The sequence below is a fragment of the Quercus robur genome, chromosome 1 (genome assembly GCF_932294415.1).
Source record: "Quercus robur chromosome 1, dhQueRobu3.1, whole genome shotgun sequence".
Classification (NCBI taxonomy): domain Eukaryota; kingdom Viridiplantae; phylum Streptophyta; class Magnoliopsida; order Fagales; family Fagaceae; genus Quercus; species Quercus robur.
Genome location: NC_065534.1, coordinates 39,998,933 through 40,071,021, shown reverse-complemented (window position 1 = coordinate 40,071,021; position 72,089 = coordinate 39,998,933). Strand labels below are relative to the sequence as shown.

Below are 72,089 nucleotides of genomic sequence, written 5' to 3'. Positions count from 1 at the left end.
ATGGTGAATTTTTCTGTAATGGGGTATAGGAATATTGGAGTACTTGGACAAGACTAATACAGATGAAGCAAATGTATCTTTTTTTTTTTTGGTTGGGGGTTGTTATCAGTGCATTTTCAACAAAGTAAATGAAATTATTTGCAGCTTGACCCTATAATGCAAACCATAGGATATCGACTGTGTAGTCAACTCAAAGAAAGGATCAAGAGGAACTGACACCAAAAGGGAAGAAAAGTGGAGTCACATCTAGTTGTGGGGGCACACATTTAACATTTACATGTTTCATAGGCAAGGGCGATGAATGTGGTGAAAGTGCTATTAAATAGGAACTGGCCAAAAATGAGAACATTTTTTTTTTTCTTGATATAACAAAATATTAGGAGATGATTACAACCATCATTTCTCCATCAAACTTGTCACCCTAAAAGAAGAGATCTCATGTGAGAAAGTACAAGATTTTACCAAGTGGTGCTTTTTATGCAAAGCAAATTAAAATATTCTCAAGATAAGAACAAATTAAATATTGACTTTTTATTTCATTTGGTTCAATGTTTTAAGAATTTTCTAATTAAAAAATAAATATTCCCTGTATCCTTTGGTTCAATGTTTCAAGACTTTTCATCCCTCATACATACCACAAACCTCTTTGTATTTTAATTCACCATTTTCAACTTTTGCACTTCTATCCCTTTATATATACTTACCCGTAACCCTTCATACCATCCCATGTCAAATAAAACCTGTTGATTGAAAGAGTGAAGGGGTGAGCTACACAACTCAGTAAGGATAATTTACACGAGAATTTAATAAGAATGCATGTACATCAAATCATTTCATTTTATAAATATTTAGATAGGAGAAAATATTTTCATGCATAGTATTTTATACTATTTATAATAATAAATTATACACTTTTCATAGGAAAATAATTGTTCTCTTTTTACCTATCAGAATAATATTACAAAACCTTTCAGACTAAATTTCTTTCATTTCTTACAAAGTCACCAAACTTAATATTAACTGTTTAAAATCATATATGTATTTTTATTATAAAATAATCATTTCCTTCATTGTCTTAAAACTTGATAATTTCATGATTTATTGAAATCAAATAATTTGTAGTTTTTACTTAAATCAGAACATCATCTTTATAGAATAGCAAAGCTTTTCTTCATAAACTTCTTCTCATAAATTATTATAACTTTCATATACAAAACTTAACATTTCATAATGAATAGATATCTGATAACTTTTAACATGAGCTTTCATTAGAAACTTTATCATTAAAGAACAACAAAATTTCAGAAACTTTTATCTTTAAAGAACAACAGAACTTCATAAATTTTTATCTTTAAAGAACATCTTTTCTTTTCATAAAAAACTTCTTCTTTTCATGAGAGCTTTTAACTTTTCATAATGCATTTCAACAAAATCATTCTCTCATGATTATAAAATAATATATTTGTTCATAAATAGCATATTGGTTAGTCCATATCTAATAAGTCTGTACAGATTTGGGAGGCTTCCAGCACACTATGCTAGAAATCCAGCATTCCCCACAATGCTAAGGATTCCCGAGATCATATCATAACATAAATCATTAACCATGGGGATTGGTTAGCATCCTCCACAAGTTGGCCGTTCCTAACAAGGGCGGGTACAGCAAAGTTCTCACCACTTTTAATGGCCAAATAGATAACATTTTCTATGGAGAGCCAATAATTTAACCACTACTAGCCGAGTTTATATCACCAGAGGACATAACTTGAAAACATTTCATATTTATACATCATACTGAAATTCATAGTTTGCATAACATTTCATAATAATAGTTGTGGGGCCCGGCCCAAAAATGATGGGCTATTCCAAGCTCAGGCCCGTCCGAGGAGCGTCCTGTCCAACGAAAAGCCTCATATGAAGCGCTATTCAACCCCAATAGCGTCAAGGAAACCTGTCCGAGGAGTAACTCCTCCTCGGACATCACGAAGCCCAGACGAGAAACTCTGCTCAGCCATTTCAGCTCACCTTCCCCAACATAAAAAACGAATTAAATTCAAAATATCTCACGGAAGGCTACCACCACATTAATTGCGCCCCAACCACCCTCTTGGCCGCATTAATGAGGAAAAGACCCCTGAACAGTACCGCCTTGGCCTCTGCAACTCACAAAGGGTCTGATGAGGGCGTCTGATGGGACAGGTGCTCGAGTGGATGCTTGGATGACTAACAGGTGTAAGACTGGGATGAAAAGGAGAGAAATATATAATGTAATGAAGTCCCTCAAAGAAGGGACGGCAGAATTAGAAGAGGGACAAAGGAAATAAAATCAGACTTGAAGAATCCTTCTTTACGTTCTTATTTCTCTCTGCAAACGGTACACTACATGCATCAGATTTGCTAGTTTCACTGAGGCCAAGCTCTTTAACCCATTCTCTACAAGTATTTATTGTGGGTTGTGCTTTGGGCCGAGGCCTGATCAACAGAAGTTGGGCCAGGAAAATCGTGCAACCACAATTGGCGCCGTCTGTGGGAAGAGCTAGGGCATCAGCTAGTGCAACAGTCGAGCATGGAAGAACTAGATCCGCACCAGGAGGATCCTCACCAAGCCAACTCCCAACGAACACAACCCGCCGAGTCCCAGAGACAGAATAATCCAACCAACCCAGGCGGCAGGGGGAATCGTGAGGGGAGTGCGCATACCACCCGGACGAGCCAGAGTCACACTCAGACAGGAAGTCATGTGTCTCGGAGGCGAAATAGTCACCAGGCCATGCAGCGGGAGATAGATGACTTAAAAAGGAAGTTACGACGTGTACAACGAAGACGATCTCCCTCTGACTCAGGTGAATCTTCTAATGCGGAGGACATAAGCTACAGACGAAGGTCAAGGACCCCCCCAAGCGAGACCTTTTCTTACGTAAAGGAACCACGCTCGGTACGGAAGTATGAGAGCCCACCCAGCAAAGGTTCGGGGAGCGACGCCATGAAGAAGGCGTTGGACCAGGTTTCAAGATCACCCTTCACGAATAGAATCGAAGGGGCTAAGATGCCAAGACGCTTCAACCAACCGGCGTTCGCCATTTATCACGGCAAAGTAGACCCGGTGGAGCACGTGAGTCAGTTTAATCAAAAGATGGCAATTTACTCGCAAAACGAGGCCCTGATGTGCAAAATCTTCCCCTCAAGCTTGGGATCGATGGCGATGAGATGGTTCAACAACCTGAAGACAAACTCCGTGGGCTCCTACAAGCAGCTCACCCAAGCTTTTTGCTCCCGTTTCATTACAAACACTAGAGTCCCTCGACCTCTCAGTTCGCTGCTGTCCTTGTCCATGCATGAAGGAGAAACCCTGAAAGCGTATTCGGATAGGTATTGGGAGGTGTATAACGATTTAGATGACAACCATGATAATATTGCCATCAGCACGTTCACAAGTGGCCTCCCCACCGCGCATGGCTTAAGGAAATCCCTCACCGGGAAACCGGCTACTGACGTCCAACAGCTGATGGATAGGATCGACAAGTACAAAAGAGTGGAGGAGGATCAGCTGCAAGGGAAGGGCAAGGAGAAGGTCGTCCCCTTTAAGACAAATGATTTCAGAATGGAACGTCACAATCCTGGTCAGCCGAGGAGAGATTTTCCGCGACAGGCTGGGCAGAGCACCCCGCAAACAGTGAATACCGTATTCAGAGAGCCAGTACAACAAGTATTGGAGAAAATAAGGGATGAACCCTATTTCAGATGGCCGGGAAAGATGGCTGGAAACCCTGCCAATCGTAATCAGAACCTGTACTGCCAATATCATCAGGACCACGGGCATACTACTGAGGACTGCAGGAGTCTGTGGAATCACTTAGATCAATTGGTCCGAGAAGGAAGGCTACGTCACCTGCTGCACCCATCAAGCGGCCATCCCGGCCAAGCAGCACAAGAGCCTCGAAGGGACGTGTCTTTAAGACCCCCCACCGGGACGATACATGTCATCCTCGCTGCACCAGGAAGAACTGGGCCGCCCATCCCAAGGGTATTAGCCGTGGATCATTTCCCCTACATGGGCAGGCAAAGAGAACCCAAGAGGTTAAATAAAAGGGAAGCTCTTTGATACTGGGATTCTCGGATGAGGATAAAGAAGGAACAATTCAACCTCACGATGATGCCTTGGTGGTCACCTTGCGGATTGAGGGTTTTGATGTTAAAAGGGTGTTAGTAGATTCGGGAAGTGCGGTGGAGATAATGTACCCCGACCTATACAAGGGGCTAAACTTGACACCAGAAGATTTAACAGCTTATAATTCCCCCCTCCTCAGCTTTGAGGGGAAGCTTGTCACGCCAAAGGGGCTAATCCGACTGCCCGTACAGACCGGGGTGGAAGTGGTGGAGGTGAATTTTATCGTGGTCGACGCTTATTCACCCTACACTGCGATAGTTGCAAGGCCATGGATCCACAGCCTAGAGGCCGTGACCTCCACACTTCACCAGAAAGTGAAATATCCATCCCAAGGACGAGTAGAAGAGATCCGAGGAGATCAGGCCGTGGCCAGGAAGTGTGTGGTGGCCGCCGTTTTACATCGGCCCTTGGTCGAGACCTCGGACTCAAAAAGCTTATAGCAACCAGCCTCCTCGGTGAAGCATAACGAGGGGCTGGCCGAGGAGATGAGGTGTGAAGGCCTAGATAAGATTGCTGTCAGCGATGACCCGGAGAAGTTCTTTCAGGTCGGCTCCGAATTGCCCTCTCAAGAAAAGGAGGAACTGGTCAGATTTCTCAGAGAAAACGTCGATGTATTCGCTTGGGACGCCTACGATGCCCCGGGAGTCGATCCCAGCCTTATTTGTCACCACTTGAACGTCAACCCCTCTTCTACTCCGAGGAAGCAGCCACCCCGACGCCCTTCAAAGGAGCACGCTAGTGCCGTGAGAGACGAGGTGGCAAAATTAAAAAGGGCAGGGGCTATCAAAGAGGGGGCTATCAAAGAGGTCTTTTATCCCGAATGGTTGGCAAACACAGTGGTGGTAAGGAAGAAGACGGGGAAGTGGAGGGTCTGCGTAGACTTCACGGACCTGAACAAGGCATGCCCCAAGGACCCATTCCCCCTACCCAAAATTGACCGATTGGTGGACGCAACCGTGGGGCACCCTCGAATGAGTTTCCTGGACGCCTTCCAAGGCTATCATCAGATACCCCTTGCGCTAGAGGACCAAGAGAAAACGGCTTTCATGACGCCCATCGGAAATTATCATTATAAGGTGATGCCTTTCGGGCTAAAGAATGCGGGTTCGACATACCAAAGGATGATGACTCGGATGTTTGAGCCACAACTGGGCAAAATCATTGAGGTGTATATAGACGATATGGTCGTGAAGAGCAAAAGGGTGTCCGAACACGTGAAGGACCTTGGAACCATCTTCGCTATCTTGAGGGAGCACCGCTTGCGGCTAAATGCCTCCAAATGCTCGTTCGGAGTCGGGTCTGGGAAATTCCTAGGGTACATGGTTACCCACAGGGGAATAGAAGTAAGTCCTGACCAAATCAAAGCCATTAACAGCCTACAGACTCCTCGGAACCCGAAGGAAGTGCAGAAGCTCACTGGCATGATTGCGGCGTTAAGCCGGTTCATATCACGATCGGCGGATCGATGTCGGCCTTTTTACCTCCTGCTAAACAAGTGGAAGGAGTTCAAATGGTCGGAGGATTGCGTTCAGGCTTTCCAGCAGCTTAAAGACTACCTGTCCCGACCACCCATCATGTCCAGTCCTGAGGCAGACGAGGTGCTGTTTGCCTACATCGCCGTAGCTCCCCACGCCGTAAGCCTGGTACTAATACGGGATGACAATGGGGTACAGCGGCCGGTGTACTATGTGAGCAGGTCACTACATGAAGCCGAGGTGCGATACCTACCCTTAGAAAAGGCAATTTTGGCGATAGTGCATGCAACCCGGAAGCTTCCTCATTACTTTCAAGCGCACACGGTCATCGTCCTGACTCAGCTTCCACTTCGAGCCGTGCTTCGAAGTGCTGACTACACAGGAAGGATCGCCATGTGGAGTGCTCTTCTGGGGGCTTTTGATATTAAATATATGCCCAGACCCTCCATCAAAGGACAGGTCCTCGCGGACTTGGTAGCAGAATTTGCTGAGCCCTCTATAGAAACGGTGACTGAGAAGAAAAATCTGTGCGGAAAACTGGTCGGCGCGATTTCGGCCGGGGAAGCCATGCATTGGAAGGTCTACGTGGATGGTGCGGCCAACCAGAGAGGATCAGGAGTTGGGATAGTTTTAATATCGCCAGACGGCGCTATCATTGAAAAGTCATTACGACTCGGATTCTCGGCTACGAACAATGAAGCTGAATACGAAGCCTTACTTCAAGGAATGGCAATGGTTCAAGGGTTGGGTGGAAGAATAATAGAAGCCTTCTCGGACTCCAGATTAGTGGTCGGACAAGTGATGAGAGAACTGGAAGCTCGAGATACTAGGATGCAAGAGTATCTGGGACAAGTCAAACGGCTACAGGAGAGCTTTGAATCCTTCAGTTTAACGCACATCTCCAGGAGCGTAAACACTCATGCAGACTCGCTCGCCACTCTTGCCACGTCCTCGGCACATAATTTACCACGAGTAATCCTGGTCGAAGATCTAGTTAAGGCCAGTCCCATCAGTGGAAATCCAACCCAAGTCCATCAGATAAGACAGAGCCCCAGTGGGATGGACCCCCTCAGGAATTTCCTCCAAAATGAGATCCTACCGGAGGAAAGACTAGAAGCCGAGAAGATACGTAGAAAGGCTCCTCGTTTTTGGCTATCAGAGGACCACAAGCTTTATCGGCGCTCATACTCTGGACCGTACCTGCTCTGCGTACATCCAGAGGAGTCCGAGTCTCTTCTTGAAGAGTTGCATGAGGGAGTATGTGGAAGTCACACCGGAGGAAGATCGCTGGCGCACAGGGCACTCACCCAAGGATACTGGTGGCCGAACATGCAGAGACAAGCCCAGGAATACGCTAAGAAATGCGATCAGTGCCAAAGATTCGCCCCAAATATCCACCAACCCGGAGGGGTTCTCAACCCACTCTCCAGTCCATGGCCGTTCGCGCAATGGGGTCTTGATATTGTCGGACCTTTCCCAAAGGCTGTGGGGAACAAGCGATACATAATAGTCGGAACCGATTATTTCACTAAATGGGTGGAGGCTGAGCCTTTGGCCAACATCAGGGACATGGACGCCCAGAAATTCATCTGGAAGAACATTATCACCCGCTTCGGAACTCCGAGAACACTCATTTCCGACAATGGCCTTCAGTTTGACAGCAAGAATTTTAGGGAGTATTGCCGTGAGTTTGGGATCATTAATCGATATTCCACTCCCGCATACCCCCAGGGAAATGGGCAAGTCGAGGCCGTGAACAAGGTCATAGTGAACGGGTTGAAGAAAAGACTGGATGAGTCAAAGGGGAGATGGGTAGAAGAACTACCGCACGTCTTATGGACATATCGGACAACGCCGCGGCGTTCCACCGGTGAAACTCCCTTCTCAATGACTTACGGGGCAGAGGCAGTGCTTCCAATCGAGAACAACTTCCCCACGTTAAGGTCTAGTTCGTTTACCCCAGGTGATAACGATGAGTTGTTAGGAAGCAGTCTGGACCTAGCCGAGGAAAGAAGGGAAAAGGCCACGATTCACATGGCCTATTATCACCAGAAGCTAAGACAAGGGTATGATGCTAACGTCAAACTGCGGCCTCTGGGTCCAGGTGATCTCGTGATGAGGAAGATTCTTGGTAGCGCAAGGAACCCCTCTTGGGGCAAGTTGGGGCCCAATTGGGAAGGACCATACCGTGTCACATCCGTGGCCGGAATAGGCGCCTACTACCTGGAGGATTTGGATGAAAAAGCTGTACCACGACCATGGAATGTAAATAACCTCAGGAGGTATTATTATTAATAAAAATGGCTTAGCATACTTTCTCTTTCATGACTATTTGCCGCTTGTCAGTCTACATTACGATTATTTACAAGTTTTAAACAGAACCCAAGTCCTGCATGGCTCCTCGGACCACAGACTTGGGGGAAATTAATACTTAAGCCGATTATTTACAAGTTTTAAACAGAAGCCAAGTCCTGCATGGCTCCTCGGACCACAGACTTGGGGGAAATTGTTACTTAAGCCAACTATTTATAAGTTCTAAACAAAACCAAAGTCCTGCATGGCTCCTCGGACCACAGACTTTTGGGGAAGTTATTACTCATGACAGCTCATAGTTTTAAACAGAACCTAAGTCCTGCATGGCTCCTCGGACCACAGACTCTAGGGGAAATTATTACTCATGACAAGTCATAGTTTTAAGCAGAACCTAAGTCCTGCCTGGCTCCTCGGACCATAGACTTTTGGGGAGATTATTACTTGTGATAGATTGGGAGATCATTATTTAGAGTAAATCACTTTTAATACATGCGCACAGTCTAGCATCATCTCGACCCTCAAATGAGCAACCCAAAAACCCATTTTCATTTTTACCGTTTGCCTGTATCTACCTCGTTACAAAGGTTTAAACGCTATTGACATACATTTTTAATAAACAAAACGAACATTTCATATTAACATTCCGAGTACATTAAAAAGAGAGTTCCTTACAAAAGAATGAAAAAACAAGACAACTCTCATTAAAAAAAAAAAAAAAAAAAAAAAAAAAAAAAAAAAAAAAAAAAAAAAAAACTATTCACTAAGGTTGAAAACCTATAAGGCTAAGCTTCAGCGGGAGGATCTTCTTTCTGCTCGGGCTGAGGAGGAGGAGCCTCAATGGTAGAGTCAGTGGCAGGGTCCTTAGCCACATCAGGCACAGATACGGCATCAGGCACCGCCAGGTCTTGCTCTGAAACGACTTGGGCTTCATCAGGCCTAGCTCGGATCTCCGGAGGATAGAAGACGCTCTCGGGCAGCCTTAGGGCCGAATCCACAGGAACTCCTGCAGCGTCGAGAGCATGAGCCCATGAAATGTCGCAGTACTCCCTGCACACCTCAGGGATCTCCTCGGACAGCCTGGCCTCAGTCTCTTCGGCCCCAAGCTGACGAGCAGCATTCTTCTCAGCCTCTGTGGCCTCTCGGATCAGCTGGGCCTCCTCCCTTGCCAGCCTCAGCTCATCCTCCACCTTTTGCAGGGCAGTCCTGAGATCCTGCACTGCCTGCCTCTCGGTGTTAAGGTTAAGCTGAGCCATGTACAGTTGTTTGCGCTGGTCCTCCGCCTGATCCTCGGCACTCTTCAAGCCAGCCTCTGCACTTTTACGTCGGTTCTCCGAATCCTTGAACTCAGCCGTGAGTTTAGTGTGATCATGCCTGAGGGACCCCAAGGCTTTCTCCACCTCTGTCCGAGCCTGGGTCTCAGCCTCAGCCAGGTTGCGGCTATTACGGCAAAACTCCTCAGCGACAAAGACCTGCTGAGTAATCTGCAGACAAGACAAGAGCGTCCTTAAAAGAAAAATATATAATCTAACAGGAGCAAGTAAATGGGCAAAACAGTAAAAGGATTACTTACCAGCGCGAGATCCCTTTTGAGGGATAGAAAGAGCTCGGACTGGGTGCACCGCCTATAGGCCTCCATGTCCCGAGGAAGAAGTAGGGGCTGCTCCAAGGCCTCCGCCACGTACCCTGCCCGGCCACGATTATACTCTCGGACCGAAGCAGTGTAAGGAATGGCGAGCCCATCCAGCTCCAACTTTGGGTCCCATTGACGAGGGGCGGTGCGCACTTCAGCAAGGTTCCCCTCATCCCTACTATCCGAGGAGGTGCCCCTTCTGCTCCTCGGCGCCCGTGTGGTTTTCTGCTGCTTGGCCGGCTGGACAGCCACCTCGCCCTCCTCAGGCGTGTCCACCGGCCTCTTCTTCTTCAGGTCCGGGATAACCTTAAGACCAGGGTCCGAGACGCCCTGGGGGACCACCAGGGGAAGGGTCTTGGCCTGAGATGGAGTTGGCCCCTTCGAAGATTGACCCTTTGGTGACTGACCTTTCCCCCTGGAGGACATCAACTCCTTCAAGGACTTCCCTTTTCCTGCCATGGGCTCGGCCTCTTCGTCTGAGGTATCGTCCGAGCAGATAACAATTGGGGGAACACCAACTGCAGAATGTCGGTCCTGCTCGGCTTCAGGATTGGAAGGCTCCCTAAAGGATTTTGCTGAATTTCCTCCTCGAAGTAAAACTCGTCTATCTCTGCCTCAAGAGAAAGACGGGAAGATTCAGTTTCTTCTTCAATCAGAGCAGCCGCGCCAGGCTCATTTACCGGAGGAAGCTGCTCCGCTAAGTAAGGATTCCTGACCCCAGGCAGCACTACTGGTGGCAAATCGTGTGGAGCTAGGAACCCGTCTCGGGACACGTCAATCCTAGCCAACCTCGGACTGCCTGCCCTTATAGCGTGACCGACTGCCTGGAAAGCACTGCTCAGAGGTTGATAGCCCAAAATCAGATGGGCCGCACGCAACTGTCTGTCCCCGGTAACGTAAATCTCCGACCTGAGAAGATAATTCAGCGCTGGCACATTCGTAAGGTCTATCCGAGGGGCGACGTGAATTTTTTCTGCGAACAACCAAGAAAAGTGAGGTCAGGTCATGAAATTTTCCAATTACAAAGAAAGCAAAAAAATATATAATAATAATCCCTCAACACTAAATCCTTTCCCCAAAAAGGGCCAATCCTAAAAGCGCCGCACCTGGTTTTCCTGCCCGAGTTGGACAGTGAATACCGTCGAACCACTCCCCAGAAGCAATGAGGAAGTCATCCTTCACGGTCTTATTAGAAACTGGAAGACAAGAGATCAACCTAACGACCTCGTTCCGGGATTTAAGATAATACCCATCATCCCCAAGGCGGTGGCATTCGTACAAATAGGCCACATCATGCCAAGTGAGGTCTAGATTCATCCGCTCGCTTAAGACATCTACACAGCCTAATATCTTGAACATATTTGGGGCACACTGATACGGCGTCAACCTATGGTTGAACAGGTATTCCCTTGTGATCCTGCGCATGGGAAGTGTCATCCCTCCCTCTATGAAAGCAATCATGGGGATAACGACTTCTCCCTCAACTCTATCGGTCAATATTCCTTCAAGAGGACAGTGCCGCAGCCCAACCCTCGGGGGAATGTGGTATTTAGCCCTAAAGGCTTCCATAGCGGCAGGAGTTTTTACTAATTTTTCGAATCTACCCATCTGAACTGAACTGAGGAAATGAAAGTAAAGACTGGAAAGAAAAGTAGAGTCCGAGGAAGAAATTGAAACGGAGAGAAAGGCGAAATGTACTGGTACCTTCACAAGACGCTCAAGGGGACGCCTGGGAATCTCTCTTGGACGAAGCGCTTCACAAGAACGGCTATGGCGGCGTAACGGACGCAAGTGTTCGTATATCTCTGGAGTTCTCTGGAGCCTTCTGGGGTTTGTGAAATGCAGATGAAAAAAGAAGCTGAGCCCCGCTGACGTCTTATATAGCAGGGAGGAGAGAGAAAAGATCATCCCTGCCTAAAAATACGAGAAAGAAACGATGGCCGTTCGATTCACGCCAAGCCGTTGGATGAAGGGAACATAACGCCTCCAGAAGTTAATGACCACGTCTCGTAAATTGTGGCGCGTCAAAAGTAACGGTCCGCACGCGCACCCCACGATCTCCTTATTTCCCTCCACTCACAAATATCAAAACCCCGCTTTTCTCCTCGGATGGAGGTTAAAACCGCAGTTTTTAGGGGCTATTGTGGGGCCCGGCCCAAAAATGATGGGCTATTCCAAGCTCAGGTCCGTCCGAGGAGCGTCCTGTCCAACGAAAAGCCTCATATGAAGCGCTATTCAACCCCAATAGCGTCAAGGAAACCTGTCCGAGGAGTAACTCCTCCTCGGACATCATGAAGCCCAGACGAGAAACTCTGCTCAGCCATTTCAGCTCACCTTCCCCAACATAAAAAACGAATTAAATTCAAAATATCTCACGGAAGGCTACCACCACATTAATTGCGCCCCAACCACCCTCTTGGCCGCATTAATGAGGAAAAGACCCCTGAACAGTACCGCCTTGGCCTCTGCAACTCACAAAGGGTCTGATGAGGGCGTCTGATGGGACAGGTGCTCGAGTGGATGCTTGGATGACTAACAGGTGTAAGGCTGGGATGAAAAGGAGAGAAATATATAATGTAATGAAGTCCCTCAAAGAAGGGACGGCAGAATTAGAAGAGGGACAAAGGAAATAAAATCAGACTTGAAGAATCCTTCTTTACGTTCTTATTTCTCTCTGCAAACGGTACACTACATGCATCAGATTTGCTAGTTTCACTGAGGCCAAGCTCTTTAACCCATTCTCTACAAGTATTTATTGTGGGTTGTGCTTTGGGCCGAGGCCTGATCAACAGAAGTTGGGCCAGGAAAATCGTGCAACCACAATAGTATTTCCATTATTTTCTTTAAACATCATGTTTGTGGAATTAGTAATAGCCTCAATATGCTTAAATAATATATATATGGTTTTGAAAGCTCGCAAACATATTTTTGTCTGAAACATGATTATATGTCATATCTCTAATAAAAAACCTTTTAATGTGTAATACACTTTAAAAAAACCTCATAACTTACCAAATGCCCATATAACTTATCCCTTCTAAAAGTGGAGAAACCAAGAGCCTAGAGTCGAAGGAGCTCAGACTTGAGTGCTTACAACACTTAAAACCAAATATCAAAACTTATTACTATCAATTCTAGCTTAAGCACTGACTTATAAATACATCTTAAAACCTAACTCTCAAAAATCAAGCAAACCCTAATCCCACCTCAAAGAGGTTCCCCAAACACAAGATACATATATCAAACAACATGATTCACATAACCAAGGAGAAATTATTATATTCACGATTATATTCCAATCATATAATGAAGAAAACACCTTCAATTCAAATGCAAGGGTTTAATAATTCATTAGGTTTTACAACTTGTCTACCAAATGCATTGTTCCGAAATGACATTTTCTAAATAACTAAATGGCAAAGTATTAACAAGTCATTCTTTGATTTTCTTACTGGCATTAACATTCTTAATTAACTTTAAGGGTTGGGCAGCCATAAGGCAGCATAGAACTCAATCATTACAAATACAATTTCGTATGGTCATTTGGGGTTAAACTTTAAACTTAAGACAAAGACTTTAGCATCAACCAGCACATGCAAATTAATTCACTCTTCAAAACTAAATCTTGTAAGTTCCAGAACCATATTATTGTGACTACTTAACTATGTACCTTCACAAATAAATTCTACTTTTCTGATATCGTGCACATATAACATAAAAGCTATTGACTCCATTTATATTACTCTCTATAATTCTTTATTCTTTATTGTCAACCTCTTTATGTTCATTACTAAGACCTTTAGGTTCTGTTCCAAGCCTAGAAATAAGATGCATATCCAAAAGAGCATAGAAAGATCATCAATGCCACAATATGTCAATTACATGTGAAATCAATGAAATGTGATTAAAAGATCAATTGATTGAATTGAAAATCATTGAAAGAGGTCTTGAAATAGCTATAAAACTCAAACAACATGGCTGGAAGACTACTTAACTATGTACCTTCACAAATAAATTCTACTTTTCTGATATCGTGTACATATAACATAAAAGCTATTGACTCCATTTATATTACTCTCTATAATTCTTTATTCATTATTGTCAACCTCTTTATGTTCATTACTAAGACCTTTAGGTTCTGTTCCAAGCCTAGAAATAAGATGCATATCCAAAAGAGCATAGAAAGATCATCAATGTCACAATATGTCAATTACATGTGAAATCAATGAAATGTGATTAAAAGATCAATTGATTGAATTGAAAATCGTTGAAAGAGGTCTTGAAATAGCTATAAAACTCAAACAACATGGCTGGAAAGGATAGAATGTTAACATAAATCCCTACCAAAGGATCAAATATGAACTATAATCCAATTCAAAATAGGTTTACGGTTTTGATGCAAGAAATGTCCAATCTTACATTATGTCTTTAGCAATTGAAGTTGCAGTTACTTAAATCAAGGAATACTAATAAGGATATTCAAATATTGAATGAAATTGAATCGCATTACAGGACAGCCAAGGCTAACAATTCCATGGAAGTATTGTTTACACAAAACTGATATTAGAATCGGTTTGGACTTGGATTGAATATCAAAGTGGCTCATTTTCTTTAGGCTTATCTCACAAGAGTTCCCTCTATCTCTCTCTCGTCAAATTTTCTGATCGAAATGGGTAGCAAAGGAATCATTTTGGTAGCTGAAACAACATAATTGCACGACAAAGTAGATTGAAGCAAGCTAGGTAGAGGTGTCATGTAGTGGAAGCCTTTATGCATGGGGAAGTAGGAGGTGGTGTGAGGGAAGGCTGGTGGTATTGTAATAGGAAGCAAGAGGTGTCAAGGGCTGGATACTTTAGACTTTATTTGCAAAGTGATCATCAAGTTTCTTCCTAATTGTACTAAGTCCATGCCTATTGAAATTTCATGCAACGACACTCATACTTACATTCCACATTATTTAATTGATTAAACTTCTTCTTTTATCTTAATATTCATTTACTTAAGATATTATATGATGATCATTAATGAGATAATGTAAGCATACTTAATTGTGTGCGCACTGTACTCGATCAATGGGTTGGTGATATGGTTGAGCTCACAATTTACTTATTATGGTGGGTTTATAGATATCCTACAACAGGAAGTTCTTTAGGACGAGAGTTAAAACTGGGAAGATCTTTGACTAAGCTAACCGAATAGTCTTGCTCTTAAGTCGATTTCCCTTTTTTCCTTGTTCTTTGGTTTTTTCTCCCTATTGTCTAACCCATTTCTCTCTTACCTTTCTCCTATTTATAGCCTCCCTTTAGTGGGCCAACAATGATTGCTTTTTTAGCAATTCTCGTGCGGGTGGGGCCTGTTTAGATTATTCTTAACAAAAGAGGGCCCCACTTTGGAAATAAGAATTCTTACGTTGGGACTTGTGTTAGACACTGAATGTTGCTTGGCAACGATGTCCACTAAGGCATTACTGACGTATCCCAAGATGCACCCGAGCAAGGGAGGCCCCAAGACCTAAATAGGCCTTGGCTAAACCTACCGAGTATCAGGGGACGGGCCTGCTATGAAGTCATTATCCAACCCGTACCACTTGGGCTCAATGGTAATGGGCTGATGACCGCACATTAATCATTAGGGTTAGAGGTGTGGGATATTACATATTACTTCCGATGTTTTTTGGTTTGAGAACTCTCCTCTCCCTGCTATAGAGGCTTGTATTTTGATTTGTCTCATTTACAGATATAAATGGTAATTTGGTTCGGTTTCAAAAACAATAAAAAATAAAAATAGAGCAAAAATTATATCTTCAAAGCTGCTATATTTGCTTCAGACCGTCCAGCAAACAAGTAGGATATTTCTTCAAATTCAACCAATAGGTTGCCTTTACTTTTTGTTCGATAGGCAGGATCAGCCCCAGGCCTAGGCAAGCTAGGCCTAGGCCTAAGGCCCCACCCACTCAAAAAGAAATCCCTTAGGAAAAAGGGCCACCCCACTTCTAATTATTAGATGCTCAAATTTTTATAAAATTGTATATACTTTTAAAAGGTTGTGTATTTTTTTATTAATGATGTTAAAGATATTACAAATTTTACTATTAATTTATAAATTGTCATGTTACTAATTACAAAAAAAAGCGATTTAAACATTCATTAATTAAATTGATGAATTTCATCAATGAGAGTCAATTTCACATCATATTGAGAACATTTTATAGTGCTTTAAGCGCAATTTTCCTTTTCATTTCTATTAAGATTCTCAATGTATGAGACCAATAGAACCCTAACCCAATCGAAACTCTAAAATATTTCAAAAAAAAAATGTTGTGAGTGTGTTAAATTATTAATTATAGATTAATCTCCCCTAATAGTTTGAGACTTTAATTTTTGTAAATTGATATCCTACAAAATCACACACCAAATAATATCTATCTCCCTCTCTTAAAAACAAGATATAAAATCAAAAATTAGATTTTAACTTTACTTAACTATGTATTCTTGTATATCCAAAATAAAATATTTTTTTAATTGTAATATATTTTTATTTCACTTTATTAATATTTATGGTTCAACTATGATATTCAATTCTCTATATGAAATTAGCATTATTTTAGTTGATATTATTCATCAAATCATGTATTTAATATATCAAATTAACTTATATTTTTTTTTGAGAAAGTTTCAACCTATAGCGCCCACTTCTGATAATAGCTATTTATCGTTAAACCAAAACACCAATCAATTTTTGGTGTAGGCAGGAATTGAACTCTAAATCTTTATTTAATTAATATTTATATATTAAAAGCTCTGTATAAATTTTTTACCTTGGATCCCAAATAATGTTGGGCCGCCCCTATCAATAGGTCATTCAGCTTGGTTGTAATCAATTCAGCCTTAGTTTGTAACATATTTGAGGTTCTTTTTGTCAAACGGAGGAATTCGAAGGTATTGTTTGTAATAAAAGTTAAGTCTCTAAAGTTTTAAATATTGTATAAAATAAATATAATTTATAAATAAATAACTCATTTAGGTTCATTCTATTGTTGCCTATTTTAATTTTCATGAATTCCTTGGCCACCCCACTTCATAGAAATTCAGTGAATATATAGTTGACATGTCCTAAAAATCCCTGCATTTAACTTTTTTCCAATCAGGAGCATTTTCTCTAATATGGAAGTGGTAGCATCACACATCATTGTCATAAAAAAGACAAGCTACTGTGTGTGTGGCTAAAGTCCAATATAAAACATTCAGCCAAAAAAAAAAAAAACTTTCAAGACCCTTCTACATCTACCACAGTCCACCAGTTGATGATCATTTTCATAATCAACCTTGTTATTATCACCGAATTTTTCACTCTCACATGGTATCCCACTTGGACCCTTAGCACTAAAAAAAGACAACAGAAATATGAATTTTTCGATAAAAATTTATATGACTCTAGACTTATTGTTTTAGAATATGTTTGACAAAGACTAAAACGTATAGTACTTAATTACACTGTATTTAAAAAGGTTCAAGAAACTGTTAACACACTAATAAGTTGATGCATTAGGTTAGTGTTAGGTTTTAAATATTTAATCATAAACGTTTAGGTTCTAAATTTGTTGTATGTTGGAAAACCGAGAACAAAAACTTGTCTAGTAAAAGATCTTAGTGTCTTTGAAGAGTTTTAAACATTGCTCAAGTTGATACAAGTCAAGATTCAAGAACGTACAAGCCACAGAAAGAAGCATTGAAAAACTATCAAGCCCAATCGATCGAAGAGAAGCCTCAATCGTTCTAATTGTGATCTACAGAATTTTATTTGAAGCCCAATAGCCCATGAAACATTTAGTGTTTGAGTCCAACACTGCTAGGTATAAAAGAAATACATTACCCCAATACATGTTTTTCAAGTCTTGAGAGTTACTCTTGTGAGATCTGTGAGGTTCTATATCTTCTAACTCTTTTAAGCATCTACCAAAGATCAAATCCATATTGCTAGTACCAGTGGAGTAAAGTTGCATTCAAGCCTTCAGCTATCAAGTGTATTAAAGATCAAGACATGAACAGGTGGTTCATGTAAGAGTAGATCTGGATCAATGAAGTCTAAGGAGTTTAGCGCTCAGTTTGGTACCTGTGTTAGATTTACTATGAATTGGTATTCTTGACTATAAATCTCAATTTGGTATAGTGAATTGTTTCCTTGGGATAGTTCTCCCCATGTTTTTTACCTTGAAACGAGTTGTTTTATTGGTTTTTCTAGGTCATCATATCATTGTGTTATTTACTTTTCCACTATGTATGATATATTTGATTATTGCTTAACCTAGGCTTACATAATTAACCTAAGTAACAACTTGGCTAATATATTATGTTAAACAAACTGTGTTTTTCAAGAGTCTAAAACCTAACAAGTGGTATCAAAGTGAGTTAGCTCTTGATTAGGTAGTTTTACCTAGAGTTGATCCTTGATTCTTGTTGTCATGGATCATGACACTCATTAGTGATCCCTCCCCACTTTGATGGGAATAACTATGTGTATTGGAAGGTAAGGATGAAACCCTTCCTGAAATCTATGAATGAGAAAGTTTGGTTGTCTGTATAAACTGGTTGGGAAAGACCTGCCACTCCTGTAGCTCAATGGACTGATGCTCAAAAGGAAGCAGCTAGCTTTAATAATAAGGCAATGAATGCGATATTCAATGATATTTCCCTAGAGGAATTGAAAAAGATATCTAACGTAGAGTTAGTACACACTGCATGGAATATCTTACAAACTGTGCATGAAGGAACCAAAGCTATGAAAATCAATAAATTGCAACAGTTAACTTCTAGGTTTGAGATATCACAATGGTAGAAGATGAGACTTTTATGAGTTTTACGCTAAACTCAATGACATAGTAAACTCTGCTTTTTAATTTGGATGAAGTTTATAAGGAACCTAAGATAGTTAGAAAAATCTAAAGATCCTTTATTGAAGACTTTAGGCCCAAAGTCACTGTCATTACTAAGAGCAAGGATGTGGATACAATCCCTGTGAATGAATTATTAGTTGGATCCCTTCAAACCTATGAGTCTGATTTACCTAAGACCAACAAGTCCAAATCTATGGTCTTGAAATCAGTAGATGATGTTGATGATAATGCTTTTGACGATGAGATTTCTTCCACTGAAATTGCCTATCTTGCTAAACAATTTAGGAATTTTTTGAAAAATAATAATAAAATTGCAAGAAACAAAAACTTTGTTGACCATAAGAATGTGAAGAAGAATGAACAACCTAAAGGTGATTCATTTGAAAAACCTAACTTTAATAAAGATAAGGTTGGTTAATCTTCTAGCAACTCTTTAGGTGAAAAATGTTTTTGGTGTCAAGGTTATGGTCATGTTAAAGTTGAATGTCCTACATACTTGAGATCTAAGGATAAAGCAATGGCTGTCACTCTTAGTGACGATGAGGAATCTAATCACGAGTTTGATAGTGATCAAGAAGGTAAGTTCATGGCCTTCAATGTTATTGCTGTAGTAGATGCATTTGTTGAGGAAAATGTTGAGAGTCCTTCTGATGAGGAACTCTTTGAGAATGCTAACTTGCAAGAAACTTATAATAAGCTATGCAAGAATGCAGCAAAAGATGCCATTAATGCTAACTTATCTTTGAAAAAGATTGACATTCTTGAACTTGAAAAGAAAAACCTTTTAGTCAAATTGTTTGATGCTAATGAATTGATCAATGCTATTAAGATTGAGAACATGACTTCGATTGAAAGGTTAAGGGAATAGAAATTGAATTGAATGTTGCTAGAGAACAACTGGGTAGGACTTCTATTTTTAAGCTTGATAACATGTTGAGTGTTCAAAAATCATCATCTGCTAAGTTTAGGTTAGGTTATGTTGAGAGTGGTTCTTCTTCTATGTTGACTCAAACTAAGTTTGTTCCTCGTGTCTGTGTCTAAACCGAAAGTAAGAGTTCATAAGGAAGAAATTCTAGCCACTAGGAGAATCATGATAGATTTAAGTGACACCAAACCTAAACAATCTACTCATCTTGTTGCTAAGAAACAACACAAGCCTTAGTGGTTTTGTAATTTTTGTGGTGGAGCTGGGCATACTCGCCCTAACTGCTTTAAGTTACATGCTAGCAAGCAAGCAACCAAACAAAAGGTGTTTGTGCCAAAAGCACAAGATCCAATGACACTTATTCATGAGTTGGTAAAAGCTTTTAGCCTCTATGATAATTCTAGAGTTGAACATCAATCTCACTTGTCTAAGAACTCCAATTTCAAGCCTGCATCTAAGACGATGTAGATGCAAAAGACTCATCATAAATGAGCCTGTTTGACATAGTCCTCGTGCTTCATCTCTTGCTTCTTTGGACAAAATGTTTTGTTTAGGATTTAATTTTCTACATTTCATTCTAGATTGATTAGGATGTTTTTAATTTTTTTTAAAAAAAATCAAAAATGACAAAAAAATTGTATTGCACACCATATAGTGTGTGATTAAGGATGGCCAATGAAACTTTGCATTCATGACTGTGTACCTTATTTAGCTTTGATAAGCTTTCTTTTGCACTTTACTAGTTTATACTACTTTATGCTTTATTGTGTGATTTGTATTTAATCTTTATTCAAACAATCTTGATTTTAATGTCACATATTTTGATCACAAGGACTGAAAAATTCTAGGAGAAAGGCATAAATAACCATCTCACCACTGTAACTCGCCAATCATAAACATCTGTGTGTAAATCATAAAAGTTGTACTTGGTAAGGTGTAGCACTTGTATAACAAGAAAAATATGTTTAAAAAAAAAAGTGATTTTCTTTTCTCTGTCTTTTATACCCATGCATGATATGTATAATTATGCTTAAAAGAAATAGATAAAAACAAAAAGAATCAAAATGCTTTTTAAAATATGATTACAAGCATTTTTTCTAAACAATGTGGAAGTTATAGGATGTAACTCTTTAGGTGATAGTCATGCTCAAACCAATGTGATTGGTAATGTAGAAAAATTTAGTAAATTCTATCCACATATCACCTATCTTGTGTTTTGTACACTTACTAGTTGTACACACTTCACTCAAATCTTTGCTAAATCTTGTACATGAGACTGTGTGTTGTCTAGTCTGGCCATCTTTAATTACATATGAATTGATGTGAGAAAATACACTTTTCTTGTTTTGGGTGGAATTTGAGGAAAAATAGTTTAGAAGTTTTAAATCGAGTGATTTTTACTTCTTATTTGTTTTTAAATTTGAGAACATGAGTGCAAAATGTGTTTGAAATTTTCTTGATGTGTTCATGTGCAAAAATGTCATAAAAACTGCTTTTGAGCTTGTTTTTTTGTAAAATTTCCAAAATTTTCAAAATTTAAAAATTTTTCACTGGTTCAATCGATCGAATCTGATTCTTCACTAATCAAAAATGTCCAAATTTTAGGTCAAAACTCTTTTCCTAGTTCGATTGATGTCTGATCAATACTCGATCGATTGAAATTTCCCAGAAATCTTTATTAATCGATGCTCGATTCCTCGCGACCGATCGAAATTCAAAATTTTCAAATTTTAAGGTTTTGACAGATCAGACATTAGTTTGTCCTATCCTATCATTTTTCTTCAGCTCCTCTTGATTCCTCTTAGAACTTAAAAAATAAAAAAAAAAATAAAAAAATAAAAATTGTCATTTTCAAGTCAAAGCTTCAAGGGTTTTCTTCTGCATGTCTGGTAAGACTCTTTTACCCTTTTACCCTTTCTTCTTCTTCTTTTTTTTTTTTCTTTTTTTTTTAATCAAATTACATCTTTTCATGCATAAATCATTCAAAATTCTAAGAATGACGAACATAGAAAAATTGAGCATTTTGATGATTTTGAGTGTTTTGATTTGAAATGGACAATGGGTTTTGTGTATGCATGATATTACCATGATTCCTATGCTTTAATTTCAAAAATTTTATGTTTGTTGGAAAATTTCGAAATTAGGGTTCATGTGTTCTTGAGAAAACTGGGGATTTTGTTCAATTGGGTAAAATCGGGTAAAATTATCCTTGTTATTGATTTATTAATTGTTTATAATATGTTCTATACCTGTTGTGATGATCAATTGCTCAATTTGTGTGTTTTTGAAAAATTAGGGTTTCTGTTCTTCATTAATTGGGGATTTTCATAAAACTTGATTTTGTTGATCAATTTTCAAAATTCTTTGATTTTGAACACCTTAATGCATTAGTTTCATGCATCATATGAGTAAGTGCATCATACATCATGTAGATTTCAAGATTACATTCCTATATCCTGTTTATCTCTCTAATGCAGTCTATCCTTGTGTTTTCTTTGCATTTTTGTATCTATTCCTCCCTCTTAGAACTTAGAAATGGCTCCTAAGAAACCCACCACTAAGAGAGTCTCCAAAAGTATCTCCTTTATTAAAGTCTTTGATTCCACTAGGTTCCATTCCTTCAAGAATTTTGAGATATATGATACCTTGATCAAATTCAAGTCTATTTGGAGTGAGAGAAATGTTAACTTAGATGAGTTGGTCCCTTTTGTTCAGCAAAATCTAGAGTCTAGGGGTTGGTTGTCCATTTGTACAGACTTAGTGTCTCCTCCTGTAACCATAATTAGAGAATTCTACTCTAACATGTCTGTCCACTCTGCTGCAACTAGTGTTCACTTCTTGACTACTTGGATTAAGGGTGGTGATGAGTATTAAATCACTAAGAAAGTAGTGGCTGATGCTCTCATTGTTCCTCCTGTTTGTCACCCTACTTATCCATACACTAACCCTCCCTCTCTTAGTGATGTCATGTCACTTCTGTGTGGTAAATCAATGACATGGGAAGATGAACCTACACTTGAGTCTAGTGGACTCAATGAAGAAAACAATCTTTTGTTTAGAATTGCTTGTAATAGTATCTATCCTATCTCTCATATACATATGATTACTATTGATCGTTGTATATTCTTGTATGCCTTTGTCATCGGTGCCTCTATGTGTCTCCCTTCTCTTTTCATTCAGACCATAGTAGATGTCAACAAAAATACTTTCAAGAAACATGATCTATTCTTCCCAGTTTCTATCATTAGGATCTTAGAACATCTAGGGTTTAAGTGTGCCTCCTCTTCTAAGCTTGTCCATCAAATAGCACTCATTGGAGCAACCATTCTGAAGCAAAGTTGAGCACCAAAAAGACTCCAACAATAAGCAAAGGAAAGGGAAAGTGACAAAAAGTGGATCCTCCTCAAGGAGATATACAAATTGATCCATCTGTGGATCCTACAGTTGTTGCTGATGTTAGGGATGAGGATATCCCTGCTGTTGGTACTTCTAGAGCTGCACCATCCCTTCGCTCCATGCTAGAGAGAGTGCTAGAGACTCAATCGTCACATTACACCATGATAGAGACCTTTATGACGACTCAAGCAACCCATGGACAGATTTTGGACTCACTTATTACAAATGTTGCTACTTTGAGAATTGAGTTCAATGAGTATAGGAGTTCTTTTTCTCCACCTTCACCCTTGGATGATTGAATTGATTTCCTTTTGCAATTCGTAACAAAAAGGGGGAGTAGAGTAGGATAGGGGAAGAGTTCTTGTACTTAGGGGGAGTATTTGTATTTAGGGGGATTTAGCTTTGTTTAAGCGTTTTCTTTATTTTTTATGTTGTGTTATTTACTTGATTCACAAACTTGATGTTTTATGATACAACTTGAAACAATTTGAGATTCAAGAAAGTACAAGCTACAGAAAAAAGAATTGAAAAACTGTCAAACTCGACCAATCAAAGAGGAGCCTCAACCAATTGAACTGTGATCTGCAGAATTTTATTTGAAGCCCAACAGCCTGCAAAACTTTTAGGGTTTTAGTCCAACACTACTAAGTATAAAAGAAAAACCCTAATACACGTGTTTCAAATCTTTAGAGTTACTCTTGTGAGATCCGTGAGGTTCTATACCTTCTAACTCTTTCAAGCATCTACTGGAGATCAAATCCATATTGCTAGAACTAGTGGACTAAAGTTGCAGTCAAGCCTTCAACTATCAAGCGTACTAAAGATCAAGATATGAACAGGTGATTCATGTGAGAGCAAATCCAGATCAAAGAATTTTGAGTAGTTCAAAGCTTAGTTTGGTAACTGTGTTAAATTTACTACGAATTGGTATTCTTGACTGTAAATGTTAATTTGATATAGTGAATTGTTCTCTTGGGATAGGTCCTCCCATTTTTTTTACCTTGAAACGAGTTGTTTCATTAATTTTCCTAGGTCATCATATCATTGTGTTTTTTTTTTTTTTTCGTTGTGTATGATATGTTTGATTATTGTTTAACCTCTTTTTTTTTTTTTGCAGCTTGCATAATTAACCTAAGTAACAACCTGGCTAATTTATTAGGTTAAATAAACTGTGTTTTCTTGGGGTCTAAAACCTAACAATTAGTTATTTCAAACACAAGTTCGCAAAGAAAGATTTTAGGGAAGTATTAAGTCTAACAGCAGACAAAACCAAAAATTTAAAAAAAAAAGAAAAAGGTAAAGCTCAGGTCAGTTTCAGCAAAAGTTTTCCTCCCACTTTTTGTTACTTTCTCAAAAATTAAAATCCATCGGTGCTCCTCAAATGCACTATTACGAGACAATGCCTTCAATAAGGCCTACCCTAATAGAGAGTTATGCATGTGGAAAACTACTTGTGCTTATTATGGACGCACTTGTTTTTTTCTGATAATTTCATTAGAGGTATTGCTTGGCTTCATGGCTAACTTTGAAAAGTCCAGTAGTTAGACTAAAACCTTAAGCTAGTCTGTTCAATCCTGGCTTAATTGACGGAGACTATTAATAATCTACTGACTAAAACTCTAGGAAGAAAAGTATTTCCATCTTGTAATCACGGAAAAAACCGACGTCGTTGAATTTTAAAAATTCCTGCGAACTTTGTTTTCTAGCTGGAAAAATGAGTTTAAAACATTGCTATGGACATTAGCATGACTAGAAAGACAACTAATATAATATGATGTCAAATAGTCAAAGCTACACAAATTTAGAATTCTCCCACACAAAGTCTCTGCTTTTATGGGAGCTTTTATATATATATATATGTAGGGACACGATTCTCAAGCGGCCCAACAACGATGATGGGCTCGCCTACAGAAAATCTCTTACAATAACATTTGTAGAGAGTGGGCTTGAAAGGCTAGAGTTGGGTCACGGGGCGTTAGTACAGGCCGGACTTTAGATGAGTCAAGACAGGAAAAGACTGTAGTCTGGATATTCAGGCCTTACACCTTCGTAACTTGAGGGATTTGGCTCCTCGGATCATGTCCGAGGAGTGCTAAAGTTTTCTCCGGTTACCCGACGGTGGGTTTTTCAGAGTGATACGCATATATTCTCCGGGCATTCTCCCTCCTGAAGCTTTTTCTCAGGAAGTGAGATGGGATCCCCTTCCTTATTAGTTTACCTTTCCTTTTATACTAGCCTACGTTTGTTGTCCCTCGTCCACGTGTAGGGTCGATCTTTCCGGGACAGATATCTGTCCCATCAATCTAATCCCGAAATTGTTGGAGATGATCAATAAAGCCTAAAAATCCGACTCTGTTAGGTGCAGTGTCATATCAGTGAAGGGTATTAAGGACAACTTCCTCCAAGATATTTTCTGATCTTCTAAGTTAGCTTGTAGGTCACTCTCATCCATGAGACTTCGGGCCTGCCGAGGACTAAGCTGTCCTCGGCTGTATCTTCGGGCCACTTTGGACTTCCTATTTTTGAGCTTGGGCCCTGGCCTCCTTCAGTGTGGACCTGTAGACTCCCCATAAGCGAGCGGGCCGGGTCCATAAACTATTAGGCCCCACAATAGCCCCTCAAAACCCTGCTGTCCAACGTCTTGGTTGGAAAGGTGGGTTTTGGTAATACCGAGCCTTTATTGCGGCTCATTTAATTCGGCCCTTGATCAACGTTGGCGACTCTTCACCTCCCCGAGGAATGCGCCGGTCTACAAGATGTTTCCCTCGATTTACGCGTGATGCGCTTATACCGTTTGGTTATTCGTAGCACGCCTTTAATATCTTCCTTTTACGAGACCTCCCAAATCTAACGGTTACTGATAGCGTGGGGGAACGAAACGGATGCACATTTATTCGCAGATTTCCTTGGGGATCAGAACGTGTTACGTGCCCTTGTCTTACTCCCTTATATAAAGAGAGATGACAAAAAGTGATTCTCCCATATTCGAACCCTTCAGGCTCTTCCCCGAGTTTACTTCTTTCCTCTGGTTATATCCTATCCAATAATACATCCACCATAGCAGTCAGCCATGAATAAACCCTTCCTTTCCCAAAAACGCCATGTCCTAACAAAACTTGAGATGGCTCGGTCAGGGCAAGGATGGCGGAGACTCAAGATTTGCCTCCCCCCTCTTTTAGCCAAAATCCGAAGCAGGGACTCGTCACACCCCACTTCCGGTGTGACTGAGTCGAAAACCTCCCTTGTCATCTCCATCCGCTCTCTCATGAGCATACCTAATATGGCTCCCCTTTTCCCTCTTTTGCTCCTTTTACTTTCTTTTCATTGCTTCCCTCTTCTTCTCCTCCTTCCTGCTCATGTCTTCCATCTTCTTTTTCCTTTGCACTCCTCAGCGACAAGAGCTTGCTGAAGTGCTTCCATGTGTTCCAATTCTTCTTCCTTCCCCTTCTCCCTTTCTATACAAAGTTCTTCTTCTGATATGAACAGTACTGAGGCAAAGATTTTAGAGAGACTTTGAAGACGAGTTTAAAGGACACCTGGCGGTTTACTTATCTGTATTACGGATGTTATTACTGCTTCAACAGTTCATTTTTTGTATAGGCTTGCTTAAGCCCTTCCTTGTACGTTGTAATAATTTTTTATATTAATAAAAGTTACTGTTATTCTATTTCGCATGTTCTGTTTATATGTTCTAATAAATTTGCAAGTTCTGCTCGGCACAGTAGTATAGCATTTGAACCAATGACAACTAAGGCCAAAATACGTGCTAATAAAAAGACGCCATAATAACTTTAACAAAATTATTATTCGACATAACAATCCCACCAGTGAGGAACGAGATTTACCTTGAAATTAATCGCGATGGGGATTAAGTGCTTGATAAGGTGCAAGAAGTAATTATCCGAGGACATGTCACCCTTTCAATGAGCAATTTCTTTAGGCTAACGATCATCAGTTCGTTTTGCCATCTTCTTAACACACTGGCCTTAACCTTTTCCAGTATTTAAGCCGAGAAACTTCTCCATCCGAGTAGTTGATTTCCCAAAAAGCCTGAGTCCGAGGACTTCGCACAGCCAGGGTTTTGTTTAGGACTTATACTTTTTTTTTTTTCTTTTAGGTGCTCGGTTTCCCCATAGGCTTGAGTCCGAGGGCCATGCAAGTCCTAGGTTCTGTCCAAGACTTATAAGATATCTTTTTTTATGTTCCTGGTTTCCCTCTAGGCTTGAGTCCGAGGACCATGCAAGTCCTAGGTTCTGTCCAAGACTTATAAGATATCTTTTTCGTACTTGGTTTTCCCATAGGCTTGAGTCCGAGGACCATGCAAGTCCTAGGTTCTGCCCAAAACTCTTTGAGTTCAGATTCTCCCTTTCATAAGGCATTTCCCAAGGCGCCGAGCAGGGGTTGTCCTCGGCCACGGCCATTGCTCGGCGTGGGCCACAGTACCTGGGCCCTCACGCAAAGCGGGCCTGGACCGCGAATCCACTCAGCCTATGAATTAAGAGATATTTCTGCAACCTCTGGCCACGCGGTACTCTCTGATGTCACAGTGACCGAGGTGCGCGTTTACGAGGCTCTTTAATCTTGTGGTTGCAGTTGATGTTGGAAGTTGAGCCAGAACTATTTTGTCTGTAGCGTTCCTTGGGACGCCGCGTGAGTTGACTGCCATCACCTTGTCTTTTCAAATAAATGGGAGGGAGAGAAAGTTGCTTTATATACGCATAAATCCTTCAGTTTTCTCCCACATCACAGCTTCCATATCCGGAACTCTCCTCCCTTAGCATAACATGTTTAAGGCAAGGGTTGGGAAGAAAGAACTTTCTCCGCCGCTGATACGCCGTGCCTTCATGAGACTCAGCATAGTACGGTATGGGCACAGGAAGCATAAGTTCAGGAGAATACTCCATTTCGTCCTGGGGGGTAAGGGGTCTCTCCCTCTTTCAGTCAAAATCCGAAGCAGGTTCTGTTCATGCCAGAATTTTGGTATGTCAGAAGAAAGATTTTCCGCCATCAGCGCCTCTGCTTTGCGGCAGGCGTATTTAGAGAAAGGCCCTCAACCTCCAACTCCCTGCACCTTTCCTTCAACGGTGTCAGGCTCAAGTTGGGTCTCTTTTGCTGTTTGAGTTGTGGGCATGTGAAAGCATTGAGGAAGAACAAGGTCTTGGAGCTGTAGCCAACCTCTCCTCTGATCTACCTCCTCAGCTTCATTTTATTCTCTTGTATTTTCCTTTCTTCTTGGTTATGTAGTGAGCTTCGACACAAACTGATTCCTGCTTTTTCATTGTACGTTATACTATTTCTTTGTTTTAGTAAGAATGGAAATTTCTATACTTGTTTTGAACACTGTTTCTTTGACAACACTATTTCGTGAATGGGTGTGCCCTATGTGTGCGTTTCTTCAAGAATATTTAGAGCAAAATAGCTTGAAGCATAATTTAACTAACTCCAATTTACCAACACTACCAGGCATTATATCGATAATTCATAATAAATCAAACTTAAGAAACTAACCAGGATATCAGTTGGATATTCTGTGATAAGCGCGTGAATATCGTCCAAGGCTGATGATTTCTAAACAATCCATCTGAGCAATCGACTGGGATATAGGGAACTCCGATGATGCTTTTGTGTATTTGGTTTCCCCACAGGCTTGGGTCCGAGGACCATGCAAGGCCTTGGTTCTGTCCAAAACTTGCAAGATTTCTTGTTTGTACTTGGTTTCCCCATAGGCTTGGGTCCGAGGACCATGCAAGGCCTTGGTTCTGTCCAAAACTTGTAAGATTTCTTGTTTGTACTTGGTTTCCCCACAGGCTTGGGTCCGAGGACCATGCAAGGCCTTGGTTCTGTCCAAAACTTGTAAGATTTCTTGTTTGTACTTGGTTTCCCCACAGGCTTGGGTCCGAGGACCATGCAAGGCCTTGGTTCTGTCCAAAACTTGTAAGATTTCTTGTTTGTACTTGGTTTCCCCATAGGCTTGGGTCCGAGGACCATGCAAGGCCTTGGTTCTGTCCAAAACTTGTAAGATTTCTTGTTTGTACTTGGTTTCCCCATAGGCTTGGGTCCGAGGACCATGCAAGGCCTTGGTTCTGTCCAAAACTTGTAAGATTTCTTGTTTGTACTTGGTTTCCCCACAGGCTTGGGTCCGAGGACCATGCAAGGCCTTGGTTCTGTCCAAAACTTGTAAGATTTCTTGTTTGTACTTGGTTTCCCCATAGGCTTGGGTCCGAGGACCATGCAAGGCCTTGGTTCTGTCCAAAACTTGTAAGATTTCTTGTTTGTACTTGGTTTCCCCATAGGCTTGGGTCCGAGGACCATGCAAGGCCTTGGTTCTGTCCAAAACTTGTAAGATTTCTTGTTTGTACTTGGTTTCCCCATAGGCTTGGGTCCGAGGACCATGCAAGACCTTGGTTCTGTCCAAAACTTGTAAGATTTCTTTTTAAGTAGTCTTTTCTCTATAGTTATGTTATTTATTTTTCGAAGGTTAGCCCACGAGCCAAGGAGGGGAGAGTTGGCCTGAGGCCTGAAGCCCCTGGAGCTGCCCGCGCCGTTAGCGGTGCAAGGCGTAGCCCCTAGCAGAAGTTTATGGCGGAGCAACAACCGCACGTCGCCGGAGATGAGGAAGACTCGTGAATCTCTGCTTGCTAGAGAGCTGGCTTATGCGCCACTCGCGCCAACGCGCAAGCCTTCCCACAGACGGCGCCAATTGTAGGGACACGATTCTCAAGCGGCCCAACAACGATGATGGGCTCGCCTACAGAAAATCCCTTACAATAACATTTGTAGAGAGTGGGCTTGAAAGGCTAGAGTTGGGTCACGGGGCGTTAGTACAGGCCGGACTTTAGATGAGTCAAGACAGGAAAAGACTGTAGTCTGGATATTCAGGCCTTACACCTTCGTAACTTGAGGGATTTGGCTCCTCGGATCATGTCCGAGGAGTGCTAAAGTTTTCTCCGGTTACCCGACGGTGGGTTTTTCGGAGTGATACGCATATATTCTCCGGGCATTCTCCCTCCTGAAGCTTTTTCTCAGGAAGTGAGATGGGATCCCCTTCCTTATTAGTTTACCTTTCCTTTTATACTAGCCTACGTTTGTTGTCCCTCGTCCACGTGTAGGGTCGATCTTTCCGGGACAGATATCTGTCCCATCAATCTAATCCCGAAATTGTTGGAGATGATCAATAAAGCCTAAAAATCCGGCTCTGTTAGGTGCAGTGTCATATCAGTGAAGGGTATTAAGGACAACTTCCTCCAAGATATTTTCTGATCTTCTAAGTTAGCTTGTAGGTCACTCTCATCCATGAGACTTCGGGCCTGCCGAGGACTAAGCTGTCCTCGGCTGTATCTTCGGGCCACTTTGGACTTCCTATTTTTGAGCTTGGGCCCTGGCCTCCTTCAGTGTGGACCTGTAGACTCCCCATAAGCGAGCGGGCCGGGCCCATAAACTATTGGGCCCCACAATATATATATATATATATATATGATGATGTGATAAAGATTCTAATAGAATGTGTAAATATTAGAAATTTAAAGAGAATGCTTATAAAATTTAAAATTCAATTTAAAAACTTATATTAGAACAATGATTTAGAAAATCAAGTCTTATAACTCAATTAGTTAGTACTTTTTAGTGTAACGGAGACATCCAAATTTAAATCTTCCCTCTTCCAATTATCAAATTATAAATAATAAAAATAATGACAACTTAGAAAAACATAGTCCTCAAAACATTGGAACCCAAACCTTTTAGATATTAGTGGCCCTATAAAATGGTCAAACGTTATATCTGACTAATCACTAATTTGACTAGCTCACAGCTAAATAAACATCTTATTTTTCACATTTTCACATTCTTTTTTTCCAATGGGAAATAATGGTAAAATTATAAAATATTATAACAGTACAATAATGTATACTACCTCGTCTTACATGAATAATGAATCCCACCATAAATTTAATAGTAAAATCATATAAATATGATGTGCTAAACATTCTAATACAATGTGTAAATATAGAAAGTTTTATAGAAAATGCTTATAATATTTAAACTCAATTTAAAAACTTATATTATAATTATGAATTATTTCTTACCGGGTTGTACTGGGCATATTTTGGTTGTTTTGGCCAATATTGGCATTTCAAGCCAGTACAATAAAAATTTATAAAACGTAAAAATTTTGATTTAAAAAAAAAAACATGTTATTTAAAATAATATATTGTTTAAAGTATTTATGCTAATATTTAAACTTATAAAATATGTGGACTTTAATTTTTTGTTGATAAATATAAAAATTAATAAATTCATACTTATATAAATATATACAAACAGACATATATATAAATAGTACACTGGTATCAAAAAAAAAATTTCCCCTAGTCAAACTGGAACGGTATCCAGTACCAAATTTACTCTCATGGTCTTATAACTCAATTGATTAATACTTCTTAGTGTTTCCAATAATGGAGACATTCAGATTCAATCTCCCAATTATCAAATATTATCTAATAATAATAATAATAATAATAATGACAACTTAGAAAAATATAGGCTTTTAGAAACTTGCCTAAAAACATTGGAATGATTTAGCAAATAATCAAAATTAAACCCATACCTTTTATATTTTAGTGGTCCTATAAAATGGTCAAATGTTATAACTGTATAATCACCTATTTGACTAGCTTATTGCTAAATGACAAAATTTAGTTACAAAATTGGTTGTTGCTTAGGCTATAACTTCCTTTTAAAAAAATTGACAATACTACATGTACGGCACCAAGATCCTAAGACCCAAATGGACCCTAGGCTCAGGCCCAATGGTACGGCCCCATCGCCCTAGGCCCTTCTTAAGACTGCCTTCATAAAGAACGAGTTTTGGGCCTCAGGTCCTGAACTGTGCTCGGCATAAAACTTCCCGAGCAATCAGATAAACCTTGTCCGGGCGAACCATAGGATGCTCGGGGAACATTATTACTGAGCAAATTCACCTGAGCTGGAACCAAGTTCCAAGGCCATAATCGTTACATTCCACTCTCACCTAAACACCTACTTAAAACAGTTAATATTGGACCTTCAATTGCACTAACGATAGCAGTAATCATGATCTCCCCACTAACTTTAAGCTATAAATAGAAGAAGTTGGGGAAGAGGAAGGGTTCAAAAAAAGGGGAGAAAAACAGTCATTGAGGGAGAAAGGAGGAACGTTACTTTGAGTCTCTGTGCCGAGAACGACCCAAAGTAGGAAATCCTGAAGCCCACTTTATAAATAAATTGTGAGCCCAAGTGAGTTCGAGCCCAACAGTCTCATTTCAGGCGCGCTCAATTAGCGCCCACCATGGGGCTCTCCTACAAAGCTGTGGTTCGACTGAGACTCAAACAAGGGAAATGTCCGAGGGACGTTCGGGAGGGCGTGCCCCGAGCGGTTCCATAGGATCTTCTTAGGGATCGACGTGGCGGGAGAGAAGGCAGAAAAGGCGCGAGGATAGGGAGCGCCTCCGAGGAAAGGAAAGGTCAGGCCTAGGAGAAAGGTCGAATCAGACTTGCCGAACGGTGTCGGGTGTCTCGGCACACGGGCAGTATGATGATAGAGACCGAGAGCTGGAGCGGTTGCAGAGACTAGTAATGGATCTAAAGCTAGAAGTAAGGGGTCGACGCCAAGAAAGGGACCGCAACCGCCGGCAAAGGAGAAATGATTGCACGAGAAATTGGGGTGTAGAGGGCTCTAGCCGATCCGGAACACAACAATTCCAAAACCGATCACCCTCTCAAGAATCACGTCGGCGTAGGAATCGCTCACGCTCCCTCGAGACACGTCATCGCCGGAACCGTTCACGGTCACATGGATACGATGACCAAGGATCGGATTCGCCGGAGGAATGGCAACCCTACAATGCTGCCATGGACGCCAGGAGCCGAGCCGTACGAAGGGTTGCTCGGTCACCATTCTCCGACGAGATTGAACGGGCCCCTATGCCGAGTAGATATACACGGCCGCCATTCAATTCCTACGATGGGAAGATGGACCCTGTGGAGCATGTCAGTCATTATATCCACATGATGTCCTTGCATGCACACAATGATGCGTTGATGTGTAAGGTATTTCCATCTAGTCTCGGCTCCATGGCCCTGAGATGGTTCAATGGGTTACGAAAAGGCTCCATTTGTAGCTTTGCCGAGCTGATCCAAGAGTTCGGCAGCAGATTCGTGACATGCAGCCGAGTGCCGCAGCCGGTGGATGCGCTACTTTGCATAAAGATGAGGGTCGGAGAAACCCTTCGGAGTTATGCCAGCTGGTACTGGGAACTCTACAACGAGATTGGTGGGGGAAATGAGAAGATTACGGCAAGCACCTTCAGGATGGGGCTCCCCGAAGACTCTAAATTACGGGAGTCATTGACGAAAAGACCTCCCGAGGATATGAGGCAACTTATGAGACGCATTGAGGAGTGCAAACGCCTGGAAGATGATCGACTGCAGAATAAGGGGAAAACACCGTTACTCGGGAAATCTCGGCAGGGCATTATGCCGGCAAGACCAAAAAAAGATTTCAGGATGCAGGAACCAAAGGTGCAGATTGAAGGAGTTAATGTGGCGTTCAAAGAGCCTGTGCACAAAATCCTAGATCGGATTAAGAACGAATCGTTCTTCAAGTGGCCAAACAAAATGGGGGGTGACCCATCTCGAAGGAACCAAAACCTGTATGTGGGACAAAGGACACACCACCGAGTAGTGTCGGGTCCTAAAAGATCATCTCGGGCAGCTAGTAAAAGTAGGGTATCTAAAAGAGTTTGTAGTGGACTCTGCTAATCGAGAAGCAGGCCAGGGTGTTCAACAGAAAAGGAATCCCCTCCTGCCACCGCTGGGAGTGATCGAAGTCATCCATGCTGCCCCGAGAGGTAGGGCAGCAACTAAAAGGGTATTGACGGTGGCTTTCACGGAAAGAGATTCACCCGAGAAGAGGATGAAAGTTGATTGGCTAACCATCTCGTTTGGTGAAGAAGATTTGGAAGGGACGATCCAACCTCATGATGATGCGTTGGTGGTAACAGCTCGGATAAGCGAGTTCCTGGTGAAAAGAGTGATGATAGACCAAGGAAGCGGGGCCGACGTTATGTACCCGGACCTGTTCGAAGGGCTCGGATTGAAGAGTCAGGATTTGGCGAAGTATGACACGCCGCTGGTCTCATTTGACGGGAGAGTCGTGATTCCCAAAGGTCAGATTTCTCTCTTGGTGGACATGGAAGGCAAGGAAGTAATAGTGACCTTCATAGTAGTCCGATCATTCTCACCGTACAGTGTAATCCTGGGAAGGCCGTGGATTCACGCAATGAAGGCCGTTCCGTCCACCCTGCACGTGAAAGTAAAATTTCCCACCGAATATGGAGTCGCCGTGGTGAGAGGGAACCAACGAGTGGCTAGGCAGTGTCTTGTCGCCGCGGTCAGGTGGAAAAGTGAACAGCTCGGACAAGCGGAAGAGACCGAAAGAGAAACTTTATAGCAATTACAGAAGCCCCGAGGGGAAACGGGGGCAGACGTTACTGAGGAGATTTTGAAGGTTAGAATTTTTCCGGATACTGACAGGTATTTCCAGATAGGTACAAGCATGAATGACCAAGAAAAGGTAAAGATGTTGTTGTTCCTTTTGCAGAACGTAGATGTTTTTGCCTGGAGCCCGTATGAAGTGCCCGGCGTAGATCCCGAGTTCATTGTCCACAAGCTTAACGTGGACCCATCATTCCCCCCGAAAAAGCAAAAACTGAGAAGAGCATCGAAGGAGCATGTTGACGCGGTGAACTTGGAAGTCCAGAGGCTGAAGGAAGCAGGAGTGATAAGAGAAATATTCTTTCCGAGATGGTTAGCGAATACAGTGGTAGTGAAGGAAAAGAACGGTAAATGGAGAGTTTGTGTGGATTTCACAGACTTGAACAAGGCATGTCCCAAAGATCCGTTCCTAATGCCCAAGATTGACCAACTAGTAGACGCCACGTATGGGCACCCAAGGATGAGCTTCTTGGATGCTTTCTAGGGATACCACCAGATTGCCTTGGCGCACGAGGATTGAGAAAAGACAGCATTTATCTCCCCGAGTGCAAACTATCACTACGAGGTTATGCCGTTTGGATTGAAAAATGCCAAAGCCATATACCAGCGGATGATGACGAGGATGTTCCGAGAAAAAATTGGTTGCATGGTTGAAGTATACATTGACAACATGGTGGTAAAAAGCAGAAAGGAGTCACAACATACGGAAGACCTCCGGGGAGTATTTGAGATACTCCGGCAGCATAAGTTGCGCCTGAACGCCGAGAAGTGTACTTTCGGTGTAGGGGCTGGCAAGTTCTTGGGTTATCTGATTTCTACTCGGGGGATAGAGGCCAATCCCAACCAGATAGAGGCCGTGAATCGCCTCAGACCGCCAGGCAATCCCAAGGAAGTGCAAGTGGTAACCGGGATGTTAGCCGCCCTAAACCGATTCATCTCCAAATTCGCTGATCGCTGCAGACCGTTTTATCAACTTCTGAAGAAGTGGAAGGGGTTTCATTGGGACAAGGGATGTGATGAGGCTTTTCGAGAGCTGAAGGAATACTTGGCAAAAGCACCCATGTTAACGGCCTCGAAACCTGGGGAGGATTTGTTTATGTACCTCTCGGTGTCCGACCATGCCGTAAGTGCTGTGTTACTAAGGAACCAAGGAGTACAGATGCCAGTGTATTACATAAGCAAAACCTTAGTAGATGCCGAGACGAGATACCTGCCCCTGGAGAAATTAGTTTTAGCACTGGTACACGCCACTTGGAAGTTGCCACATTACTTTCAGGCTCATACGGTGTTCGTCCTCACCGAGTATCCCCTGCAGTCGTTGTTAAAAATATCAGACTTCACGAGCCAAATTGCCAAATGGGGGACTCGGTTGGGTTCGTTCGACATAAGGTACCGACCGCGAAGCTCGGTGAAGGGACAGGTTCTTACTGATTTCATCGCAGAATTCACCCCTAAGAACGACGGGAAGATAATCTGTAATGCAAAAAGTCGTCCGTGGAAAGTATTTGTAGACGGCGCTTCGAATGCTATGGGGGCTGGAGCTGGTATTGTCATAATCACCCCGGAGGGCATATGACTAGAACACTCCTTCAGATTGGGATTTAAAGCCTCAAACAACGAAGCCGAGTACGAGGCCCTTCTGGCCGGGTTGAGGGCCATATTGCATCTGGGCGCAAAGGATGTTGAGATTTATTCAGACTCTCGACTGGTTGTTTATCAAATCATGGGAAGCTTTGAAGCTCGGGACTCTCGAATGAAAGCCTATCTAAGTGCAGCTAAGCAGATTATTCGCCAATTCGGGACAGTGAAGGTGGCCTAGGTAGGTCGGGCACAAAACAGACATGCCGACTCGCTTGCCACGTTGGCTTCATCCGCCACCGAGGATACACCGCGAATAGTCAAAATAGAGCTTATAAGGGAGCCAAGCATCAGTGTGAAGAGTGATTATGACCAGGCCAGGGTGGAGGTTGCCAAGGTGACAGTGGCCAATCTGTGCTGGATGAACCCGATCATAGATTTCCTTGCCGAAGATAAAGTTCCGTACGATGAAAACGAGGCCAAAAAGATTCGTCAGGTGGCTCCCCGGTACTGGCTGTCTTCAGATCGCAAACTGTACCGAAGGTCTTTCGCAGGCCCTTACCTTTTATGCCTACAAACCGAGAAAGTGAACCAACTTCTAACCGAGTTACATGACAGAGTGTGTGGTGGCCATGTCGGGGGACGGTCTTTAGCTCACAGAGCAATGACCCAGGGGTTTTGGTGGCCACAGATGCAGAAGGATGCCGCGGAATATGTCCGGAGGTGCGAACAATGCCAAAAGCACGGCCCGCTGATCCACCAGCCAGCAGGTCGTCTAAACCCCGTCAGCAGCCCATGACCATTCGCACAATAGGGGCTAGACATCCTCAGCCCATTCCCCCGAGCAACAGGTAACCGCCGTTTTGTATTGGTGGCTGTAGATTACTTCACAAAATGGGCGGAAGCCAAGGCCTTGGCCAACATCCGGGATACTGACGTGAAAAAGTTTGTATGGAAAAACATAGTCACAAGGTTTGGGGTACCGAATTCACTAGTATCAGACAATGGGCTACAGTTCGATAGCAAAGCTTTCCGGGCCTTCTACAGCGATCTTGGCATTAAGAACAAGTAACCCCGGCATATCCGCAAAGCAACGGCCAAGCTGAGGCAGTGAACAAGACGATTTTGAACGGGCTTAAGAGGAGGCTGGACGGGGCAAAGGGGAGATGGGTTGAAGAGCTACCTAATGTATTATGGGCTTACCGTACGACTCCCAGAAGATCCACGGGTGAGACCCCCTTCTTTTTGACATACGAGGCGAAGGTTGTAATACCAACCGAGGTGAGCTTATGCAGTGCACGGGTCGCAGGATTTGACCTCGCTTAGAACACTGACCTGATGATGGAGCGCTTGGAATGGTTAGAAAAATGCAGGGAGGTCGCAACCATACGGCTCACCGAGTATCAGCAGAAACTGGCCCAAAGATACAACCAAGATGTAAAGGGGAGGGAATTCAGCGCCGGGGAATTGGTGCTAAGGAAGGTCGTGGGAAACATGCGAGACGTAGCTGCAGGGAAGCTTGCTCAAACGTGGGAAGGGCCGTACAGAATTACCGCCATCGCTGGCGTGGGGGCTTACTACCTTGAAGATCTTGACGAGAGGCCGCTCCCTCGGCCATGGAATGCTCACAACTTAAAAAAGTTTTACCCGTGACCATCCATACACTGAAGTGTAAGTCAAAACTTTGTTCTTTGCGAAAGTCATGATAATGATGAAGTTACTTGTCTAAGCTGTTTTCGATCCCGTTATTGCACATTAAGAGAATTGCATGTTTTATACAAAAAAAAAAAATTCTAAGGACAGAAGCCTCATCCTCGGTTCGATCAAAATCACCGAGTAAGTGGAAACCTTATCGTTACAAAAAATTCTAAGGACAGAAGCCTCATCCTCGGTTTGATCAAAATCGCCGAGCAGGTGGAAACCTTATCGATACAAAAAATTCTAAGGACAGAAGCCTCATCCTCGGTTCGATCAAAATCGCCGAGCAGGTGGAAACCTTATCGATACAAAAAAATTCTAAGGACAGAAGCCTCATCCTCGGTTCGATTAAAATCGCCGAGCAGGTGGAAACCTTATCGTTACAAAAGAATAAAAACTCTAAGGACAGAAACCACATCCTCGGTTCGATTAAAATCACCGAGCAGGTGGAAACCTTAACCCCCTTACAAACATTAATTGCAATTTCATTCTCGGATTATCCAAAGCACCGCGCAACAGGTTTTAGGGCATCATACCGTTTACGGTCGAGAAAAACTAAACCCCATTGTACGAACGCAATATACTAAGGCATGATCTAATTAAACGGGCAGCCCTCGGCCCGACTTACTACAGTATAAGAAACCACTGGCATAGTCTAAGCAAACACACAAATAAATAGAAAGTCATTCAATAAGTTAAAAGCATAGTTAAAAGGCAGAGTTAATATCTCGTCGCCAAAACTCGGCAACTTTTTACGGGTAATCCCCATTGTTCAGTCACCACAACCCGGTGACATAGGCAAATATACCAATAAGAAAATAAAGTAAAAATGCTATAAAGATAAGTAAAAGCATGAAAAAACTGGACTGCAGATAATCAGCTGGAAGGCCGGATTGGATCCGTCACTTCTTGCCGGTCGGTCGAGGGATAATGCGAGTCTTCACCGAGGAGGTCCTGTACAGTTGGGATGCTGGTGGCCTCCATCTCATCTGGCTCGGCGTGAGCATCAATTTGTTCCACCAGTTCCCTCATGCTTGCCGTTTCTTCCTCCTCAGCAGCCAACGAGGGATCCTGCACGGCTGTAATGAGGCTCGGGAAGGGAATCTGGCTGGGGTCTCTTAGGGGGGAATCCTCGGGAACTCCTAGAGCTTGAAGAGCAGCAAACCACCCTGCCTCAAAACCTAGCTTCCGAGCCTAGGCCACCACTGGTTCCGCAGATTTCTCGGCATCGGCGAATCCCTCGTTGTACCATTTCTGCTCGCAGGCCTCCAGGGCTGCCCTCAGGTCGGTTAGCTCCTCGGCTTGAGAGGTGTTGAGGCTAATGGCTTCGGCTAGCTTCACGTCTGTTTCGTTCTGCTTAGTCAGGAGCTCAGCACATCTCTTTTCCGCCAGCGCTCTATTTTTCTCCGCGGCAGCGGCCTTCTTCTCGGCGGATTCAGCTGCCCTTAGTTTTTCCTTTGTTGTTTTAGCAGCTGACTCCCGCGCACCCTTCTCACGATCGACCTCCTCGGCAAGATCTCGTGCACGGCTAGCCAGTATGTGGGCCAATTAAGCAGCCTGGCAATCACAGAAGTTAGTACGGAAGTAAAAGTAAATGTATGGAAAGTAATAGACAAATAAGGAATTACCGCAATAGCATGCCACTCTAACCGACGCCCCACGGACTCCTCGGACCCCTCCTCGAAGGCATGCATGTCGTCGGGAAGAAGAAGACCCTCGGCCAGGGTCTGGGCAATACGACCGCCCTCGCCTTTCTCCCACATCCGCACACAGGCGGTTGAAGGCAAAGGCTTGCTATCTAGCAAAAATTTGGGCTTCCACGTTGGAGCGGCTTGGGAGGAGGACGCAACCCCCGGACCGACCTGGGCCTGCGGCTCATGGATGACGATGCCCCCTGTTGGCTGGGGAGGAGTCTGGACGACAGCGTCTCCTGGACCCGTAGATGGTTGATCGGTAACCCTCTGTTTCTTTCGGGCTCGTCCCGCTTGAGAAGAGGGTGGAGGGTGAGGCGCCTGACTTCGATCCTGAGAAGGCGGGGGCTGGGTGGGTTGCCGTGCACCGGGCACGAAGCGATCAATAGTCATAACCCTCCTTGACACCATGTTTTCACCGGGTTGGGTATTTGCAGCCGACAAGCCGGTCGCTTCAATCGCTGGATGCTCGGGCTCTGTAACAAGGTTCTCGGGCTGCGCTTGCTCTTGAACAGGATCCTCTTGTTGAATTGCCTCGTGAGCTAAGTCTCGAAGACGCCGAGACACGCATTCCACAGACTCATCCCGCAAAGGAGCAAGCTCGTTCGAGCAAGTGTAGCGCCTTCCGAACTCCCTCGCCTCCCCGGTTGTAAGCTTCGGCGGCAAGAAGTTCGCGTACCGAACGTCAATATAAGACAGCAGGGGACTATCAACTAATAATGCCTGCTTAAAGGACTGCCAGGTAGAATAAACAGGCTCTACTCCGAGGATCAGGTGCGATGCCCGGAGCTGTCTGTCCCAGTGCACGAATATCTCGAAACGGAGGATGAAGTTCAGGTCTTTTGTGTGGACGGTTCTGATGTCCGGAACAAACACTTTGTCGTCTGCAAAAGAACAAGTGTTATATCAATATCCAATAACGAAGATCTACTTCAATGAAAAGGAAAAGGGGGGGGGGGGGGGAAGAACAGTTAGATCAAGAGATTGGTACAAACCCACTTCATGCCATGAAAGAGGGCAGGGGACTTCCCCGGCAAACCAGTTGTCGCGCACCCGGACAAACTCCCCGGCAGAGTTCCTATTCGAATCAGGTAGACATGATATCAGCCGTACCCGATTATCTCTAGTTTTTAGGTAATAGTTGGTAGCTTTGTTCCCACAGAGGCTATACATATGGTTAATATCATGGTGATCTAACTGTAAATCAAAGGTGTGGTTCAACCTAGTAACGCAGCTAACTACCCGGTAAAAGTTGAGGGGAAGCTGGTCGGGACAGAGCCCGTAGTACCTAAGTGTGTCTGTCAAAAGGGGATTCACAGGGAACCTAACCCCACCCTCTAGAATTGCCGTTAAAGGAAAAAAGGTTGTGCCTTGTCCTCGGTGGAGAGCGATTTCACTCTCGTGGTAGTAAGCCACTTCCACGTCATCGGGAATATTAAACTTGCTCCTAAAGGTGGCCAAGGCAGCCGGGGCCTCTAGGAGATAAGAGTAACCCATCTATGACACTTAATGCTATGAAAGGGAACTTGAAGAAATAAGCTGAAGGAATAGGAAGGGGAAGAAAACTTACTTTGGGTTCTAAGGGAGAAAAGAACTCTGGGCAAGTGAGTAAGCGCACAAAGAAGTGGTCGGCAGAGAGTAAGCTCAAAAGATCAGAGGTGGAAAAAATGAAAGAATGTTCTGAAGGAAGCTATTTATAGGATCAGAAAAGGGCATGGGAACGTTTAATCAAGCAATAAATGGGCGCAATTCACGAACGACCCTGCGAATGCCAAAGATAACCGACACGCGTGCCGCTTTGGATCACAAACCATCAGGCAATAATGACAACTGAGCCTGGCGCCACGGAACAGCGCGTCTTTTGAGAAGAGCATTACTGAGAAACCATAACCGCATGGGTCCCTGGCCATATGACTTTCGAGATCAAAAGGCTCGGCTGGCTCCTTGATTCTTCCCTTCAACCGGGTATGAATCAAGGGGGGGCTAATGTACGGCACCAAGATCCCAAGACCCAGATGGGCCCTGGGCTCAGGCCCAATGGTACGGCCCCATTGCCCTAGGCCCTTCTTGAGACTGCCTTCATAAAGAACGAGTTTTGGGCCTCAGGTCCTGAACTATGCTTGGCATACAACTTCCCGAGCAATCAGATAAACCTTGTCCGGGCGAACCATAGGATGCTCGGGGAACATTATTACCGAGCAAATTCACCTGAACTGGAACCAAGTTCCAAGGCCATAATCGTTACATTCCACTCTCACCTAAACACCCACTTAAAACAGATAATATTGGACCTTCAATTGCACTAACGATGGCAGTAATCATGATCTCTCCACTAACTTTAAGCTATAAATAGAAGAAGTTGGGGAAGAGGAAGGGGTTCAAAAAAAGGGGAGAAAAACAGTCATTGAGGGAGAAAGGAGGAACGTTACTTTGAGTCTCTGTGCCGAGAACGACCCAAAGTAGGAAATCCTGAAGCCTGCTTTATAAATAAATTGTGAGCCCAAGTGAGTTCGAGCCCAACAATCTCATTTCAGGCACGCACACTACATATTTTGAAAAATCTATTTGTTAGATTGCATTAATACACGTGTCCAATTTTGTGCCAATCGCATATTTAATTTACTATATGATCTATAAGCTTATATTTTATGCATAATTTCAAACTACAAAAACTTGCAATTTAAAAAATTTATTTGATAACATAGCTATTGATCTTTAATTTTCTAAAAATTTTGCATGCATGGAGGACATAAGAAGAAAATGTAGTTCAATGGTGGATTTGTCAAAATTCACCTCCAATAAAAAGATATTTAGTAGGATTATAACCTAAGGCCACAACTTCCTTTAAAAAATGATAAAATTAGTTGTCATCTAAGGCTACAAAATTGGTTCACCCTTTTTTTGCAATGGGAAATAATGGTAAAATTATACAATATTTTTTTTAATTAGTGAGTTCACATGAATAATGAATCTCTCCATAAATTTAATTAGTAGAATTTACTATTATATAAAATGATAATTACTCAAAATAACAACACCCAAGACATCACAATATCAAAATACTACAATTCTATTTTACCCAATCTTAATTTGACCCTTTTGTGATATATATACATATATATGTTGAGAGCCTCGTAGCTCATCAAGAACCTCCTAGTATTTGCACCCTTACATTTCCGTTGAAAATACTAGGAGGTTCTAAGAGGCTCTCAACAAAAAGATTATAAATATATATATATATATATATATATATATATATATAAAATACATTCACCAATTTGTCTAGAACTATATTATTTGCCACAACTTGTTTAAGTAGTCAACTATGAATGGTTGATGATCAATTTCATATAGATTCACCAATTTTTCTCAATCACTTATAGTGGATCACATCAAATTTGTGACAAAAATTGTGAGACAAAAGTTGCCTCTAGACTTTTCCTACAACAATAGCATGGCCAATTTTAGTCATGCCACAACCCGCAAGGTAAATTAAAATTGGCACTGTCACCTTCTTATTTCCCCTCTCTCTTTTTTTTTTTTTGGGGGGGGGGGAGGGGGGGTGGGGTGGGTAAACCATGAACTTTCTTTAAAACTAGGAATTCATAAGTCTATTACAATGCATACTAGTTTTATCAAAAGCCAAAATACTCTCCACCACAGGCGGTGGGTTACAAAAGAAGATAAGGAATTAGCTCCTAATTTCACCAACGCATCTGCACATTGGTTTGCTTCACGGTAAGTGTGGATTACTTGCTTATTTGGGATCTCCTTCAAGAGGTTCCTACAGTCAGTTAAGAGGAGTTCCATCAGTAAATTAGCAGAGTCATTATTCATGAGGGTAACAACACTTAAAGCATCAAGTTCTATAATCATATTGTTTAATCCCATCTCCCTAGCCAAGATCAACCCATCCCTTAATGCCCATAGTTCAGCCATGAAGTTGCTAGTATGGCCAAGCCCTCTAGCATAACCCTGCACCCAATTTCCATCGTGGTTGTGTATTAAACCTCCCCCTCCTGCTCTTCTTGGATTCCCCAAAGCTGACCCATCCGAGTTGAGCTTCATCCAACCCATCAGCGGCTTATCCCATCCAACTAGAACAATGGTTTTTAGGTTTTTAATTTTTGTATCTAACCCAATGGAGAAAAATTCGGCACAGGCCTATATGCGCCTTTTCCATGTCAGCTGGTCCACATTTCCTATCCGAAACACGTAGTTGTTTCAGTAAAGCCACAATTGCCAAACTCCCATCAAAAACAAGATTCTCCAAGATATGCCCATAAATTTGGAACTCATCCTTGACTTACAATTAACTTCAAACCAGTTTCTAATTGGGAGAGTAAAAGAATCTCTTAGGCAGTGTGGTACTTGCAGCTCTTGCCAGACCTTGTGAGCTATTTCACAATCTCTAAGAAGGTGCTCAATAGACTTATTGCTCCTATTACACACCTTGCACATTGGATCAAGGATTAAACCTCTTGAACCCAGCACTTCAGCCATAGGTAAGCTATTATGGACACAAAGCCATATGAGAAATTGAATCTTTGGGGGGGCTTCAGTCTTCCAAACCCACGTGAAAGGCATAGTATCCAGGTTCAGGGGATTTAATCCCCTAGCAAGAAGATAAGCTGATTGAAGGGAGAAACAACCAGTTTTGGAGAAACCCCACATGGGAGAGTCTTCTGAGTGTTGATCATAAGAAAAGGGAGTGGCCTTGATGGTATTAAGCACATTTTCTAGGAGCTCAAAAGATATACTTTGTGGATTCCACTCATGATTTTCATCAAAGCATTGCTTGACTGTAAGCTTATCTTCCTCTCGAGTAAGGGGTCCTTCAACAAGATCCCTCAATCTCCCATTAGGGAGCCAGAAGTCCATCCACATCTTCACCGAATCACCTTTCTTCATTGCCTATCTCAATCCTTTAACATAAACTGGACCTCCTTTTTTACAATGGTTGGGAAGTCATTGTGGTTTAACCACATGAGTTGAAACCTAAAGGGTCTGTTAGAAGCATTAACTATGTTAGGACTCAGATTAAGAAGAAGAGGGCAGTGATCAGAGTTAACTCTTGCTAGGTGTGTCACATTTGCCTCCGGAAAAAAAGACTTCCATATGGGATTGGCCCAACATCTATCTAGTCTACATTGAATAAGACACCCTAATTCCTTTTTTTTAGTCCAGGTGAATTTCGGCTCTGAGAAGCCCAAGTCCATCATTTGGCACTCATTCATACAATCTTGAATAGCCCTTACCCTTCTTTGACAGATAGGATTGCCTCTAGATTTTTCCCCATCAAATAAAACCTCATTAAAATCCCCCATAAAAGCCTAAGGAAGGTCATGCAATTTAGAAATCAGTTTAAGATTATCCCATAGCATGCATCTTTCAACAAATCTAGGACTAGCATATATGGCACTAATGATCCAGCTTAAGGTTTAAGATCTTACTCGGATAATGGCATGGATTTCTTGTTCTGTTGATGCCAAGACATCCACTTGCACCAAATCTGTCCTCCATAGTAACCAAATACCCCCAGCAAAAACAATTGTATCTGCCACCATAGACCCATCAAAAGGCAGTGTTTCAATAATTTCCATAGCCCTAGCTCCACTTAACCTTGTTTCCATGATAACCATGAGAATCAAAGTATGCCACTCCACCAAATCCATCACTGTTTTCCTGAATTGGGGTTTCATAGCTCCCCTACAGTTCTAAACCAAAATATTCATGATTTTAAAAGGGGTTGTTGAGGAATCAAAATGCAACAAGGAGGAGGAATTCTCAGTGTCTCTCAACCTCCATGCTCCCATCAACTCTGATCTCATCTCCAGTTTCTTACGAAACAGAGTCGTCAAATATTTTATTATCCCCATCGCCTCTTGCGTCACTCTGATGAGGATGGTGCCACTAATCTTGGCTTCTGCAAATTGGATTAGCTTCACCCTGTGCAAGTTCCCCCTCATAGAGCACTCCACAGGTTTGCCTTGAAGGATCTTCCTCACTATGATCACAGGTTGTGTCCACTCCCTTTCTACCTCAGTCAGAAATTTTTCCGAGGTTAGCATACTTGATCTTGGAACTGATGAGTTTAAGCTTGTTAGTGGAGGGACTTGCACTGCAGGCCTGTCCATGATAAATCTCCACCATGGGTTTGGAGTCATCACCTAAGCTTCGTCTTTCAAAGGTAGATAGCCCAGCCTCTTACTCTCCTTCGTGAGTGGAAACAAATTCTTCCACGCCAACATTAGCTCTAGATCGAACCACCCCCAAATTTCGGTTGGATCCTGCCTTATCCACTAGATCTTCTTGTCTTCGATTGATATGACCTTTCCCTTGTAGAATATTGCCCACTTATATGTTTTCTCCATAGCTGCTGATTCTCAAGGAGTTCATTTGTGCTTCTTTCTTCGTTTCCTTAGGGCTAGCATCTAGTCTTGATGAGCTTGAGAAAGGGAATGGGCCTTGGTTCGGCCCATTCACATTTGAAAGGCCATTTTCAACCCCAAAAACAAAAAGCTCACTAGGCTTGCTCGAGCCCACACCATTTAGTTGGCTTCCAACGATAACCTTAGCTTTCTGTTTGGTTTTGGCGCGAAGTCCGTTCCCTTTGGATTTTTTGCCATCAAATGATTTGCTATGATATGACAGGAAGGTCTTAAACTCTTCCCTAGGTGCCATGGCTGCCTGGGGCTGTGTGGCTTTTCTTTTCCCCACCGCCCTGCCTATTTCCTCTATCCTAGGCAATGACTTGTCATTCCTAGACTAGACAGATTCATCTAATTGGCTCAATATAGTGTTGTTTAGCTTGCCTCTAGCTTTGTTCATCGGCTTACGCCGAGCCACAATCATCCAATCCCCATAAACTTCCTGAACTCTGTTTGGAGACCCTTCCACCATCGACTGCTGGGAACCGTTATGAGTTTGGTCATTACCACTATGTTCCAGTTATGTTTCTCTAATAGGATCTCGCACAATGTATGGGCATATTTCTTTTTTATGGCCAATCCCACACGTAAATCAAAGAGCACTGATGCCTTCGTATTGAATGCCCTGTTCAAGCTTACCAAGATAAATAGTTTGGACAAGAGGCTTATCGAGGTTATTTGGCACACACAGTCGAGCAAATCGCCTCTAACTCCATTGGCTGTGTGAGCATCAATACGGAGGACAAGTCCAATAGCTCTACCTATCTTAAGAAGAGCATTCTATTCATAAAACTCAATTGGCAACTCAGGCAATCTAATCCACATTGCAACTGAGGAGAACATAGCTGAAGAAGCTTTAAACTCAGGCTCCCATTGTCTAATGGCTAGGAAATGTTGCCCTATAAACCAAGGGCCACCCTTTAGAATATTATCTACATCTTCGCTGAGTTCAAATTTGATTAAAAAGTAATCAAACCCCAAATCTATGCAATCCATTCCCCCCTCTTGGATTCCACATACTACGAATCTTTGAGACAAGGAATGAGTATCCCACCTTTCTCCCAATAGGTTTGATGATGAAGACTTGGTACCATGGGGCTCTCATGCGAGACTTATCTTGTCTACAAAAGCATACTTTGACACTACCTTCAAGGCCGGCTCAATGGTATAAGCCATTAATGCGGCCGCCTAAGGCCTCCAAGTGAAAAAAATGGCCCCTAAATTTTAACCAATAGTATTAATTAACACAAAATATTAACCAATAAATAAAATAATATTTTCTTATCAAATGAAAAACAAATAAAAAAGAGAAAGAAATGTTATGTCCACAACATTTTTACAAAAAATCTTAATAGCAGATTGTTAAATGTTGTTATTGATAGTAAAAAAATAATTTTAGTGGTAGGTTCAACTAGAAAACAAGAAGCAACTTAACACCTAAGATTTGTCATGAAAAATATTCTGAATGTAGCACTTTTAAAAAAGAAAAGAAAATAAAAAAAAGCAATTTACAAAAAAATTCATAACATTTTTCACAATAGTCAAATTAGCAAACTTTTACTAGTTTTCAACTAGATTCACCACTGACATAACTCTTTTACTCATACTATCAATCTGCCACATCAACAAACGTAAAAAGTTTTGTCAAATTTTTTTGTGTTTATAAACTTAAAAAAAAAAAAAAAAAAAAAAAAAAAAAAAAAAAAAATCTACATGGTTCATGTTGACTAATAGTAATTTTATATATGAAACAAGATAACCAATTTTTGCCTTAGGCCCTCAAATGCATCAAGCCGCCCTGACTGCCTTCAAGAGAATTCTCCTCTTCATTGTCCGATTCAATGTCTTCTTGCATAAAGTTGTCAAAACCAAACGCTTTCTAAAAGGCCCCAGGAATTGTCCCCACTAGCTTATCTCTGTAACTCCCCACCTTGCCATTCTGATTAACTTCCTTATCCCCTGCTAGTTGATGGCTTTCTTTGAATTTTTTGGTGCTAGGAGCCAAAGTGTCTTCTTCTTCATCAAAGCGATTTAGTCTCTCTCTTTCCATTTCGCATAATAACATTTTCCCCTCTCTTTTATAAAACAAATATAAAGAAAATTTCTTAGTTTATTGATTTTGTTTAGGGTGCTTAGTTTACTGACTAGTTATCTGAAAACGTATTATTTTTATTTTAAATGAATTTTATTTTATGAATGAGGTTAAGTTTAAATTTAAAAATATATTTAATGCCACGTCTTAATTGCAATAATCGTAGCATTGAATTGAAATGATTATTTATGCAGAACAGAATGGTACCCTGTTCTTAGATGTTTATCATGATCTTTTTAAAAGCTCCCCCGGTAGTCAGATCAGATAGTTTTTTCCTTTAAGAAAAGGTGGGACCTAATAAAATAGTGATCAATTGGTGCTAAGTTTCCATGCGAGCTGGAACCTTGAAAGCAAACATAGATTAGATACTCAAGATTATCCTGATCTTTTTAGGAGCTCCGCCGGTAGTCAGATCAGATAGTTTTTTCCTTAAGAAAAGGTGGGACCTAATAAAATAGTGATCAATTGGTGCTAAGTTTCCATGTGAGTTGGAACCTTGAAAGAAAGATAGATTAGATACTCAAGATTAGATATTCATCCTTTCACAATTCAATCAAATCGACCTTTCATTGTCAAACATAAGCGTGAAGAGACTAAACACCCTAAAGAGACCCTATACTTTTCTTGCTTGGGAAGAGTTCTCGGCCTCTCTTATTGGTCCTCTAACCCATTAAATTCTAGGACCACCTCGTCCACAACCAAACGTGTTTTCTATAAAGAATGGACTTACGAATTTATTATGACAGATGTGAAAGTTTTCCATTGAGGTAGGTCCGTCGAAGTAAAAGGCACTAAAGTCTATGATAAAATTTCTAGTGAAAAGCAATTTAAGGATGTTTGCTTATGCAGCACACTAGTACACTACTTCTAAAGTTGGTGAGCTTCAATCAGACTAATTTTTAAATTCGATTCATGTCATAGTGAAGATTTGAATTGAAGTTCCATCTAGGGTCATAGCAATGATTTGAATTAAAGTTCCATCTAAGGTCTAGTAAAGTTTAGGATAAATATTCTTCTCTAAAAAAAAAAAAAAAAAAAAAAAAGGGTTTGTGATCAATTTTTACCATTGTAAGTAATGATAAAAGGATTTTACACATATTTTGTTTTGACTGAAAATGTTTTCTTCGGAAAAAGGAAAATTTTTATTATATTTCATATTGGATTTCACTAAATTCTTAATAGAATTTTCACACTCAGGTTCACACGAAAAATCATTAATATTTGGAGTGATAAAGGTAACTTTGTTGGTGATGGTGACGACAATAATAATAGTGATGCAGGAGGCAGTGTAGTGGTAGTTGTAGAGATGGTAATTACAGTCATGATCGTGAAGTGCCATACTTTCGCTAACAAATTGATGTACTAATAACTACTCGAGCAAGAAAAATTACTTCAAAGGTGTAGCAAGTGTCCCTTTGTCTCTAGTTTTTTCCTTATAACTTCTTTAACTTATTTGCTTGAAAACAAAATTTATAATTATATTTTAACTACCTTTTAGCGAACAAACTTTAACAAAAAGTTGTATCTAAACGGACATTGAATTAAAACAAAATAACAATTTAAATCTCATACTTATGTGTGGTTTCATATTAAACTCTACACTATTATAAAAACAATACGTCTAAAGATAAAATATTTTAATAACTAATGAATTAGCAGGTTGTGATTGGTATACAATAAACAAAAATGATGTTAGTAATAGCCTAAGTGAAAGTGATAGTGCATTGATCACAATCTTTCACCTCAACAAGTTGTGAAATTTGTTATACATGTAGCATTTGTTGCTATATAAAAAAAATAAATAAAAATAAAAATAAAAATAAAAAATTTGTTTCAATTCAAACCACACCCCCATTTATGGCAATGTCCTTAGCTAACTATACTTAAATAAAATAAGAGTCTTGTAACTTAATTGACATATCCTGATGCACAAAGTGTTAAGAGGTTTAAAGGAGAAAATGGTTCGAGCTGTAAGGCTAGAACCCTAGGAGTAAAAAATAACAGGTTAATCCACATCAATTGTCTAAAGTTGTTAAAGTACGCATTAAAGAACTCTAGTTGAGTAGATCAATGGGTGTATTATTAAAGCGGTGTCCAAATCCGTTTGAATTAAAGGGTGTATTATTGAAGTTGTGAAATTCAAACTACATACATGAAATATCACAAAGTATACCATTACCACTTACATGAAATATCACAAAAGATATCATTATCACTGGACTATAACATAAATCCCTTGAAATTAGTGTTTTGATTCATTGCCATTTGACTCTGAATACCAAAAATTGTTCAAAATTGGTTTAATTGTCTATTAAGCCAAGAGACTGATCAACCAAAGGTCTTGTAGTTGAATTGGCACCTCCTCATGCACAAAGTGCTTGGGGGTCTAGGGAAAAAGGGTTCGAGTTGCGGGGTTAGCAACATGTTGTAATTATCTCTCAAAAAAAAAAAAAAAGCGCCAAGATATTGATCAATTTAAATCATCTTTAGATGCTTCCTCTAAACGTTTTTTTGTTGATAACTGAGATCGGTATTTGATGGCAATTTGTTAGACAATTAAACCAATTTTGATATAGGACCAGCACAAATAGCAATTTAAATCGTCTTTATACGCCTCCTCTAAACGTTTTAAAGGAAGTAGTCTGCTATTAAAGGACCAGCACATTCATGACTCATAAATGAGAGTGAAATGAATCAAATAGCAGACTGCTCAAATTGTCTCAGGCAATGACGTTTTTTTTGTTGATAACTGAGATTGGTATTTGATTGCAATTTGTTAGACAATTAAACCAATTTTGATAAAGGACCAGCACAAATAGCAATTTAAATTGTCTTTATACGCCTCTAAACGTTTTAGAGGAAGCAGTCTGCTATTAAAGGACCAGCACATTCATGACTCATAAATGAGAGTGAAATGAATCAAATAGCAGACTGCTCAAATTGTCTCAGGCAATGACCTTTTTTTTCCCCTTCTTTTGACCAATCTGTTTTCTGGAATGTTGAGATATCAATGAGTTGAAAACGGTTAAAAAATAATTTTTAAGTTACTGTTGACTCTTCAAACACTGTTCATTTCTCTTAATGTACTGTTCATGTCAGTGCAAGAGGCGCTCGTAAAAAAAATAAATAAAATAAAACGCAAACGCAGCCTTATTCAATACTTTAGAAATTTTCTCGAAATGTTTTTTCTTGAACATTGAAGTTCCATCTAGAATAGAAAAGACACTTTCTTTGTAGATCCTAATTTTAAATAAAAAATACCTGATGGAAAACAGAAGTTAGATTTTTAAAACAATTTCTTACAGAACAAAGATAAGCAAGAAGTGGCATTCTAATAATTAAAAAAAGCCTAGGGGTACATTATTAAAGAGCTCAGAAATTACGCTATTACAGGAAATAGACCCCTGCCATTTTCAGAACAGTAATGGCTACAAAGTACTTATACAATTTTTTTTAACATTTGCTGAAGACTAACCCACTACTTTTTCTCTAAAGTTAACCACTTCAGCTACTGTGAAAAATGTTTTCTTCAGCATTACTGTTTCCAGAATATAACCCAATCCCGTTTTCAATTAGGTTAAGAAATATGAAAAGGGAGCAAGCAAGAAAGTGAATTTTGGTTCCAAAAGGAATTGTGACATGCATTATTTTGGCGTATATAAAGGAACCAGGATTCCTAAAAGCAGAAACCAGTTTTGTCAACAAATATCTCTTATACATAGCGAGTGGTTACAACATAATGAAAAGATGAAAGGGCTAAAGACGACATTCCAATGGACTAAGAAGAGATTTCAATGTATTTTCCCACATATGCACTGCATGGACCTCACTAACCATATGACATATTTGATGTAGTGCAAAAAAATTGAATACACTCATCCAGGAAAAAAAAATATAAAATAATTTAGTAAATACTTTATACACAAAATAGTCCAAGTATTGTAGTTCCTGCTTTTGCCACATTACATCTTACTTGTGCTTTCCATGGTCACAAACCTACTTACCACCCTTGCTATAGCTATCTCTTAGAGTTACTGTCCGATTGAAGATGAGCTTTCCAGGAGTAGAATCTCTATCAACCACAAAATAACCTGAAATTGCAGATATAAAACACATACAATCAAATAGGAAAGCAATATATAATACAGAACCATGTGCACCCAGAAGAAACATTCATAAAGTAACTGGCACAGCTAAAGCTAAATGTCTAGGTTTGGCTTGAGTAGAAAATATGATACAATGGTTTGGCTTTTTAAAAGCTTTAATGAAGGACAAAAATGCAAACTTTGTGAAATGATAACAGCAGTTGGATAAATTTTGAAAGAAAAATATTAGTTTAAAGAATATATCTCACAGGTACTGGAAAGTGGAGGATTCGTATTTTACTAAGGTGTTTAAGTTATAACTTGATGCACAATAAATTCTATGCCATGTGAGTGCACCTTTGCTTATATTTTACAAAATATTCAATATATAAATAGTGGTGAAAGGGTTCTGGAGTCTACCAAGCCTTTCAAACTGAAAATTGTCCCCAACTGCAGCATTCTGCAGCAAGGATGTGGCATATGCACCAGGAATCACTACTTTGGACTGTGGGTTCAGATCAGCAAGCCAATCATCAAGTTCAGCAGGGTTCTGATTCAACAATAAAAACACATAAGAATTTATTTCAAATATAAAAAAGATAAGGAGGGAAATAAGAAAGCATTGGATAGTTTATGTTTGCCAACCTCTGAAAGGAACAATTTGTCAAACAATCTGACCTCCACCATGAGTGGATCAACCCCAGGAGAAGGTGCAGCCACCCAATGAAGAACTCCCTGCATAATATTTAATTTGATAAGAAAAAATGAAATAAAATTGACCAAAGCATTCACCCGACACCAAATTAATTTTGTAGTGCTCAAATGAAGGTTCACATATCAAAAGGAAATCCAGCACAACAATGAACCTTAGGCTTTGTCTTCTTTGAAGGATCATACTCAGCTCGGATCTCTAGAATAGTTTCCTTATCATCAGCTAGGATAACTTCAGTGCACTTTATGGGGAACGCATATCTGCACTAACAAAAAGAATTCTCAGTATATAGTGCAGATCTGAAAAATATGACTGGCAGAGATGACTTTACAATATATGCATACCTGAGTAGGACAGATTTACCCGGAGCAAGCCCATAGTAATCCTTTGAATCTTTCATCCGGAAGTCAGAATTTTCAATGTATATAACATTCGAAAAGGGGACCTAAGGTGGAAGCAGTAAAAAGCAGAACCACTAACAGATTATAAACTGAACACATGGAGCAAAATATGGTTCTTAATTAACATGAACTTCACAATTAAAGTAGAAAATGTGATATGTACAAAAAAAGAGTAAAGTTATTCTCATTATTAATATTAATCGATTTTGTTGAAGACCAAGCATAAATTATGGCAGTAATATCATAAGTACAGTTGTCACATTGAGCCAAATATTCTAGAGCCAATATGAGTTAAGGACGCAAACAGAATATTAAGTTTCCTAGCTGATTGGTCAAATTCTACATAGCAGCACTGAAGCAGTATTATTCTCTCAAAAAGAAAAGAACTATAATTTTAGCCTTGAAAGAAAGAGATGAAGAAATCCACAGTTACCTTGTAAAAAGCAGATGCATCATCTGTTTGAGCATCAGGCCATCTCTTTGCATCAAGATTTATTATTGAGTCAGCTTCGAGGTTTGTAATAACAACCTTGAAACAAATAGAGGATAAGTTGCAACATGAGTGGGAAAATATTCTAGAGATAGTTCAAAACAAGATACAAACCTTGAGCGGATGTAGCACGACCATTGTACGGGGTGCTGCTTTGTTTAGTTCTTCTCTTATGTGATACTCGAGGCGATCCAAATTTATTATACTGTTGTCACTGTATCACAAGAAAAGGTATATTTATGATAACAACAGGACACAGATCATACACTTTATTTTAATCAATGCCCAATACACAACCTGAACAAAAGCTTACCTTCTTGTGATCCCAACTCCCCTAACAAATGCATTAATTGCAGTTGGAGTCACACCCCTACGACGTAAACCAGCTAGGGTCATGAGGCGAGGGTCATCCCAACCATCAACCCACTTGTCTGTTACCAATCGGTTTAACTGCAAAAGTATACAATATTCAATTACTCTAGGGATAACTCATTAGCATGATAAGATAGATATTTTTTCAGGCTTCCTACAGAAACATGTTATCACGCACCTTACGCTTTGACATCACGGTGTTGGTAACATTCAGTCGCGAATATTCCCATACATGTGGTTGGTAAAGGCCCAGTGCATGTAATAACCAGTAGTACGAAGCACGGCGTGTCTCAAATTCAAGCGTACACAGCTGCATATGACATTCAAAAATTGACTAAAAGAGTTAATAGATCACAAAACCAATTATGGTTCATTGACAATCAGATACATTCTAAGTCATAAACAAAATACATGCAGAATTCATAACATGCAAAAGCATTAATGAAAAAAATCTACACAACTGATTGCCAGGAGTGAAACTCAGAGAGTGAAGACTCATATTACATGCAAAAGAGTTCAATGGATACTAAAACAAATGCCATAATGAAGACAAGTCACATAACCATTATTATGGCTACAGAAAGCAACATATATCAGAATTTTATTAAAGGGCAGGTAAAGCCCCCTGTCCAGCTATTACCAAGTCAAAATATGGTAAATTGGTAATAAATAAGTTCAAATTTTGCTAATCTAGACTGCTTCATAAAACCAACAACTAATCCGGCCATATCCTTTTTTTTCCTTTGTTCAAAATCAGGCTACATCAAAAGAACATTACCATATAACCACCAGACGGAAAGACGTATCTAAATATTTATCAATCCTTTGACATGCATCAAGCCATGGCCAATCTAGTTATTATTAAGGAAGCATCAAAGTTGGTGGATATCACAATAAATAAATGACAAACAATACCAAGAAATCAATCTGTTCTTAAACTTTGTTTGTATGAACTTATTTTCACCTCAAAAGAGAATGTATAACTTTTTAAAGAATCACATTTTCCAAGGTATAGGTGTACTCATCCAGGAGCACAGACTACTAGTACAAAATTGAGGTTAGATACATTGTGGATAAATAAGTCAAGGCACATTAAGTGCATAGGTTGTGGATGCTCACTAGTGCTTTATATATCAACAACAAAAACCAAGCCTTATCTCAAAATTTTCGGGTCAGCTATGGATGTTCAACAGTTTAGTCAAGGTCAGCCACATATATTATTTTCTACCATTCTATTATATCCGAAATCATACTCACATACACTTTATATATCAAAATAAAATATAAATAAATAAACAAATCACAAATATAGTAAATTATCCTTATTTGTTTTGATATGTAAACCAAACAAAAAATGTTTGTATAGCATAACACCTTAAGGGTCCATTTGGTTGGGAGTATGGAAAAGTGGGAGGATAAAAAATGCAGAAATGATAGAAAAGATTTTAGTTTTCCTTATTTGTGTTTGGTCGGGAGGGTGGAAAAGTGGATGAATGGAAAACTTTTTTGTTTTGTTAAAAATAAAGTTTGTATAAATTGACTATCATGTCCCTATTAAATAAAATAAAAGGTAACACATTATATTTTTAAAAAAAAAATTATGTATAGATAGACACTAATTAAAGTATTAAAAAAAATAATAATAACAAAATGTTTTCCAAAAAAAAAAAAAAACCAACCGAATTAATGAGAAAATAAATATGAGCACAAAAAAAAAAAGAAATAAAAAGAAAGCTACACATCTAGAAAAATTCAAAGAAAATAAAAAGAAGAAAAGAAAAGAAGCTATGTCCAGAAAAAAGAAAAGAAAAAAATAATAAAAAATGAAAACCATCACGTCAGTAACAAAGAAAAAAAATCAGGGGAAAAAAAAAAAAGTCAACACGTCAGTAACAAAGGAAGAAAAAATGAAAGGAAAAAAATAAGAAGCCAACACATTGGAGACTTGAAGGTGAATTTTAAGGGTATTTTTGGAAGCTCATTTTATGAGTTTTTTCCTCTTAGTTTTCTCCCCACTTTGGAGAGAACTTTTTGGTGGGTCAGGAGAGAAAACACCTAGGCTCCACCATTTATTTTCTTTCCTCTCCACCCAATCAAACAAACTCTAAAAAAGTTTTCCTTCCTATTTTCTCTTCAAAGCTTTTCATCCTTCCTATTTCACCTCCAAACAAAGACACCCTAAGAATCATGTTTGTATCATAATCAATGGACCTTTCAAGATTGAGGGGTTAATATTGATGATTTACATTATTTAACATAAAAAATAAAAGAGCACACCTAGGTATGCTTTGTGTTTTTTTATTTATTTATTTTTTTTTTAAAAAAGCACTAAAAAAGTTCGCTTGAGGTGTGGTTCATTAAAGAAGCATAGCTTTAGCCAAGCAAAGTGCTTAGACCTAGGGACTTTGAACTTTGAACTTTAGGCAGGCCTAAGTGTGCTTTTAATAACATTTAGATATCTTAAAAGAAAAAATTAGTTTCTTAAATAAATTTTCCAACAATTTAAAAATCTTCAATTTATTCCAGAACGAAATCAGGAAATTACACCTATCAGAGGTAGAAAACATACCGAATGTGTGATATTCTCAATGGAGTCCACAATGCAGTGAGCATAATCATAACTAGGATAGATACACCACTTGTCTCCAGCATGCGGATGAGAAGTGAACTGAAGAAATGAAATTTTAACCAATAAATAAAACCATCTCCACTTATTTGGAGTAATAAAAGATGTTTAGTGGTGCACACTTGCCTTGATACGATAAGCAATAAGGTCGTACATATTATAATTATCGCTTTGCATGTCTTGCTTCATCCGCAGTGTTGCTTTTCCTTCTTCAATAAGACCTTTTCTCATATCCTCAAAAAGTTTCAATGATTCTGAAACCGGTCTGTCCCTCCAAGGACTGTTCATCTTTTTTTCCCTAAACTCCTTTATTTCATCAGGTGTCTAAAACAAACATTTACAAAGTCAGCAACTTTATCAAGATTGGTTAAGAGAACAATCCCATTAAAGTAAATACAAAGCACTAGAACTCAACAGCAGCCTCAGCTACAAATTCTTCATCCACCAAAGAAGAATTGGGCCAAAAAGATTATAGTCAAGAGCCCATTTTGCTACATATAACTACATAGCTTGAAACATTAAGTAAGCAACGAACTTTGTAATCAATTGATAGTGGAGTGGATGAGTCAAATCATAACAAAAGGCCGGCAACATGAGCAAATAAAACCATAAAATAATGTTTAAATTTTCCAGACGATCAAAATTTGTACAATTATCAAATAGCAACCTGATGATCAACATATGCATGACCCCTTCGTATGAGCTCCACTGCTAAATCATACAAATCTTGGAAGTAATCACTAGTGTAAGTGATCTGCAAAAATTCAGCAAACCTCAAAATGTGGCCAAAACTAAGGGTAGCACAATAAAGGATATGCTATTCATGTAGAGCAACTGCTATACCTTTAAGGGCTCCCAACCCATCCACTGGACAATTTCTTCGATATGATCAATATACTCTTTCTTTTCAGCTTGGGGATTCGTGTCATCATACCTAATAGTGCCAAAAATCAGGGATCAAACTCGAAAGAAGGACAGCTGTAAAGTTCTCTTTTCAATTCATATAGAGCATACGCAAAAAATAAGAAGAATAATATTTTGCAACAAACATTAAACCATAAAAGTCAATGAGCTCTAGCTCAAATGGCACCTCCTCCCCACGTAAGAGCAAGGTGGAGTACAAGGACCTGGGTTCGAGACCCACCAAGTGCACGTATAACTTACCAAAAACAACAAAACAAAGCCAGAAAAAGCATTATCTTCTAGCATATTGATAAGGTATGAAGAACATTCTTTTAGTTTGTCAAGGAAGCAGATGGAAGTTATTTTAATTCCAGATAATAAGTATAGGTTTTCAGCCATCCATCACAATAATGATATGTACAAACATGCACAGATCCTCTCTCTCTCTCTCTCACAAACACGCGTGCGCGCACACACACACAAACGAGCATGTGATCAGTATCTACACATCATGGAATTTATTGATAGTAGTGGATTTCAATCTGTGGTAACCATTACAAATATTATGAATCTATCTTATAGTGCTCTCAAAAAATTAAGCATAAATCTAGACTCAAAGACAGATAATTGAATGTTAAAAATACATGCACCTTCTACCTGAAAAAAGAAGGAAATTTATTGATAGCACAAAAAAAGTCAAAAGGAGTTGAAAAATTCTCACCTTAGATAGCAGCCTCCACCTCTATCTTTTGCTAGGCCAAAGTCTATAAACATCGCCTGATTAACCATTTAAGTCATTGAATGAGGAACAAACATATGGTCTAAACAAATAGTTAATTTAATATAAAATATACCATTGCCAGTGAGCTTTGTAGCTCATTGGCATTGCATGTTCTTTGTGAGGAAACCAGGGTTTGAATCCCCCCCTCCACCACTTTTGTTGTAACTATTGAATTATAAAAAATAAATAAATAAATAAAACCTTAAAATACACAATTTTATTATTTACCTTGGCATGACCAATATGTAGATAACCATTTGGTTCAGGAGGAAAGCGAGTCAAAACTTTTCCTCCTGTTGCTTTTAAGTGTTTTTCAAGCAGTTCCTTTGTATTGCAACATCTCAAGACAGAACCATCACTGAAAAATACTTCTGTGTGTACCTGAAAGACAAGAATTGTGATAAATTTTACAAAAAGCTTATGCAGAGCTGTAGATGTGATGATATGGAAAGATGAATTCAAAACTCAACAAGGAACAATAGCAGCTAGGAAAGAAAATCATGAATTTATTAACCATTTAAGTTACAAATCAGAGTCGCAACAAGATAAGAATACATTTGATACCATTTTTGAAAAGTGGTTTGAAGAATCACAAATCAAAGGTTCAAATCCTGAATTATTCAACAATGATAGAACTACAATTTCAATTTATGCAAATATCAATGCTCAAGTAGTAACATCATTACAATAATTAGTAAAGGTGAATTCAAAAGGTCAACAAGGAACCATGGTAGCAAGGAAGAAAATCATGAATTTGATAGCCGTTTAGCTTGTAAGTCTGAGTTACAACAAGATCAGAACAAGCTTGATACTGTTTCTGAAAAGTCGCCATCAATGAAAAACTTCAAATCATGAATTATTCAACAATGATAAGACAACAATTTCAATTTATGCAAATATCAATGCTTCAATAGTAATGTCACTACAAGGACAAATTTTGGCAAAACTACACTTAATATCCTTTTATTGGATGTGAATTTTCACCATTGGATTACATTTTTTTCTTATATACTCCATGCTTGCAAAATTTCCAAAAAATAAAAAATCAATAACTTTGTCATCAATCAAATATTTAAATTTCAAATTTTTGTAACATAAAATTATGCATAAAAATAAATTTGTATCAAGTAATAAATAACATCCAATTAGCACCAAATTTGACATGTGTGTTAAGAACATAAAGAACACGCAATCTAACGGCTAGATTTTCAAAATATGTAACCATGTTAATTTTTTTAGGAGGAGTTGTAGCCAAACTTTATCCCTATAATAATTAGGAAATGATGTTTTCACATAGATAAATAATGAAGAAGCTCCTAGAAAGATTATGAGATCAACTTTTCACTTATTTATAGCTGTTCTTTTTAATACAAAAATCATAATCATCACTTATGATGTTAACGTGCATGGAAATACTATGGTGTTTTATTATACATTTTTAATCATAAATGAAGATTAAGAGAAAATTTATACAGTCAATAACGAAGATACATAGCTAAAAGAAAAATAATAAGAAAAGTTGATAATAGATCATAATGCAGATAAACATATGAAAGAGGCAATTATGTACCTTGAAATTCTCTTCTGGTTGAGGAAATATCAAAAACGGATTTAGGTTTTCTTCAGGTGGCTGTTCTGGAGTAACAACAGCAACGGTTTTCTCCTACATAAGCATAAAGGAGGAAGGGGGTACAATTCTCAGTCACATCTCAAAAGGAAGCAGGAAAACCTAAAAAAGCACTGCAAAATGTGCCCACCTCTACTTTAGCAGGCTTATCTTTTTTCTTTTTGGAAGGCTTTTCATTATCCGCTGCAGTCCTTTCACCAAGTAAATCAAGCAATTTTGCATCAACAAATTGCTGCAATGGGTAAAAAATTGATAAGGAAAATTTTATTGAGAAAAGACTACTTCATGCAAAAAGGACACAAGGCAGACAAGAAATACAAAGAAAAGGATAACAAATAAAATAAAATAAAACTATGTACAAGGAAGAAGTGTATCTATAAACATCGGAAGGGAATTATTAGATGTGATTCCCAAAACCTGAGACCAATCAAAAAAAGAGCCCATAAATGAGCCAATAAGTTGAGTCCCCAAACTCTCCTCGTACTCAAATGTGAGAATATTACACTCCATATAATCTAAATCATACACAATAGTGGCAAATTCCAAATGTCAAATGAGTACTTCCCCAACCAATTCCTCCATTCAAACAATGGCTCTATCACTGTTCTTTGTAAAAACCAAGAAACTCCAAATGATCTAAAGACAAAACACCACAATTGATAAGCCTTCTCACGATGAATCATTAGATGATTCACTATTTCCTCAATACAGTGGCACATACAACACCAATACACAAGAAAAACCTCTTCTCATCAAATTATCACCCGTGAGTATCTTTCCCCACGCTGTAGTCCAAACAAAGAAAACCTACCTAGGTGCCTTAACTCCCCAAATGCCTTTCCAAGAGAAGATAATAGAAGAGAAACCTCTAAGCATAATATAGTAAGGACAGAAATCAAAGTCTCCATTCTGTTTCAATATCCATCTCACACGGTCCCCACTCACAGATGAAGGAGGATTAGACTCCGTAAGTTGAAGAAACTCCACTGATTCTACCTCCCAACCATAAAAATCAAGAAGGAATCTCACATCCCAAATCCTCTCCCCCACCCCTTGCCACACCAAAGAAGACTACAAAAACCTCCCTATCAGAAGCAGTCTCGTACAAAACTGGGAAAACCTTTTTTTTTTTTTTAATTTTTATATAAGTGAAAATTGATCCAGTCATAACCGAAGTTAACATAAAAATTAAAAAATAAAATAATAATAAAATAAAATTACCTTCACAATTTTTGGATCACCCCATGGGTGCCGCCTCCGAACATGCCCTAACAATTCACCCACTACACACAAAGAAATAGAACACAAGTTCAAATGCTGAACAGAACGGGATCATGCAGCATAATGGTAGAGGTTAAATAAATGCCTACAACTAGGAATAGGCAGGAACAAACGATCACAGAACCACATAGTAACAAAATTTCACAATAAAAAGAAAAAGATGGCATAGCTTGAACTGAATTGGCAATACAAAAATAAATTAAGGTTGATCAATGATGCATCTACACACACAAGCATAGTGACACAAATGCCCCACAAGATGACCCCTTAACAAACCAATTGTCCAAGAGATTGTTCCATGTCAAAGTGTAGCAATATTTACAACATGTCTACATCATAATATGATAAGCCATTTAAAAAAATTAAGGAAATCAAAGTACATGTATTAAATTATCAGAAATTCCATAGAATAAAGTCCCTAACCATTTGTTCGATAGCGTTGCTCCAAAATCACATTCTTATTCTCTTCAAAAACCTCATTTACAGCTTGTTCAATTTCTTCAACTGAAACCTCAACACCTGGTTGCAAAAACAAATGAAAATCAATATCCCGAAAGAAGCAGTTAGAAAATATATATATAATAAAATTACACAGACACACAAAACAATTAAATTAAATTAGGGCACTACGAAATGATCATCCTAAACATGTAAAATTTGACATACCAACACCACAGGCTTCTTCAAATTCATTCAACTTAAAATCCTCCGAAGCAGTAGTTCCAAAAAATGAAAGAGCTGCATCTAACTGCGCCGTCGTTTTAATCTGGAAAAACAGGAACCACGTAAAACTAAATCCTTTCACAGTCAAAATCATAATCAATGTTTAAGAACAGCACAAACCTTTGAGGAAACAACGTATTGCAGCAAGGTAGGGCGATGCACAAGAGCATTTGCAGGGTACTTAGTAGCAACCTGTCACAAAGATTGCACACAAATTGCTAGCAACAAAAATAAATACTTTCTATTAAGACATGCAAAGAAGTACAAAATTTCACAACGCATTGAAAATTAATCTTTACCGTGTAGATGAGATTTCCAACAGTCCGACTACAACCATCAGTAACACCAGCCTGAAAATTAATCATCAAATTGCTTATAGATTGCGAACAAGGCATGCAGGTGTCGATTGGGAATAAATATAATTACCTCGTGAATGACGGCAGTGAGATTTGCAGTGACCTTGTTGTTGGCGATGGTGTTTTTGGCGGTTCGTTCATCCAACCCGATCTTGAGGAACAAGTCAATGCATTGCTCCTTGTCGGAGGAGCTATCCTCCTTCCCTGGCATTCTCTCTCAGCTGCTGCGCTAGGGTTTCCAATTTAATTTATTATTATTATTTTTTATTTTGATGTGAAAGAAAGTGAGGCGGGTAAGTTGAGATTGAGAATATATTATGACCAGATATAAACCCTAATAAAAGAATCTGTGGGCGTTGAGTTGACTCGAGCTGTTCGCGTATTTTTATTTTAGCTTTAGGATGAGAGAGTCTTTCAGACAAATTAGAAAAATCAATATCATTGATTCTTTTTTTTTTTATGGGAATTTTTTTTTTTTTTTTTGGATGGAAAAAAAGGTTCAATATTATAGATTCTTTTCCATCAAAAAAATATACTATATATCATAGATTCTTTCTTTTTCTTTTTCTTTTTTTTTTTTAATTCATTCTACGGCGAAATTATTATTTAGTTATTTTTTTTTTTGGGAAAAGAAAAAAATATCTTAGCTTAGTGGACTAAAGATTGAAGCACAAGGCCAAAACTTGGGCCCCAAGTACTACATTTCTATATTGCAAGTTGCAACCCAATCCGTTAGGAGGATTGGACCAACCGTGTTTTTTTTTTTTTTTTCTTGCTAATAACGGCAGATTCATAAAAGAAAATAAAGTTTAATAGAGTCAAATTTAGTTCTTTTTAATTTAATTTTTTGTTTATAAATAATTATGATAAGTATTAATAGAAATTTATTAGGGTTGTTTTATATATATATATATATATATACCTTTTTATTAATACTATTAATGAAAGTCCAGACTATCAGCAAAAAATACTTTTCTTTTTACTATTAAAAAAATATATAATACAGTAAGATTTTAATGGATACAATTTAAATTATTTAAAACTATATAATAGAATAAATATTGTGGGGATAGGAGGCCCGAGTAGACGTGTTGGGCTATGAGCCACACCCAAAGACAATAAGAAGCTGTTTCTCAAAAAAAAAAAAAAAAAAAAAAAAAGACAATAAGAAGCCCGAGGACGGTCAATGGAGTTGCTAGGCCTGGGTCAATGGGCTGAGAATAAAGAAAAAAAATGATGGGTCAACTTTAATTTCCGAGGAATTGAGCCACCTCAAGAAAGCTCTAGGGAAAGTGGCAAAGAACTCAGTCAACCATGAAAGACAAAATATCTAGGAAGAACGCTGTCACCACCACATTAAATGTACTACACCTAATGAAATGGCTGCATTTATAGAGAAATGACACATGAACAGTGGCAACTTAGCTCACAGCTACCAACAAAACTTCCAGGAGGTCTTGATGGGATAAGCATCCAAGGGATTCTCTACTAAATCAACAGGAGGAATGTTGGGATGAAGAGGTGAATGACTATATAAGGAAGTGATCACCATGAAAAAGGGGGTGGGGGGGTAATCAAAAGAGAGAGAAACAGAAAAAGAAGAACAAAGTGTATTCGTATAAGCTTGAATTGAATATAAGAATACATCATCCTCGGACTTGACCGAGGAGATTTATTTTTATATTCAATTCAAGCTTATACGAATACACTTTGTCTTTAATCTTACTATGTTGAGTTCTATCAACTTTGGTCCACTTTTCTTGTAAGATCGTTCCTTGGATTGACCCATTCTCTTACAAATACATTGTTTTGGGCTAAGTGGGCCATTATCCATTGTTCTTAGTGGGCTTGAGTTCATTTCACGTCCTTACAATTGGCGTTGTCTATGGGAAATAGGGAAGTACTTATAGTTTTGACTGGCCATAGTGGGTTCAAGACCAAACAGAGAAGAATCAGTGGGATCATAACGTGAAGACCAGCTTGTAAATCTAGAAAGGAGAAAGTGAAGTTAACCAGACTTCTAGCGTACATACAGGTCATACCAGCAAGGGAGGAAACGCGGAATCTCAGGTTGGAGATAGACCATTTGCACAGGAAGTTACATGTATGCAACGAGAAGCTTCCCCTCTTAGTTCAAGAACTGATTCTAGTGGAGATGGCAGTTACAATCCAAGGTCTAGAACACCCCCTAGTGAATCCTTCTCTTTTTCTTCACAGCTGGATAGGGAGGAACGATATCACAAGAAGAAGAATAAAAGCCTGACCCCTAGGAGTATGGGGAATGACACGATGAGTAAGGCTTTATGTCAGATTTCAAAATCACCATTTACACACAGATTTGACAGGGCTAAACTCCCTCATCGCTTTACGCAACCCATTTTTACTATTTATAATGGGAGGACCAACCCAGTGAAGCATGTTAGTCATTTTAATCAAAGGATGGCTGTTCACTCTAGAAATGAAGCTTTGATGTGCAAAGTCTTTTCCTCCAGCTTGGGACCTGTCGTAATGAGATGGTTTGATGGGTTGGATGAGGGCTCAATTAACTCTTTCGAAGAGCTCACTAGGGCTTTCGAGGCTCGATTTGTTACATGTAGCAGGGTTCCTCGTCCTTTAGATTCCCTGCTATCTATGGTAATGAGAGAGGGTGAGACCCTGAAGATTTACTCGGATAGATATTGGAAAATGTTCAACGAGATAGACGGAGATTTTGAAGATGTGGCAATAAGGACATTTAAGGTTGGCCTCCCTACCAAGCATAATTTGAGAAAGTACTTGACAATGAAACCTACGCAAAGCATGCGCCAACTTATAGATCGGATTGACGAGCACAAATATGTCAAGGAGGATCAGCAGTAGGGGAAGGGGAAGGCAAAGATTGCTCCTCTTGACCAAAGATATTTTAGGTCAGAGAGATATAATAACAACAAACCTCGTAGGGATTTTGCTGGACATGCTAGGCATCCTAGTGCGCAGGTTGTTGATATAGTGTTCAAGGAGCTTGTTCATCAGATCCTTGAGAAGATAAAAGCCAAGTCATACTTTAAATGGCCAAACAAGATGGAGGGTGACTCCATAAAGTGTAACCGGGGTCTTTACTATCAATATCACTAGAATCGTGGGCACATCACCGAGGATTGTAGAACTTTCTGTGATTATTTGGAGCAATTGGTAAAGGTGGGGAAGCTAAGATAGTTCCTGCATCAACCCTCTAGGCAGGCAAGTCAAATCGGGTCAGCATACCAATGGGAGTCTGTCTCAAGACCATCCCTGGGAACCATTAATGTAATCCTTGCAGCCTCGAGTTGGATTAAGGGAGTGCCCTTCTGGGGTTATGTCCATAGCAAGACCAATTACCGAGGACTCAGTCCCAGAGACTAAATGTGGGAGATTGGAAATCCAACAAACATTGAGCTTTTTTGATGAAGACAAGGCAGGAACTTTTCAACCACATGATGATGCCCTAGTAGTAACCCTTTAGATTGGAGGGTATGATGTGAGAAGGGTCCTAGTTGACCAAGGTAGTGGGGTAGAGATCATGTATCCCAACCTATACAACAAACTTAATTTGAAACCCAAGGACTTAGTTAGCTACGATTCCCCTTTGGTAGGATTTGATGGGAAAACGGTCACCTCGAAGGCCCTGATCAAGTTGCTTGTTCAAACAGGATTTGGAGTGGTTGAAGTAAGTTTTATTATGGTGGATGCTTATTCACCTTATATTGCTATCTTAGCGAGACCATGGCTCCATGCCATGGGGGCTGTTTCTTCAACTTTGCATTTGAAGGTGAAGTACCCCTCGGGGGGGGGGGGGGGGCAGGTCAGGGAGTTGATCGGACATTAGTCTGAGGAAGGAGCCTCGACTATCCAAGAGAGGGCCTTGTAGAAATTAGTAGAAGTAATCAATATCATAGATTCTTTTTTTTTTTATGGGAATTTTTTTTTTTTTTTATGGAAAAAAAGGTTCAATATCATAGATTTTTTTCCATAATATATATATATATATATATCATAGATTCTTTCTTTTTCTTATTCTTTTTTTTAATTCATTCTAAGGCGAAATTATTATTTAGTTTTTTTTTTTTGGGGGGGGGAAAGAAAAAAAAAATCTTAGCTTAGTGGACTAAAGATTGAAGCACAAGGCCAAAACTTGGGCCCCAAGTAGTACATTTCTATATTGCAAGTTGCAACCCGATCTGTTAGGAGGATTGGACCAACCATGTGTCTTTTTTTTTTTTTTCTTGCTTATAACGGCAGATTCATAAAAGAAAATAAAGTTTAAAAGAGTCAAATTTAGTTCTTTTTAATTTAATTTTTTGTTTATAAATAATTATGATAAGTATTAATAGAAATTTATTAGGGTTATTATTATTATTATTATTATATACCTTTTTATTAATACTATTAATGAAAGTCCAGACTATCAGCAAAAAAAAAAAAAAAAAAAAAAATTTTTTTATACTATTAAAAAAATATATAATTCAGTAAGATTTTAATGGATACAATTTAAATTATTTAAAACTATATAATAGAATAAATAATGTGGGGATAGGAGGCCTGAGTAGGTGTGTTGGGCTATGAGCCACACCTGAAGACAATAAGAAGCCCGAGGACGGCCAATGGAGTTGCTTGGCCTGGGTCAATGGGCCGAGAATAAAGAAAAAGAATGATGGGTCAACTTTAATTTCCGAGGAATTGAGCCACCTCAAGAAAGCTTCAGGGAAAGTGGCAAAGAACTCAGTCAACCACGAAAGACAAAATATCTAGGAAAAAAGGCTGCCACCACCACATTAAATGCACTACATCTAATGAAATGGCTGCATTTATGAAGAAATGACACCTGAACAGTGGCAACTTAGCTCACAGCTACCAACAAAGCTTCCAGGAGGTCCTAATGGGACAAGAATCCAAGGATTCTCTACTAAATCAACAGGTAGAATGTTGGGATGAAGAGGTGAATGACTATATAAGGAAGTGATCACCATGAAAAAGGGGGGGTAATCAAAAAAGAGAGAAATAGAAAAAGAAGAACAAAGTGTATTCATATAAGCTTGAATTGAATATAAGAATACATCATCCTCAGACTTGACCGAGGAGATTTATTTTTCATTAATTTTTGTCTTTAATCTTACTATCTTGAGTTCTATAAACTTTGGTCCACTTTTCTTGTAAGATCGTTCCTTGGATTGACACATTATGTAGTTCTTTGTTTATTTCCTTTCCCTATGTTTATTTTCTTTCCCTTTTCATCTTAACCAATACATTTCTTTATTTCTCTAGCACTTATTTGATAAGTATGACATGACTTATGTATTTTGGGTTTGTAATCTATTATGCTACATCTGCTATAGCTATTCCTATGATTATGATACAGTGTGTTTCACTAATACTCCATAGTCTACATTACTTTTTATAAACAAGAACATACTTCAATACTTTCTTGTGACATCATCCCTTGCAAGGGTGGTCACTTAGAGGAAAGAAAACTAAACAAGAGAAAGGAATAACTACATAATGTTTCCAAAGCATAATAATGATTTAACCATTTGCCATTAATGGGGTCCATCAAGTCTTTTCCATTCATCTGGGCCAAACTGTAATACCCACTTGCATGTGTTTCCCTTACTACGAAAGGTCCTTCCCATTTTGTTGAAAATTTAGATGGTCCTGCCATACCTCGCCTGTCGTGGTCTGCCGTCTTCAATACAAGTTGTCCCTCTGCAAACACCCATTCTTTAGTCATTCTACCGTAAGTTTCGGTCATCTTTTGTTTGTATCTGCGACTGTGCTTTTAAGCCTCCTCCATTTTCTCGTCTAATCCTTCCAGGTCCTCACATCTTTTTGATGTGAAGACTTCCTTCTCTTTTTTCTTCTTTTGTGCACATGACCCTTAAGGAAGGCATCATTACTTCTGCCGGACTCATTATCTTCGTTCCGTAAACTAAAGAGAAGGGAGAAAATCTCGTGGCAAACTTGAATGAACTTTGGTAGGCCCAAAAAGTGTTGGGCAGATGTGTTACCCATCCTCTAGTGTACTCCTTGGCTCATCTTGCTGACAATCTTGATGAGGGTTTTGTTTGTTGCTTCTGCCTGCCCATTCCCTTGGGGGTAATAAGGCGATGACCGGTGGTGTTTGATATGATAAAATTCCAGCATCTTTCGAACCTCATTGTTGACAAATGGAGCGCCATTATCACTTATGATCCTATGAGGTACCCTAAATCTGACAATTATGTTCTCTTTGATAAAATTTGCCACGGCTCCTCCTGTGACCTTACGAAGTGGTATGGCTTCTACCCATTTGGTAAAGTATTCTGTAGCCACTAGGATCTATATGTACCCATGAGAGGGTGGGTTAACTGGTTCCACTAAGTCAAGCCTCTAGGTATGGAAGGGCCATGGAGTGACCATGCTATGTAAACTTTGTGGATGGGTGTGAATCAGGTTAGCCTGCATTTGGTAGCTGTGGTATTTCTTCACAAATTCTATTGTATCTTTCTTCATAGTGGGCCAATAATAACCTATTTGCAGCATACACTGGTGTAGCTTTTTCTTCCCTTGGTGCTTTCCACATACCCCTACGTGTAACTTCCTTTATCATTTCCCCCGCTTCTTTGGGACCCAAACATCATAATGGGTCTCCATCATATCCTTTCTTAAAATGGATTCTCTCATGTAAAAAGTAGCAGGCTGCCAGCTTCTTGAGCTTATATCTTTCACTATGCTTCTGCGGCAGGACACCTTCTACCAAGTATCGCACGAATAGGCTTCTCCAATTCTCGCTAGCGAACACAGCATAACTTTCTTCTCTATCCACAGCCAAATGGCAGACCTCACACTAGGTTTGGACTAGGTTTGCATCCTTACCCATGCTTGGCTAATAAAAACCCGCTCTTTAGAGGTTGATCGTGCCATAGAACCTGTAGGTTCTACCATGCACTTCCTTTAGTTTTCTTCGGGCCTCTTTGTGCTCCACACATCTTGACAAAATCCCTTCTGGCACTCTGCGATACAATTCCCCTTTCATCAAGACATAGTCTTTTAACGTTTTCAAGTCTGTCAGGTCTCCTTCTTTTAATAGGGCTTCCTTAATGGGAACCCTCCAGTCCTCTTTACACTCTTGCTTTTCCTAAAACCTCTCCTGCAGTATTTCAACAATAGAGTCCTTTCATTTGTTGACTTCGACTCTGTTACTACTTCCTTCAAAGGCTAACTCTGAGCCCAACACAGCCAGCGTATTTGCATACTGATTTTCACTTCTTTGAGTGTGCTCTATCTCAAATGTAGAAAACCTTTCTTCCATTTTCTAAGCCAACGTCTTGTATGGATCCAAACTTGATTCCTTTAAAGAGAAACTCCCCTTGGCCTAAGAAACCACTAGATTGGAGTCGCCTATCACTTTCAAATGTTTGATCCCCATCTCGAGGACTATGGCTAACCTAGTAAGATAGGCCTCGTATTCTGCGGTATTGTTTGAACAAGGAAACTCCAACTTGAACGAGAGTGCCACAGTCTCTTCTCCTTCGTGATAGAGGATCACTCCTGCGCCCCCTGCGTTTACTGTAAAAGAGCTGTCGAATTTCATGACCCATTGCTCTTCGATTACTTTTGTCGTGGCCACTTCCCCTTGAACTTTGTCGTCTAATGGGAATTCCTCTTCTCCTAGAAATTGCGCTAGGAGGTCTATTATGGCCTGACTTTTTACGGCCTTGGGTGTTCTTGCCTTCAAATCATATTGCGACAATTGTAACAACCATTGAGATATCCTTCCAGAGAGGATAGGTTGCTAGAGAAGGGCTTTTATTGCATGGGACTTTGTCATCAAATGTATCTTATAGGCCAAGAAATAATATAACTACTGCACCTCTCCCCACTCAAAGCTTTACCCCTTTTTGAGCAACTTGGTAAAAGCCGAGGTGATCGACGCCAACCCAGTGATGAACCTTCGGATGTAGGAAACCTTCCCTAGGAAACTTTTTAACTCCTTCATTGTGGCTGGTGGCTTCGTGGTTTCTATGGCCGTGGATTTGGTTGGGTTCACGTCTATTCATTTGCTGTAGACCAAGAATCCCAAAAATTTCCCAGCTAACACTTTGAAAACACATTTTAGTGGATTCATTCTCAACTTGAAAAGTTTGCATCTTTCAAAAACCTTTCTTAATACCTTAACATGGTCTTCTCGCCTCCTCTACTTCACGACTATGTCATCCACATAGTCTTCTAACTATAGGTGTTGTGGAATATGGCGGTCATCGTGCGCTGGTAAGTTGCACCTACATATTTCTACTCAAGGGCATCAAAGTGTAGTAGAAATTACCTATGGGTGTTCTGAAAGTGGTTTTCTCGGCGTCTTTCAGTGCCATTCGAATTTGGTTGTACCCGCTGAACCCATCCATGAAGGAAAACATGGCATTTCCTATTGCATAGTCTATTAACAAATCCATGTTGGGTAGTAAGAATTCATCTTTAGGGCACACCCAGTTAAGGTTCATGAACACAACATCTTATTTGCTCGTTTTTCTTCTTCACTAGTACAATGTTGGACAACCATCGCGGGTGCTGGATGGGTTTGATAAAGCTAGCCGCTAACAACTTTTGCACTTCCTTCACTATCTATTCTTCTATTTCAATGTGAAATACTCTGGCAAGCTGAGCCACTAGCTTAGCTTAGGGATCTACATTGAGCGTGTGTACCACTAGTCCTGGGTCTAACCTAAGCATCTCGTTGTAATCCGATGCAAAAACATCTCTGAACTCTTTCAACAGTAGGATTAACTCTGCCTTTTCACCTTCTGACAATTTTGAACTTGTTGAAATGGGTCTTGGCTTCTGCGGGTCTGTACCCAAATCAATTTCTTCTAACTTCTCTTTTGTCGTTACTTAAGTGTCCTTTTCTGTTGTAACATTTTCCTCGCTTTTCATGTTGCTTTCTTCTTCTGCATTTTCTTGGGCTACACAACACACTAAACTTTTATGCTGTGACCCTTGTTTGGGGCCCCCTCGCATACTACAAGTGGGCCCCACGCACCTTCATAACTTGTAAACTATCCTGCCGTCAGGTGTTCACACCTAAATGCATTGTGGCACGTCACTTAACACCAAAGTGAACTTGTTGAAATGGGTCTTGGCTTCTACGGGTCTGTACCTAAATCAACTTCTTCTAACTTCTCTTCTGTCGTTACTTGAGTGTCCTTTTCTGTTGTAACCTTTTCCTCGCTTTTCATGTCGCTTTCTTCTTCTGCATTTTCTTGGGCTACACAACACACTAAACTTTTATGTTATGACCCTTGTTTGGGGCCCCCTTGCATACTACAAGTGGGCCCCACGCACCTTCATAACTTGTAAACTATCCTATTGTCAGGTATTCACACCTTAATGCATCGTGGCACGTCACTTAACTCCAAAGTGGGGGCTTCTTTCCTCTTCTTTCTCCGCATTAGCAGCTCTCTCAAGTCAGGCTCTGGGTCATCCTAAATATCCTTCCACCTAGGGACAAAAATGCCTTATGGTTTGATTACAAAGCTTTCACTAGATGGTGCCCATTCATCATAGAAAATGGTTTCTACTAAATTGACTTCTGCTTGCTTAAAGGGTGACAGGTTTGCTGCTATTCGTATCATCCTACCATTTAATCTTCCTTTCACGTACTGATGATAGGTAGACAGAACCAGTCAGTGCTTGTGTAACCAGGGTCTTCCCAATAACACGTGGTATGAAACTTCTGTTTTCACTACATGGAAGCGAGCCAAGGAGGCTATTGGCCCCACTTTCAACCATAGTTGAATGTGGCTTGTGGTGTACTCACCTTTTCCTCCGAATCTCGTCACTTCCATTAGACATCCCTGTATCTTGCCTTCTAAAATGCCTACTGCTTGTAATGTGCTAAATGGGATGAGATTCACTGAGGCGT

The 72,089-nt window shown here is 40.0% G+C and overlaps 3 protein-coding genes across 3 annotated transcripts; 2 read left to right on the top strand and 1 right to left on the bottom strand.

The window, feature by feature from the left end:
- Positions 1–33,147: 33,147 nt before the first annotated feature.
- LOC126709798 (uncharacterized) lies at positions 33,148–34,288 on the top strand. Its single transcript, XM_050410173.1, has 2 exons — positions 33,148–33,460; positions 33,609–34,288. Exons 1-2 carry the CDS (start codon positions 33,148–33,150, stop codon positions 34,286–34,288), a joined length of 993 nt encoding a protein of 330 aa, XP_050266130.1.
- Positions 34,289–34,900: 612 nt separating this feature from the next.
- LOC126709707 (uncharacterized) lies at positions 34,901–37,563 on the top strand. Its single transcript, XM_050410071.1, has 4 exons — positions 34,901–35,876; positions 35,940–36,142; positions 36,287–36,633; positions 37,284–37,563. The coding sequence occupies exons 1-4, from the start codon at positions 34,901–34,903 to the stop codon at positions 37,561–37,563; spliced, it is 1,806 nt and encodes a 601-aa protein (XP_050266028.1).
- Positions 37,564–51,495: 13,932 nt separating this feature from the next.
- Positions 51,496–62,570, bottom strand: LOC126689807 (glutamine--tRNA ligase). The gene is made up of 23 exons (XM_050384987.1): positions 62,250–62,570; positions 62,123–62,173; positions 61,944–62,015; positions 61,767–61,866; positions 61,524–61,619; positions 61,041–61,102; positions 59,950–60,051; positions 59,763–59,855; positions 58,421–58,573; positions 58,133–58,188; positions 57,352–57,442; positions 57,176–57,262; positions 56,635–56,832; positions 56,452–56,550; positions 54,061–54,192; positions 53,824–53,960; positions 53,625–53,724; positions 53,454–53,549; positions 52,964–53,064; positions 52,774–52,879; positions 52,553–52,642; positions 52,328–52,457; positions 51,496–51,913 (listed from the first exon to the last, which is right to left on the bottom strand). Exons 1-23 carry the CDS (start codon positions 62,388–62,390, stop codon positions 51,819–51,821), a joined length of 2,388 nt encoding a protein of 795 aa, XP_050240944.1. The 5' UTR covers positions 62,391–62,570; the 3' UTR covers positions 51,496–51,818.
- Positions 62,571–72,089: the final 9,519 nt, after the last annotated feature.

What these genes read in the sequence shown, in the direction of transcription:
- LOC126709798 (XM_050410173.1), top strand. Translation starts at nt 33,148, where the DNA reads ATGGGGCTCCCCGAAGACTCTAAATTACGGGAGTCATTGACGAAAAGA. An exon ending in GTGGCCAAACAAAATGGGGG is followed by an intron (nt 33,461 to 33,608) that starts GTGACCCATCTC and finishes ATCGAGAAGCAG; the next exon opens with GCCAGGGTGTTCAACAGAAA.
- LOC126709707 (XM_050410071.1), top strand. Translation starts at nt 34,901, where the DNA reads ATGCCGTTTGGATTGAAAAATGCCAAAGCCATATACCAGCGGATGATG. An exon ending in TGCTATGGGGGCTGGAGCTG is followed by an intron (nt 35,877 to 35,939) that starts GTATTGTCATAA and finishes TGGGATTTAAAG; the next exon opens with CCTCAAACAACGAAGCCGAG. An exon ending in GCCAATTCGGGACAGTGAAG is followed by an intron (nt 36,143 to 36,286) that starts GTGGCCTAGGTA and finishes GATTATGACCAG; the next exon opens with GCCAGGGTGGAGGTTGCCAA.
- LOC126689807 (XM_050384987.1), bottom strand. Translation starts at nt 62,390, where the DNA reads ATGCCAGGGAAGGAGGATAGCTCCTCCGACAAGGAGCAATGCATTGAC. An exon ending in TTGGAAATCTCATCTACACG is followed by an intron (nt 62,016 to 62,122) that starts GTAAAGATTAAT and finishes TCTTTGTGACAG; the next exon opens with GTTGCTACTAAGTACCCTGC. An exon ending in CCGTGATGTCAAAGCGTAAG is followed by an intron (nt 53,961 to 54,060) that starts GTGCGTGATAAC and finishes ATACTTTTGCAG; the next exon opens with TTAAACCGATTGGTAACAGA.